Source organism: Henckelia pumila, unplaced genomic scaffold, assembly GCF_033568475.1.
Source record: "Henckelia pumila isolate YLH828 unplaced genomic scaffold, ASM3356847v2 CTG_461:::fragment_3, whole genome shotgun sequence".
NCBI classification, from domain to species: Eukaryota; Viridiplantae; Streptophyta; class Magnoliopsida; order Lamiales; family Gesneriaceae; genus Henckelia; species Henckelia pumila.
The window spans coordinates 8,658,344-8,730,432 of NW_027331831.1; the positions used below are offsets into that span (position 1 = coordinate 8,658,344).

At 34.8% G+C, this 72,089-nt stretch overlaps 4 protein-coding genes across 5 annotated transcripts; 2 read left to right on the forward strand and 2 right to left on the reverse strand.

Annotated features, from left to right (window-relative positions):
- The first annotated feature begins 9,847 nt into the window (after positions 1-9,847).
- On the forward strand, positions 9,848-13,746 carry LOC140871620 (F-box protein SKIP14). Its single transcript, XM_073274213.1, has 2 exons — positions 9,848-11,836; positions 12,467-13,746. Exons 1-2 carry the CDS (start codon positions 10,793-10,795, stop codon positions 13,022-13,024), a joined length of 1,602 nt encoding a protein of 533 aa, XP_073130314.1. The 5' UTR covers positions 9,848-10,792; the 3' UTR covers positions 13,025-13,746.
- A 1,770-nt stretch (positions 13,747-15,516) lies between these two features.
- On the reverse strand, positions 15,517-18,003 carry LOC140872094 (uncharacterized). 2 transcript variants are annotated; one of them, XM_073274836.1, is made up of 3 exons: positions 17,937-18,003; positions 16,055-17,012; positions 15,517-15,756 (listed from the first exon to the last, which is right to left on the reverse strand). In XM_073274836.1, the coding sequence occupies exons 2-3, from the start codon at positions 16,990-16,992 to the stop codon at positions 15,753-15,755; spliced, it is 942 nt and encodes a 313-aa protein (XP_073130937.1). In that variant the 5' UTR covers positions 16,993-17,012; positions 17,937-18,003; the 3' UTR covers positions 15,517-15,752. The 2 variants fall into 2 exon arrangements, with proteins under 2 accessions (XP_073130937.1, XP_073130936.1); XM_073274835.1 differs by having other exon boundaries at positions 15,517-15,803.
- A 1,212-nt stretch (positions 18,004-19,215) lies between these two features.
- LOC140871621 (mitotic spindle checkpoint protein MAD2) lies at positions 19,216-20,736 on the reverse strand. The gene is made up of 7 exons (XM_073274214.1): positions 20,501-20,736; positions 20,343-20,358; positions 20,118-20,248; positions 19,915-20,035; positions 19,715-19,821; positions 19,486-19,607; positions 19,216-19,399 (listed from the first exon to the last, which is right to left on the reverse strand). Exons 1-7 carry the CDS (start codon positions 20,571-20,573, stop codon positions 19,343-19,345), a joined length of 627 nt encoding a protein of 208 aa, XP_073130315.1. The 5' UTR covers positions 20,574-20,736; the 3' UTR covers positions 19,216-19,342.
- A 16,684-nt stretch (positions 20,737-37,420) lies between these two features.
- Positions 37,421-43,093, forward strand: LOC140871357 (putative ABC transporter C family member 15). Its single transcript, XM_073273828.1, has 10 exons — positions 37,421-38,536; positions 38,618-40,041; positions 40,140-40,226; positions 40,312-40,911; positions 40,995-41,159; positions 41,246-41,540; positions 41,632-42,152; positions 42,248-42,311; positions 42,390-42,629; positions 42,734-43,093. The coding sequence occupies exons 1-10, from the start codon at positions 37,678-37,680 to the stop codon at positions 42,841-42,843; spliced, it is 4,365 nt and encodes a 1,454-aa protein (XP_073129929.1). The 5' UTR covers positions 37,421-37,677; the 3' UTR covers positions 42,844-43,093.
- The last annotated feature ends 28,996 nt before the right edge of the window (positions 43,094-72,089 follow it).

The window sequence follows — 72,089 nt, forward strand, 5'->3', positions numbered from 1 at the left end:
CAGAACTTGAAGCGAAGGATGAAGAATCAACTTATGAAAATTACTGGACGTTCTTGAGATATCCAAATCAAATATCCACCAATCAACATCAAGATCAGGATGTTTTCAAACTTATATCAAAATTTCATATCAATCCAACGGCTAGATATGGAGTTATGATTTTTTCACAAAGGTTGCACAGTACCTATTTCTGCAGAACATGAAGCAAATGATGAAGAATCAAATTCAAAAAGTAACTGGGAATGATTGAGACATTCAAATAAACTCTCCACCAATCCAATTCAAATTTAGGATGTTTCACAACCTCTGTCCAAATTTTAGATCAATCCAACGGATGAATTAGGAGATATGAATTTTTCAAATTTGTTGCACAGAACAAGTTCGAAAACATGATGAAGCGACTTCCGAAACATACTGGGAATTATTGTTTGTCAAAATCTAATCTCCACCGTTCAGAATGAAGATCCAGATGTTTTAAAGCTTCGGTTTAAATTTCAGATCAATCCAACGGTTAGATTGTGAGATATGATTTTTCCACAAAATCCGCTCAGTGCTGGGAAAAAGTAGGCAGCGGCGCCGAACACATTTTGTCACTCCTTAACTTCTCAACACATGCTCCATGCACTCAAATCAGATTCAAATTTTTTTCAACTATAAATAGAGGTCATCCAAGGTCATTTGGAGATATCCCAACTCATCTCTTCTCTCCTTTGCAAGCAATTTCTCACTATCAAAGTGTTTGTGTGATATATTTGAGAGTGTTTGTATAAATAGTTTGTGAGTTGGTTGTGCTATTGTTGTAAACACTTGAGTGTGAAGGCAAGTGTGTTGTGCTATCGTTGTAAGCACTTGCGTGTGAAGCCAAGTGTTTGTGTTGAGGCTATCCTTGGAGCCCTTAAGGCCAAGAGTATCGAGTTGTATCGGCGCGGTGATCGTGTCAAGTTTTACGGCTATCCTTGGAGCCATCAAGGCCAAGAAGTTGAAGTGCTAGTGAATCCTTGGTTAATCGATCTTAACCAAGAAGGGGAGACGTAGACGATTTATCGTCGAACTTCCATAAACATATCCTATCTCATTTATCGCTTTATCTTTTTTTCGCATTTATTTACCGCATTTATTTTGATTGCTTTAAGTCTTTCGCTTACGTATTTGCATAATCGCTTTAAATTGCTAAAGTTGCCAATAGAACCTAAATCCCCCCCCCCATTAGGTTCTAACAGTATGTAAATTGTCTTTCCCTGATCGAAATAATCTGCACACCAGGAAAGGAAATGAAAGCACGTTAGTGGGGCGCTGAAAGGTTTTCCGGCGGGGCCACTCCGATGCTTAAGTCAAACTTAGAAATAGAGTGGGCTTTTAGGAAAAATTGAGTATAGTGTTTTTTGGAGATTTTAGAGGAACATACCTTTACTGATACCTGATGCAAGGTATTTATAGGCGTTGGAATGACGGCATGCCTCCGCATTTTGAGGATAGTGGCCACGATCTGGATCGTGGGTGCAGGAGTTGCCCACGTTTACCTGTCACGCATGATGAAGCCGGAAGGATCGGGATTATGGCAGTCGTGGGGATCATGCTCTTGAGAAATGGGTTTTGTCTAAGTCATGAAGACTTGGTCTTCTTGGCCTCACGCCTTGATCCGAGATGAGTTAGTCCTTTGTATCTGAGCTGTTAGTCCGACCTTATCCAGCCCTGTTTATTCTTGTCTAACCCTAGCCCTGATACCCCTGACTTTCCGGGGTATCACCACTCCTCCCTAAAATAGTCGGGCTAGAGCCATACTCGCTGTCCTGACTAGCATTCGTGTTGCCTCTGCCTGTCCCTAGCCCTGATACCCCTGAATTCCTGGGGTATCACCACTTCTCCCTAAAATAGTCGGGCTAGAGCCATACTCGCTGTCCTGACTAGCATTCGTGTTGCCTCTGCCTGTCCCTAGCCTTGATACCCCTGACTTCGCGGGGTATCACCACTCCTCCCTAAAATAGTCGGGCTAGAGCCATACTCGCTGTCTTGACTAGCATTCTTGTTGCCTCTGCCTTTCCCTAGCCCTGATACCCCTGAGTTCCCGGGGTATCACTAGTCCATGGGCGTATTAAATATATTTTGAAATTTTCAAAAATGTGGTAGGGCTGACATCAACCCTAGAATTTTAAGTGACGGGCAGGGGTCAGTGGACGTTAACTGTCCTTTCAACTGCCCGTATCATCATTACCCTACCCGGTTCAACTTCCCAGGCTTACCCTCACCATCCGATCATCTTTAAATCCACGACCTGGATTTAATTCCTCCACCTATAAATACTTAACCCCCGTCTCCATTTCTCACTTTCCCTTTTCACGCTTTCCTTTTTCCTGCTTTTCTTCGGCTTCGGCGATTCTGCGCTTCCGGTTTATTTCTTACAGTCCTCCTTCGTGCTCAATCTTTTTCCTGTAAGTTTGCACTCTACCTTATACTCAATTTCCCTATCCTTTACCTTGTCTTCTTCCCAAAAGATGTCGGAATCTGCATCTTCTACGTCTGGTGCTAATGCTCGTGGCTCTTCTAGTGTAGAATCCGCGGCCTTATGCCATGACTCTCTGCCTCCTACTACCTCCGGTACCCAGCCGAGGCTAGCCCCCTCTTCATCTCGTCCGAAGAAGGCCAAAATTGGGTCTTCTAAGGACAAAGGCAAGGCTAAAGTTATTGACTCTGGCCCTCTCCTTCCTTCCCACAAGCCAAACCCTGAGGGTCCTTGGTTCTTTCATTTTACCAGTACCCTACGCCCAGAGTCCATTGAGGAGCTTCGGGCCATGGGCAACATTCCCCCTACCCATTCTATCATTATCCCAGGCCCAATGGGCAAAGCTGACCAGCCCCTGAGGGCTTCTATACTTTCTTCAGGGAGCAGCTTAGGAATGGGCTTCGCTTCCCGATACATCCTTTTTATTATAAAATTGCCCAATTCTACAAGGTTCCCCTGAACCAATTTCATCCTAATGCCTTCCGGATGATGGCTGCCACATATGTGCTTTTAAAGACGCATAACCTGGCCATTACCCCCTTGGTTTTTCATTACTACTATGCTTGCCGATTTACCGAGGCAGCATTTTCTTTGAATGCCCGGCAGAATGCCCGATTTCTGGACGACACTCCCTCTTCCTGGAAAGGCTGGAAAGAGCGGTTTTTCTATATTCAGCTCTCTGCTGCCCGAACCAAACCTACCCAATTCTTGAAAGCCCTTCCTCCCCAGCCAGAACTCCCTAAGCATTATAAGCTGGAAGAACCCTATCTCTGTTCCCAAGAGCTGGTGAAAAACCAGAAGTTTCCTTCAGCTCCTCTCCTAGAGGAGAGGAGCTTGATTGCTAATGGGTTGGGCCCCCGGGTAGTTGATCCGGTGGACCGAATTATTGATGAGTACGAGGCCCCGGCCCCGACCTCTGGTATTCTTTAATGCTATTATGTACTTGTTCCTTTTTTATATGTTATTTCTAATATACCAACTCTCTCCCTTTCTTATACAGAAGAACCAGCCCCCAAGAAAAAGAAGAAATCTAGACTGATGAAGCAGGCCTTTGCCAAAAAAAGGGCAGCTGAGAAGGCGGCTGCTCAAAGAAAAGAAGAAACCAGGGCTGCGGAGGCGGCCAGGAAAGCGAGGGTGCTCCAGCTAGCTGAAGAACGGTGGGCACAAGAGGGCCGGGACCAATAACATACCGTCTCGACGAGTGGCCCCGGGCCTGTCATTTCATCGGCTGTTATTGTGCCCCCCAAAGTTCCTTATTTGGAGGCCGGGCTAAATGACGAGTCTGCCTCCCTTGCTGCTGAACCCTCATTCCTTTTGAACCGTAAGAGAAAAGCTGTGGAGGAAGCAGAGATGGTCATTTTGAGTGACCCTGAAGAGGTGGCTCCTCTTTCCCCCTCATTCCAAACCCTGGCACCATTTTACCAAGCTGCACAGGGCTCTAGTCCCGTGGGTGCCAAGGAGAACATATTTCAGGCCGGGGCTTCCGGTCGGGGAGTGAGGATACTGAAGGACCTCCTAACTCCGGCGGAACAACACCATCTCTACCATCAAAGCCCAAATGTGAAGTACTTCGAGGGCACCAATCGGATTATATCCGTAAGTTTATTTTTTCCAGCTGTAATGATATTTTGCTTTTCGTTTCTGACACCTATGCTTTCAGGGACTGCATATGCTGGTGGACAACTATGAAGATGCGACCCGATTTGGTCGTATCGAGACAGATCGGGCGCACGTAGAGGCTGAGAGGTCCCGGGCTGCTGCTGAGCTAAACAAAAAACTAGAGCAAGATTTGGTGATGATGAGGCAGACTCATGACCAAGTGTTGTCCAGCCTCTAATCTGCCTTAGAAATAGCTGAGCAAGCTCTTCATTCTGCTCAAGTGAATCTTGCCCTCTCTGAGACCACTCTGGGGCAAACCCGGGATGCTTTGACTGTTGCGGAGAGCAGAGCCACTGAGGCTCAAACTGAAGCGGCCCTTGCAAAGGACAAGGCTGAGAAGGCAGTTTCAGCTCTGAAAGCCCGCTTGAAATCAGAAGAGGAGCTCAAGGCCTCTTTTCTTTCCTCTGCCGAATTCCAAGAAGCGGTGGTGGACAAGTCATATTCCTTCTTTCAAACTGGTTTTTACAAATGCCGGGATCAATTTGATGAGGCCGGGCTATGGTCCTCAGAGAAGAAGGATTTTCCTGACTTAGACAAGGCTATTGACTCCCTCCCTGGTTCACAAGGGCCTAAAGGAGCAGAGACATTTGAGGCCAGTAAAACTCTAGCAACTGAAGGCGAGGATGCTCCAGTTAACCCAGTAGTTTAAGTAGTTCACGCCTTGTAACTGGCCATTGAAGCCCCCTCTCTTGTAATTTACTGATTTATTAATGCTATGTTGCTTTCTTTTAACTCTTGATTCTGTACTGCTACAATTCCTGGTCTGGTGGGACTTAGGAATTTTATGAGGTGCTGGGGGTTTAGATAGATACTAAGTCACGGAATTTTCTGGGCTTAGAGAGTACCAAGGGCTGATAAATGGGTGCCGGGGCATGGGCCCTCCCGGGCTTATATAACGCCAAGGGCTTATATATTTCTTGGGCTTAATATGGACGCCGGGGCATGGAACCTCCCGGGTTTATATAATGCCAAGGGCTTATGTATGCCTTGGGCTTAACATGGGTGCCGGGGCATGGAACCTCCCGGGCTTATATAATGCCAAGGGCTTATATATGCCTTGGGCTTTAAATAAGTGTCGGGGCTTGGAACCTCCCGAACTTATATAATGCCAAGGACTTATATATATGTCTTGGGCTTTAATGGGTGCCGGAGCTTGGAACCTCCCGGGCTTATATAATGCCAAGGGCTTATATATGCCTTGGGCTTTAAATGGGTGCCGGGGCTTGGAACCTCCCGGGCTTATATAATGTCAAGGGCTTATATATGCCTTGGGCTTTAAATGGGTGTCGGGGCTTGGAACCTCCCGGGCTTACATAATGCCAAAGACTTATATATGCCTTGGGCTTTAAATGGATGCCGGGGCTTGGAACCTCTCGGGCTTATATAATGCCAAGGGCTTATATATGCCTTGAGCTTTAAATGGGTGTCGGGGCTTGGAACCTCCCGGGCTTATATATGTCTTGGGCTTTAAATGGGTGCCGGGGCTTGGAACCTCCCGGGCTTATAGAGTGCCAAGGGCTTATAAATGCCTTGAGCTTATAAGGTGTCGGGGCGTGGAACCTCCCGGGATTATAGAGTGCCAAGGGCTTATAAATGCCTTGAGCTTATAGGGTGCCGAGACGTGGAACCTCCTGGGCTTTGGATGCCATGATGTAGACAGTGCCATGGGCTTTTCTGGACTGCCATGGCGGAGATATTGCCATGGGCTTTTTAAATGAGTGCCCGGGCCTTGAAACTCCGGGACTTTAAAATACAGATGTCAGGGCCTTACTGCTAGATTGCATGCCCTAACTCGGTGTAGCTGCAATAAATCATGAGACCGAGGCAGAAATAATCCCAGACAATAATATCTCATGTTTTGAATAAATAACGTAGGATACTAAGTTACAAGAACACGGTTGCCATACTATTGCTCCTGCCATGGCCTAACATTAAACTTCGCATACATGAAATAAGTTTAATCAGGATTTGGGTTTAACGTCAAGTGGCTCATAAAAGCCGTATGCAAAATCATTTCCAATATCAAAGCCACTGTATCGCAATAATTCTCCAAATATTCTCGCTTTTGACACCCATTAATATTTCATTGATTTATAAAATCAAATATATAATCTATCCTTATTAGTGGTAACCATGTAAGCAAAATTACGCTGAACAAAGATAGCATTTGGCCAATTAAACATCATCATGCAACGTTATTTTCCAAGCTTGACCAAGATGAGCCCATAACATAATCACAAATAACTTGAGCTCTCCAGTAGACTAGCATAGCTACCCAGTGGCCGAGAAAACATAATCGAATTATGAAACCAAAATTTCAGTTGTTTCATGTTATGAAAAAGATGAAAAAGGGACTTATCTGTTTCAAGTCAGTGTCCAAGTCGGGTGAGATGCTCCCGATTCTCATTTTTCCTTCCGACTACAACTCGAACTTTTGCTGGAATTCTCGGGTTCCGTTTGTAACCATGGTAGCTTAATAACAACAAAGTTTCAAATTCCCGCCCCCTAGCTCGGGCTCGAGCTCATCCTTTGACTAGAATTTTTCCAACCACGCTGCCTAGATATTAAGAGATGATCTGATTCCGAGAAAAGATCCCAACTTTGAACGTCAACAAAATTCATTCCACCTTGCTAGATATGGAAGTGTCTTGCCGAACTTTCCTCCTTCAAGAAGCAAGCGGGAACCGAAAGCAAGTAATCCAGCAAACACTTGTTAGGCATAAACGGGGCTGATGTTTTGCAGCAAACTAACAGCCAAACCATAGCCATAAACGCTTCAAATACGGAACAAAAATGCACAAATCAAAACTACCCCACCCCTTGAACAACCACCGATCACAAAAGCAGCAGCCCGAAGTCACAGAAATTGCAACCAAGAAGCAAGGAAAAAATGCAGCGAATTAACTCCCCCACACTTCAACCTATTCCACCACCAAGACAAGATAGAGCTCAAAAGAGGCTGGAAACCGCAGCAACTCAAGAATCCAAAATATAGGAAACCTAGTTCGCACAGATGTCGAGTCTACATAAATCCGAGCTTCATCACCTGGCTCACCCCAATCCATCATCAGAACAACACTAACTCATGAGTTAAAGCGATAAACAACAAAGCCCAACACCCGAGCTCGATTCACCCCAGCCATGCCCTTCGAGAATATATCTTCAACTCGTGAAGCTATCCTAAACGAGTAGCAAGGGATTTCGAATGTGATGCAACTGAATCAAGTCGAAACTACCTTGCACCACTGTGTGAAAGCTAGCTGTTGAAAGCAGGAACAAGATAGAAAGAGACGCAACACGATTTTACAACCTCCAACCCATGTAAGAACAACTCCAAATCACTCACCAAACACACCGCAACCCACGTCCAAGCCAGTAAGCCACACACAACATTTGTGCAGATTACGAACTTGGCTCTGCACCAATTCGAACTAGAGCCGAAACTACCCCAAGCGAGCAACAACAGATTCGAACGTCTTGTAGCAGTGAGATCCGAGGTAACATCAGTAAGAATCGATTTAAGATGATATGGAAAGCCAAAAAAAAAAATCAAGAAGAGAAGTTCCAAGATCTCAATTTACGTTCCTTTTTTTTCGAGTGGAGAGAAAAAAAGGAGAAATTGAATCTACGTCTCATACTCAATTTTTCACATGCGGCGCCAATGATGATGTTTGATAAAAACGAGTGCTCGGGTTATCAGGGGTAGTGAAGTGGGCCTGATGAGAATGATCGGGCTGATGGGGATGGTATGTAAACTGTCCTTCCCTGATCGAAATAATCTGCACACAGGAAAGGAAATGAAAGGACATTAGTGGGGCGCTGGAAGGTTTTTCGGCGGGGCTATTCCGATGCTTAAGTCAAACTTAGAAATAGAGTGGGCTTTTAGGAAAAAATGAGTATAGTGTTTTTTTGGAGATTTTAGAGGAACATACATTTACTGATACCTGATGCAAGGTATTTATAGGCGTTGGAATGAGGGCATGCCTCCGCATTTCGAGGATAGTGGCCACGATCTGGGTCGTGGGTGTAGGGGTTTCCCACGTTTACCTGTCACGCACGATGAAGCCGGAAGGATTGGGATTATGGCAATCGTGGGGATCATGCTCTTGAGAAATGGGTTTTGTCTAAGTCATGAAGACTTGGTCTTCTCGGCCTCACGCCTTGATCCGGGATGAGTTAGTCCTTTGTATCTGAGCTGTTAGTCCGACCTTATCCAGCCCTGTTTATTCTTGTCTAACCCTAGCCCTGATACCCTGACTTCCCGGGGTATCACCACTCCTCCCTAAAATAGTCGGGCTAGAGCCATACTCGCTGTCCTGACTAGCATTCGTGTTGCCTCTGCCTGTCCCTAGCCCTGATACCCATGACTTCTCGGGGTATCACCACTCCTCCCTAAAATAGTCGGGCTAGAGCCATACTCGCTGTCCTGACTAGCATTCGTGTTGCCTCTGTCTGTCCCTAGCCCTGACACCCCTGACTTCCCGGGGTATCAGCTAAGATTCGCTAAGGATCAACTTTTCCCATAATGATATCTATGCTACCTTCTTGTCAGGAAAAATAAGTAAGTTGGGTTACCATTTTAGTGACATATCTGAAGGGTCATGTTGTGGCGGGGCAGCCGGTCAGTTTTTTTTTTTTAAGTAAATTTTAAATTTTTTTCATTAATTTTGTGTGGATTTACATTGAGATATTTACTTTTTATTGTAATATGACTATGTAGAATTGACTAGTCTCATGAATAAATATCCGTAAAATTATCTCACAAGAGATCTATTCCTTATATATTTTTATTTTATTTTTTATAATTAAATTTCTATTTATGTTACTCACATTGTTTGGTCGTGAGAGTTTTTATTCGAAATTGTCAACATTCAAATCTTATGTAATCTATTTCAAAAAAAAATAATCTTATTTAATCTGTTTGATTATGAATTTTTTTATTTATAATTTTGTTATGTTAATATTTTTTTGTTTGATTGTGACTTTTTTATTATTATTATTATTATTATTATTATTATTATTATTATTGCGTCACATTGCTAATATTTTTGCTTGAATTATCAAGTCTCCGACTCTCAGTGCCGTGTTTGTATTTTTTCTCGAGTTATTGATTTTTATTTTTTATTTTTACAAAATCGAGCACGAAATTGATAAATTTGGTTTTTATAGGCGAGCATTAATTGAATTTAAATGTATTGTAGTACACTTGATTAATATTAAAAATCCATTTGACTAGCCGTCATGGGTAGTTATAACTGGAATTCAGCTCAACCTCGAATGCAAGAATTCATGCGGGAAATGCTGATATTTTTTCTTCAAAAAAATTTTAATTGATGCATACAACACTAACATTAATTGAACTAGTGTAACCAAAACAAAAACAAGACAATATTACTAATATTACCATACAAACAAAGTACCCATGTGTACAAGTAGAATGCTAGAGCTCGAGCTCGAGCTCGAGTTCGGTTATTATAAAATTTCACCTGAAAATATCGATAAGTTCGTAATAATGGATTGTACGTTAATTTAAAAAGATAAAAGATGAATCTATTAATTTATTTTTGTTTTAAAAAAATAAAAGATTTATGAATAAAATGGGACTAAATAAATTTGTTTTTGGAAGTGAATATATAAACAAAATTGGACTTTTGACTTGGAAGGTATGAACCATAGTGAAGGAACAATTTTCCCCTAAAGTGAAGGAAATCCTCTCCTTTTACATTTTCCTCCCCGCCACCATTTTCACCCGCAAACGCCGGGAATACATCTTCCCTCCCCCACACGTGTCCATTTCCTCCACCTCCCCAAATCCCTAATCCTCTCGCTCGCTCAATTTCCTCTCCAATTTTCCTCTACTCTCCCCCCCTTCCAAGTAATTTTTCATTTCGTCTTTGTTGTATTTCTTTTTCTTTGACAAATTCATTGTTTTTTTCTTTTTATTGGAGAATTTTGGTTGAAGCTGATAATTACGGGCGTCGATCAAGCGCAATCGGTGTCTCTTTTGGTCGTCGTGATAAAAAAAATAAAAATAAAGATTAGGGTTTTGGTTTTTTGTTGCCGTGGGAGATCAGGTTTCTGTTTGCCCCCTTTGGAAATTCTATCTGGTTCTTTTCATTACGTGCGGTGTAGGTCTGATATTTCTGAGCCCTTTTGGTTTAGCTGTTTAGAAATATAAAATTGTTCTTAATCCGTAGGCTGAAAAGTTTCTGTTTTTAATTTCCCCCCCTCATTAATATCTTCGAGATTCGTTTATTCTTTTATTGTACATAAAGGAGGATTCTAGGTTTTTTTGGGGGGATTGATTCTATAGTTAGCTTGAGATGATATGATTTTAGGGTTCTTCACAAGAAAAACTCAGTGAAGTTTTTGATGCGTTATTTTAGTTAGTTATTGAAAATTGAGGGTTTTCTTGTTGAATCTTCTTGAAAAAATACTTACCTGGGAAAATAAAAGGTTGAAAAGCACAAAAAAAAAAAGGACAAAAGGGTAGAAGAGTAGAAGGGGCGTTCCTTTGATTTTTTTTTTCTTTTTCGAATCGAGAATATTTTACCCTTTTTATCTCCTTTCTATCGGGGCTTATTAGAGGATATTGGGAAATATTCAAAGTTAAGATTTTGTGGAGTTGTTGAAATGGCCTTGAACTACTCGCACCGCCCGGTGCTCCCAGCTCATGTTTCTGATGAAAAGTTGGCATCACCTTTGAGGATTGTGAATGGGTACTTTGTCGAGGGTGTTCCTGACAAGAACGGGGAGGGTTATGCTAGTCTATGGCATGGTTGCCTAGGAGAAATTGAAGACCGAAGTGTAAACTGTGGAAGGGATGCAGTTGATCTATGTAGCTCTTCGGAGTCAACTTCCAATGATATTGTCGATCTTTTACCCTCCGATCCATTTGGCATGGATATAAAGACTACTTTCACAGCTATCACCGGATGGCTCGAGGACTTGGAAGTTGATTATGGAGAGTATGTGAGAGGTAGCAATGTTACGGTTGGCCAAGAAGAATATGGATTGTTTGCGGGATGGAATTTGATTTGGAATAATGCTTTGAAATTCCAAACGTTTTCTAGCAATTTTCAGTTCAATGAGAGTCCGAATGTGGGTAGCTGGTCCTTTCCAAGCAATTCTCAGACCTATGAGAAACCACATTTGGGAATCCATTCTTTTCCGAGCAACGTTCAGCCTGATGAGAAATCGAATGTGGTCAATGAGGTTAATCAAAATGAGGAGGAGAAAGATGTAGGAGTCACATTGGCTCCATATGGCTTTGGCTATCCATCTGTTTGCGATGTGAAGGATATTGTGGACTATGATAATGGGAATACTAGCTACGGTTGTGAACTTCAATTTGGTGAAAAAGTTGAGGGTGCTTCCATCTTTGATGGAGTTCCCAATGAAGCTTTGGCTTTTGCTCTAAATTATCTGGGAGTGAAGGACCTTTTATCGGTCGAAATGGTTTGTAGGTCCTTATGTTCCACAGTCCAAGGTGATCCTTTGTTGTGGATGAGCATCCACATTGATCAGCCTCTTAACGAAAGGATCACAGATGATGTTCTTCTGCAATTAACAAACAGGGCTTTAGGTAAGCTGCAGTGCCTAAGCTTGGTGGAGTGCCCTAGAATCACTGATGATGGTCTGGGTCGCATACTTGAAGCTAATCCAAGATTAACTAAGGTCGGTTGCTCAACTTGGTGGATTACTAGTTTCTATGTGTCTTTTATGTTATTTGACCTTTTCTGCACTAATTCATACTTGATTTGATGAGCGCATTGAGGTTTGAAATCACCAATCTCATTTTAGGGTAATAAATATAAGGATGCAAATTTTATTCCATGTTTATATTCTTCTTGAATTTTGTATGGTGTGACAAACATGTTTCTTTGCTCATGCTATGATTTTATATGTGATGGCATGGAGTTTCAAGTTTCGTTGAATATGTTAACTTTGTCAGGCATTTGGCTTTAGGTTTTGGACTTCTTTGTTGACACAATAAGATTATGATGTGATCCTAATGATATCTTCCATAAAATTTTACTTTCATTGAAGAAAGAGAGAACTATTAACCAACTACTGTTATCACCTGCCAGTACTCATCATGTGTTTTTCTGTGTAAATTGTAAGAATGATATCTCATATTTGTTATTTCACTTTGCATGTGAAAGTTTGAGTCATTTGAATTTGAGCACTTGTTCCTTTGGAATGTTGTGAATGAATTATTTCTTGATGAGAATTATATGATCAGCTTGAATTACTAATCTGGTATTATCACATTTCTAAATTATATGAAGTTATTTGTTGTGCCAGTTGTCTGTTCCTGGATGTACAAGGCTCAGTATTGAAGGTATAGTGCATAACATCAAGATGCATAACTCTAACAGAGATGTTGGAAGCATAAAGAACCTGCGAATTGGGGGATTCTATGGTGTGACACATGAACATTATGAAGAGTTGAAGTTATTATTAGGTGTTGATGGTGATGGGCTCGAAAGTTATCACAAGCCACATTTCTATCACCGAGGGAATTTCTATCTTCCATTTGACGATGATCGTGCAATTGATATTGAAATGTGTCCGAGATGCGAGAAATTCAAGCTGGTTTATGATTGTCCGGCCACGGGTTGTCAAGTTAAAGATGATGCTGCTCAAGTCTGCAGGGCATGTACGCTCTGTATAGCAAGGTGTGCTCAATGTGGCAGGTGTGTGAATGACACCGAATATGAAGAAACTTTCTGTTTGGAATTGGTGTGTTCAGATTGTTTTAAGCAGCTGCTGTGTTACCAAGATAGGCTGGATGATAAAATTGACCCCTCCAGAGATCTAGACGGACCATTTGATACTTCGGTCTTCATGGGTAGCGGGTGAATGTGGTTACTTGCTAAGATGTGCCTTGAAATCTTGAAACAAGAAGCCGTTTGAGCTTCCAGCTCCTTGTCCGGGGTTCACCTGGACTTCTGCAGGTTTTTTGCTGAGCAAAAGATTACTTTTTACGTTTATGCCGAAAGAAAGCTAAAAAGGAAAAAAGGAATAAAGGAAAAAAAAAATATAAAAAAGCAGAAAAACCCAAAAAAAGTTGAGACGGAAAATGATTAGGAAGCAAGATTTTTCAACATGGTGGCCATGATGTTTACTGGCGCGAAGCTTCTTTCTCCGGCTGATTGTGATTGGGAGCTCTACAATCTCTTGTGGTTCATATTCTGCCGGAGTTGGGGTTCGACTGACATCCCGTCAGCTGCTTTTGATCGACCTATTGCCAGATTGATTCATTGATTCTGTACAACTTGAGATTGAAGCTGTTCTCGTGAAATCTGGTTTATGTGAATCGTTGCTGATGTGATGGAGACTGCATCAACTCTCTGCGGTATCTGTGCTGCTTCGATCTACGGCAACCTATATGGTTTTTCATTGGCAGTCTGTTGGTGGTGCTGTTCGTTGTGTATCTGTTTGACTTTGAAGTGGATGTTGACATATTGTATTCATATGTTGGCTTTGTTGATTGTTAACTTCTATTAGGAGTAACAAATTGCTCTTTCTTTCTATGAAACATCTTTACTAATAAGAGAAGAACTTAGATGTCGTTGAAGATTGTCTGGTGTTGTTCTTCCAGTTAATGTCATTACACGTTTTTAGGTGAGCATACAGCACCCAACTATTTTCTAGTTACGCTTGATATTAGGCCTTAAATTACACGAACTACGTGTTTAATGACTTTAAGGTTCATCGGCTTAGGCATCGTTTTGTTCACGATATTACTAATATATGTGTAAATCATCTCATCCCACGTTTTTCTCATCATATTATTTATCTATATATTAACTATTTATTTTACATCAATCAAATCATTAATTATTTATCTATATCAATTAAATCATTGAATTCAAATTACTATATTACACTTATAAATAATATAAATTTTATTTTATTTATTGTTAAAAAGACAAAATAGTCATTTAAAATTTTTATATAAAATTTAATCAATAAAATCAAATAAACCATAATCTATCGATCAAATCCAATATAATTTTAACTATCATTTCTTATTTATTTTTTATTACATTATACTAATTATCTATATATTATTTATATCATACTTCAAACCAAACGGTGCCTTAGGATGTGGTTCTATACCGGACAATCGAACTGTTCTTTAGCTTGCTCGACTGATATGGCCAAATAAAAGTAAGCAGGACGCTACTGAAATTTTGATGATTGAAAGAAGAATTCATTTTGCAAAACATGTTGTCATTCTTTGAAATGATTTAACGTGAATTTGAACCCCGATGTTCCTTTTTAATTTTAAAAAAACTTTTGTTACTGCGCTACCTTCTTTTTATTTATATTTATGTTACTGCGTCACAAATACCATGAAACCCATGGCGGCATTTTTATGTTACTGCGTCACAGGTACCATGGAAGGCATGGCGGCATGTGGAAGAAGTTTAAATTTGGTATCTTTCATTATTTTGTTCATGACAATGAATTGCAATTTCCTCATATTGCCTCGCCAATGCTTGCCACATTTAGGTAGTGTTTGAGAGAGTTTTTAGGAAGCACTTGTCAGCTTTTCCTTAATAAAATTTTCAAAATTTTGTTCAAAATTTTGTTATGGAAAAAATATTTTTTAGAAGTTCTACAAAACACTATCTTAATCATTCCATGGCGATCGTATATAATGTGTTTATGATTTGGAAAGAACTAATTGAATGACAACACCCAGAATCGCACTTGAGATGGGACAAACGAAAGAACACAGTTTCTTGAAAAAATCATCACATAAAAGTCGAGCACATCTACAACACACCATATTTACCAGGAAGTTTTGCATGCATTTTTCGTGTACAAAAATTGAAGAACACCGAATTTCTACGAGCAAGTCAATAAAAAGACATGCCACAAGAATCCATCAAACCAATAGCACACCGTCTCCTAACAGAGAATTCCCTGTTAGCTACGAAAGCATAAAAACCAAGATTTAAAATCTGCAGAATTGTATATTATAAAAAAATAAAATAAAATCTGCAGAATTGTTAAAATATAATATATGCCATTCACCATATTTGACCTGCTGCAAATATAATGCAAAAGATTAATGTCGAAGCATACTTAATACAAGAAAAATTATTTTGTGGGCAACAAGTAAACAGACACCATTCTCACAAAATCTAAATCTTCTCTGTGTTATTCTGAGATTTCTTGCCGAAGTTCTTCATCCACTTGAGGCTCAATAATTTCTTCCCCAGTTTACCCTTTTCGGTGCCATCTTTTCCCTTCTTTTTACCATTCTCTGTTTCAGATGGAATAGGCTCGGGATCCCACTGATCCGCCCATGACAGCCCATTCGAGTTGTATACGTCCATACCTCGCGCGTCCCTCCGTTCCCTTCTTTTATATTTTTCACCTTCTTTTCTTTCCTCAACCTCTTTGCATTGTCCAGAGAGAATTCAAGAAGGAAAAGTTCCGATGAATCTGCACTGATGATTGTCCAGAGTAGCCATTTTGCAATGTGATTCAAAAGATTTAGCTCCGTTGGATATGCCACTATTTTAGGAAAATGAGACAATTGCTCTCTTCCAGTTGTTTTATCTGGTCATCATTAGCTGCAAGGTGCTTGTGAGGGCCATTGCTGCCACCCATTTGACAGAAACTATTCCAAGTAATCCAATACCAAAGGAAGAAATTTCGGCAGAAAAAGAAGGATACAGCACAGTTATCAATATTTCGAAAAAATGCAAGAAGGTTCTTTACATTAAACTGACAAAGAATTAACAATTGTTTTTTTTTATCATGTATGAATATTGAAACTACAGTACAAGATGTGTCCATGGTAACCAAATACTACATTAATATAGATTCAAAACGGCGTCAGTTTTCTTCTTTTCATGTAAAAGCACTCACCGATAAAATTCTACATGGCCAGCAATCTCCCTGCACAACAACTTCGCTTCACTTGCCAATTTTATGCTTTTAAATATTACAAGTCCTGTTTGTTTGTGAGTTGATGAGGGCTTGAATGATTTGGCTTCTTCTTCTTTTCCCAGTAGAAGGGATTCCCTGGCTGGAACAACATTCTCCCACCAAAATTCTCGCAAAATTCCAAGTATTAATTCCCAATAATTACGGTCTCTGCATACACGAAATATAGTGCTTCCATTTGGGGTCCAGCAATACAAATCTACCCAATCTCGGTCCATTATCTCCATTTGACCCTGCACCTGAGGCATATAATAGAACGGCATAGTCGACCATGGCAAAGCGATCTCTGGCTTTCCTTTGTTGAAAGGACACTTTACTTCCAGGATTCCGCCTCCTGGAAAGCATCCAAGAAGTCCATCCGGAGATGCACCAATCCAATCAAACCGTTCCTCGGAATGGATTGCAAACCCTAATGAACTCACATCACGACTTGTAATGCTTTTGTACCGTTCTATAGCTGTGGATTCATTAAGGACTCCCCATTCCATAGCACCCTTCTTAGAAGCCTCCATTACTTGTGAATCCAAAGCAAATACTTTCTCGTGCCATAGCTCGTATCTCCGGTTACCTTTCCAGATTCCTAATGCAGTGCTGAATGTACTAGTGGTTAATTTATCCTTACGAAGAGCAAACCATTCATCGGAACGTTGAGGAGCATCTGATGCTGTGATGTGTGCACTCAGCACCAGAGACGGCGGATAAATAAAAGGAGTGGATGAATAGATATATGGTGAAGCACAAGTTGAAAATATTCTTATAAAATCTACGGCAAACTTTCTTCTTCGAGGAAGTGGTAACGCTGCCCTGTGCATACCGCTGAATCTAGCTACATGGGCGTTGGACACAGCTCCAGCACCCATAATCAACAGCAAATACGGTTCTACAAAGTCACAATTAGACAACCTTTATTATCATCATAGCAATGAGGGACACCGCAGATAATGGACATGGAAAATGCATCAAGTTTGAACTGTGACGGAATCAAGCCAAGAGTTGGGGGAAAAAATAGGCTTAAGGCTACACCGCAATGCACGTAACATATACAGATATTTTTTAACGAAACACAAAAAGAGCATGCCGTGTGAGAGTGAACCAGCACTAAACTTTTTCTATTGCAGGTAACAGACTTCATCCAGCAGCAACATTGGATCTGAATTCTGAAATCTATCAAACAAGTTACCGTGTTCCCACAGTATATTAGCTCAGCTCAACCATACAAACTTTGCAAAGTGTAAATTTCGCCACATTTACAACGTTTCAAATGGAAATGAGTGTATCCAACAAATTTTCAAGAACTCACACAGATCAAGATTCAAGCCCAAAGACAAAAGGAGAAAAAATTGACAAACTACCAAAAACTAATTTCAGAAAAAAAGCCATTGCATATGACTTGCACATAAAAAAAATATTAAGGAGCAAGGCCAAGTTCGTATACTGCCTCACTGAAATCAAATCAAAACATCAACAAAAAAAAAAAAAGGAAAAAACAAACAACAACATTAAGCCTCTTAATCGAACTATAAACTTCGATTACCATATGCAGCAGTTCATACGAAGAACATTAAACTTATTTTAGTTCTCAATAATCTACGGAAAGACACAATTTTGAAACTAGATTCCATCAATCCCGTGGTTTTCCACATTATATATTTAGCAACGAAGAACACACCACGAGCATCAATAACAGTAAATATGGCAATGAAAATAAGCTATATAAATTGAAATATATCAAATATGCAATGCTAAGCATAACAAAGGTCTAATTCCCCAAAATGAGGAGCACAAGAGTTAGCTGAATTTGTACCTCAAAAGCTAATTTTCGAACAAGAAATTTTTGTTTTTTTGAAGAATTTCCGAACAAAGAATTTGCAGACTTTGCAGAGGGTGAGGGGTTAAGAGGGGAATGGGGATGGAGAGGGTGGGACTGTTATTGGGCCTGGAGCTGGTCATGGTCTTGGGCTTGGTCTTGGGCTTGGGAATTTAGTTTTTTTTATTAAATTCGTTAATTAATTGGGCTCAATCCCGATTGAGTTCTTGTTATCCTATGTGGGGCTGGTTGTGGGCTTGGGTATTTAGTTGATTTTTTTAATTCGTTAATTAATTGGGTTCCGATTGAATTCTTCTTATCCTATAAGATAGTGCGTTGATTTTGATTTTAGGAAACATACGTGAGTTTTTCTTTCACAAAATTTTTAATGTCATTAAAATAAAACTACAAACTGCGTTGATAACTAATTTAGTTAATGTGTATCGAAAAATAATAATTGTGAGTTTAATCATCATAAAAAATGGATAATACAAAATTTTGGCGTTTATGTAAATAAAATTATGAGGCAATCTTATTTAATGCCATAAAATGAACATTTTAACCATTTAAAGAAGATAATAATATTTGTTAGACATAAAATCTAAATATATATTGGGCTACTTGGCATTTGGCAACCATTACCTCTCGGTGTTTATTAGGTAAATCTCGGACTATAAATCACGCTAATTAGAAAAACAACATCGAGCTTGTCGTCCACAAGGTATGTACGACAAGCTCGCTCGAAAAATTATTGGTGGGAGGTATCAAATTCATGTTAAATTGACAATCGATCAATCATTCACTTAATACTCCACCAACTTAGACGTCTGTTTTTGTATAATGCATGATCGTTTAAATTGAACAAGAATAATGTGAAAGTTGTAGATTAAACATAGAACCACTGAAAATATTTAATCATGTTGATAAATTATTATTTTTAGAATGAATTTTTTAAATAAAAATAATTATGGTTATTTTGTGTAGGCTCCAAACAAAAAATATAGGTTACGCGCCAGATAATAATGTTCATATGCCCAAACTTGCATATAAAAAAGACATGCATGTTTGACCGTCCTATTTTTTTTATATTATCATGATAATTGAATTTCCCCAGGTTAGATTAGATAAGTTAATTGTAATTTATATTTGTTCAAATAAAGAATTTGATGTACAAATAATTTATTATTTCTTAACTTTTAGGCATATTATGAATGAGTAAGATGGAAACACAACAGAGTACGTCAAAAAGAAAACATCAAACGTTATCGGACATTCTCACACCAATGTGAATCTTGATTCACAGAGTTCAAACCATGTTTCAGGAACTTGAATTACACCAAATTTGAATAAAAAAAGATTCACTGGACAAAACTAATCAATCAAAGTGACAGAAGCTCTCCAATTCAAGGCTCGTCCCACTCGTCGTTCTTGTAAGAAACAAGAGTATCAACCTTATGAATCTGCAAAGCAAAACCAACTGGAATAATGAATTCAAGGGCAAATTTCAACCGGAATTAGACAGCAGAATGCAGAAAGCAAATTATACCTTGGTATCAAAAGAATGCAGTTTCACCATCTGTGGATTGGCAATCAGCTTAGGATCACTCTCAATCCAAGTAAACGGAACTGCACAATCTTTGTCGGTGTATGCTAATACATCAAACACACCTAAACCCGAACCCCAGTTACAAATAATAAATACATGGATCAACAGTACAAGATTGATTTGCATCAGATCTTATCAAATATTTGAACACGTTAGTTATTATTCTTACATGTTTCATCAAAACAAGGCAAGTATGTGATGCTGGAAGCTATCTGCCTCATTATTGCCTGAATCTCCCTCATTATTTCTTTGTCACTCTTCTCCCTTGAAACTCCTCTGTATAACGCAAAATAAATGCACTAAAACATCCCCGAGCACAAAAAAAATCCACAAATTTCTTGAGATTTTGTTAATGGTTAGCGAAATTACCCCTTCTCAACAACCTCGCTATCTGTCTCAATACTGAAGTTCCACCTCTCTAGAACTTCACCTGTGGCTTTACTCATTATCACCAAAACAATCCTCTGTAGTTTCCCAGCCTCAAGCCACTCTTCATGAATTTAATGAACTCATAAATAAATTCTCACAAAAAATGTGAATCCCATTCCGTGAAAAGATGAATTGAAAATTACCAGAAAGCTGAGAGGTTAAGTTTGAAATGAAGGATTTAAGCCCATCATCTTGAGTAAGCAACATAGGAAGCCCATATTTCTTGACCTTTGTAAAACTTTCTTCTGGATAAACTCCACGATTGTACAAAATGCTAAAAAAAAATTCCAAATCAAATTCCATCTCTCAGGCTACGCAAATCGAAAGAAAATAAGTGTTCGAGATAAAAGGACTTTTGTAGTCTTTACCTATTTGCAGCATACCCTGTGAAAGATTACCATCAAAAGTATAGATTAGTCACGGTTACTTCAAACTCAGAAAAGACCCAATTCAGAAAATGAAAAGGCATACACAAATTGGCAGAATGTGATTGGAATTAAATGCAAAAAGAAAATAAGGGAAATACCGAAGAATTCACTAACAATAGCGGCCGATCCTCGAAGAGTGATTATGTCTTTGGTCGCAGTTTTTGAAGCCATTGCTCTCTGTAACTGTGAAATTCTACTGTTCAAACTAGAAAAATGATGGGATCGTCTGGGTTGTTACTGAGAAATTGAATATCAATTCGAAGCAAAGCAGGCAATTTAAATGGTTTTTCCTCCTCCTCGATTACAGAATGAGAATTAGAAATCGATGCGTGGCGGGATATGAAGAGATGAATTAGGGCATTTTCGTGGATTGAAAAGTCTGATTTGGGAAATTGGGAAGCAACGGCTAGTTTCCATTGGCGTCGTGGTAACGGTCGGATTGTTTTAAATTGGCCGCACTATGCATCAGTTGTCTAGAAAAAGAATTTAACATTTTTTTAATTGATAACTATGGAGATAAGAAAATGTTATTGCTCGGTTTGGATAAATATTTTAAAAATATTTATAATTTTTTAAAAATTAAAAAAAAATATTAAAATATGTGTTTGAAGGAAATTTTTAATGATTTTTTAAAAAAATAATTGTTCTCCAAATATAATTTAAAAATATATATTATGTATTTTTTTGATATTTTTAGAATTGAAGATAATTATGAAAATTAAAACAAATTATTTTTTAATTATAAAATATTTTTATAAAATAATTGTCCGAATGATATTTATTCCTAAAACATCATAAATTTTTTATAGAAATTTTGTGAGAAAAAAAAATATTTTTATAAAAGCGTTTTATAAGTACTTATTCAAATAGAGTCTATATGTATAGATTATAATGATGTTATGTACACAGTTACACATTACTTTTTATAAAAGCGTTTTATAAGTATTTGTTCAAACTACTTTACATGCACTTTTAAATGAGCTATTTCAATTAAAGTGTCTTTCATTTGTGACAGTTTTATAATTTCAAAAATAATGTAACCATTTATGTAACTTTCATTATACATATAACATAACTCTAGTGATAATCCATCTTTAAGAAAACAACAATTAAAATTAAAAGCTTACAAAAATATGTCGAATGACGTAGAACATAAAATTCCTCGATATTTTTCAAATTTTATGTCTACTTTTTTAGATGTTTTAATTGTTTTTAAATCTCAAAATCCGATTATTATATAATATTAACAATAAGTTCTAAAAATCACAAAGTTTTTTTAAAAACTGCTTATGCTCATATATATACTTGCGACAGTTGGAACTTATATGGCAGTGTTGTTTGCCTTGCCTAGTATTTTCTCAAGTCCTTTTTTCATTTCATATGACATGAATATATATACGAAAGACCGGGGTTTTTTAAATAAATATAATAGATTTTTAAAAAACTTAAACAAATATGACAAATTTTAAAATTTTAAAAATATATAATAATGTGGGGTTTAAAACTCCACTTCATTGAAGAGTTGGGGTTTGAGACCTCGACTCCTCATTTGTTATTTTCGAGGAGCCGGGGTTTGAAACCCCTATCCTCATAGCCTATATATATATATATATATATATATATATATATATATATATATATATATATAATGATTGATTTGCACCAAACAACCCTTATGAAATATTGAAAATGCACACTTCTCTCATGTGAAATTTTAATAGACATCTTCAACCCTGACCTTTAAAAAAATTAGCACACTCGCCTCTTCAGATGAGTGATTGCTGCGCACGCACCCCTCATGCGACTGGGCAAAGATTTTGATATTTTATTTGCACCAAATACCCCTGTGAAATATTAAAAATGCATATTTGACCCCTGTGAAAATAATTTTTAAATTTATTCAACCCATAATATATAATTTTTATTAAAATCTAATTATAAAATATTTAGCAAACTTAATTTAAAATTTATTATGATTATATAATTATTTTCAAAAAAATATAATTATTTTATCCTTTTATCATTATTTTATTAAACTTTTTTCTTGTTTCCAACTTCTCGATTAAAAATACATTCATAAACAAGATTTAAATACCTAAAAGTACCAAAATATTAAATCAAAATGATAATTTCATGCATATTACTTTTTAATTTAGGATTATAGATTTTTGAACTAAAATCAAAATTTTTTAAAATGCAATGAAGAATTTGCATTAAATAATAATACACAATATTTATTAAGATCTAATTATAAAATATTTTTCAAACCTTTTTAATTTTATTTATTTTTATTTTTTAATTTAAATTTATAATTTTTAATTAATTTATTTCTAAAAAATTATTAATTTATCTCGTTATCGTTATTTTATCAAACACTTCGTGTTTTCAACTTTTCCATTATACATGATTCATAAATAATGATTTAAATATCTAAAAATACCAAATATTGAACCAAATGATAAGTTCATGAATCTTATTTTTTCGATTTAGAATTATATAAACATGTTATTTTTTTATTATTTATTACAAATTGTGCAATGCATATTCTCGAAAAATTTAAATTTTGGTTCAATAATATATAGTCCTAAATCGAAAAAACAATATGTTTGAACTTATCGGTTTAGTTCAATATTTTGATATTTGAAATTATTTAAATACTTGTTTATAATGCATGTTTAATAGAAAAGTTGGAAACAATAAGAAAGTTTAATAAAATAATGATAACAAAATAAAATAATAATATTTTTTAGAAAATAATTATATAATCATAATAAATTAAAAATTAAAAATAAAATTAATAAAACAAAAAGTGTTTGCTAAATATTTTATAATTAAATTTTAATAAAAATTGTGTATTATGGGTTGAATAGATTTAAAAATTATTTTCACAGGGGTCAAATATGCATTTTTAATATTTCACATGGGTATTTGGTGCAAAAAAATTATCAAAATCTCTGCTCAGTCGCATGAGGGGCGCATGCGTAACAATCACTCATATGAAGGGGCGAGTGTGCTAATTTTTTAAAAGGTTAGGGTTGAAGATGCCTATTAAAATTTCACAGAGGAAAAATGTGCATTTTCAATATTTCACAGAGGTGTTTGATGCAAATAAATTTATATATAATATATATATATATATATATATATATATATATATAATTTCCATTCCTTTCATTATTATTTTTTAGTTTTATATTTACAGATTTAATTGTTTTTGCATGTTTAAAAAAAACGATTATTATGATTAAAAAAAATTTAGTTGTTTAAAATTTTTATAATACAGATGAACTTTTATTAATTAATAATATAGCGACGATGATATTTTACTAATTTAGAAATGAATTAATTAATCGATAAATTAATAAATTATTATTTATAGAGTATCTTTGATTCAAAATAAATATAGAGATTAATTATATAAAAAAATTGTGTTTTATTAATTTCCATAGATTTTATACAAGTCTAAATCGAGACTAAGAAAAATTATTATTTTCATAATTAATAATTATAAAAATTATTTTTAAGGTTTTATATGCATATATGTTTTTCCTATTGTAAAATTTAGAATGAAATAAAATTTTACAATAAACCTTCATAAATTAATTTTTGATAAATTAATAATTTTTATAAAAGATAAATTTTTTCAGTCTTGGCTTGGATTGATATGTTAAATTAATAGTTTTAATAAATTAATAAGATTATAATTTTTTTTCAGAAAAACTCTTATAAAAGTCTATGAAAATAAACATATATAATCAAAACCACGTTCATTTAATAAAAAAATATTTTTTAAAATAATAATTTATTAGTTTATCGGTTAATTGATATCTTTTTAAAATTGAATATCATTGATCAAAATATTATTAATTTATAGAAGTTCTACATTATTATAAAATTTCAAACATCTAAAATATTATTAACTTTAGTTTTTAAAAAAATACTATTAACCATCCTCGTCACTTTTCAAACATGTAATTAATAAAATTGAAAAATAAAATAAAATAAACAAATGTCTATTTACCAATTCGAGAAGTAACAAAATATATTCTTTAAAATAATAATTATTAATTCATCGATTAATCAAAACTTCTCTAAATTAGTAAAATAATAATAATAATAATATTTTATAAGTGAAAAAAAATAAATTTAAATATTATCGAAAAAATAAATTTAAATATTATTACAAAACATAGAATATTAAATATATTATATGATTTTGCGTGTGTGCGATTATGCTAGTTATTTTACAAAGAAAATATAGTCAAAATGGTACTGTATGTTTACTCATTTTGTGTTTTGGTCCTTTAAGTATTTAATTTTGGATATTGGTCCTATAAGTTAATTTATATTTTGGTTTGCTGACGTGTCAACTAAAAATATTTACTATGACATTGAAAAATGATGATGTATCTGTTGTGGCGTCAATACTTAAATGTCACGTTTTCAAAATCAGATTGGAACGATCGGTTCAATCGGTTCGACCAAAAATCGATCACCGGTCTGGTCTAAAATACTCCAAAAAACCGTTTTAACGATTGAGCCGCCCAGAATCAGTCAAGAACCGACTAAGAACGGAAAAATTGATTTTTTCGATTTTTTTTAAGAAAATAGTTTTTTTAAACCTTAATTTAATATTTTATTATATATACATGATTATTTGGAATTTTTTCTTTGTTAAAATATTATTTATTAATATATGAGTTTTTTTAATTAGATTATTTATTTTATAAAAAAATATATAATTATAACTAATATTTTGAATATATTTATATAGTTATTTATTTTTCAAACGGCGATAAATATATATTTTTTCTATTTATATACATTTTTTAGGTTTTTATAATTTATAATATATTATTAATTATATTATATAAATGATTTTTTGGTCCGACTGTGCGGTAAAAAAGATTCGATCGATTGGATCTTTTTTAAGTTAGATCGGTTCGATCATTGGTCTGGTTATAAAAATATTGTTTAAATAAAAAAGGACTAAAAACCAAAACATAACTTAACTTACAAGGCTAAAATCCAAAATTGAATACCTACATTACCAAATCACGAAACAAGAAAACTTACAGGCTTATTTTGACTATTATCCCTTTTATAAAAGTTCGATTGTATTACAAACTTTTTCCAAATATGTAGAACAACTAAAGATGCAAATATAAAACCAAAAATAATAATGGTAAAATCGAAAATAAATAAATAAATACATATATAAATGTATATACAATGAAGAGTTGGGGTTTCAAACCCCGACTTCTCGAAAATAACAAATGAGGAGTCGGGGTCTCAAACCCCAACTCCTCAATAAAGCGGGGTCTCAAACCCCACGTTATTATATTTTTTAAAATTTTAAAATTTGTTATATTTCTTAAATTTTTTTAAAAATTTATTATATTTATTTAAATAACCCGAAAGACCGTGTTCGAACAGTTATCCATTCTAGCATACACCCATGTAAGATAGAGACTCAACTTAGTAGACTTGTGGTAATGTTAATACTTAATAGAATATCACTTCAAAGCTGAAAAACAAGAGGTTGTGTTTGAATGTAAAAAAAATTGGATTTGTGAGCAAAATCCATGAATTTCAATAAATAGATAATAAAGTGAGGTTAAAATGAAGCAAAATCAATACGCTTGAACAATATAAGGTATTTCAAATCTCTCGTTCTAATTTTGAAACAATGAATGCAATGAGTTTGATACGTGAATTCGATCACACAACTACTTTGATCCAAAAATCATTTTCAAAATTGATACCACGGCCACATATTGAATGTACAAAAAGAACCATGTCCATTGAAGGGCCCCAAGGCCCAAATTCACATTTGAAATAAACTGGAATTCGGAGGCCATAGGAAAAATAAAAATAAAATTGCACTATGTGAATTATTTCAAACTCAAACAAAAAGTATACTGTATTTCTTTTAGTACACTTTTGAAAACAAATTTAACTGTTTTTTTCCCTATATTTTCCAGATATTTTACGAGGTTTCAGAACTTAAAATTTCAAAATCCATCTGCTAGAATCCAAAAGAATGTTTGTTTTCTTTTCTTTTCTTTTCTTTTCATTTTTTTTTTGTACAAAGAGCAGAAAAAAATCTGAGCCAGGAAAATTGAACAGTGGGGATAAATAATTAATGGAAATCTTAAAGTAAAGATTCTGAAAAAGTTTAAAATGGCAGACAAATGTAAGAAATTACAATGTCGACATTATTTCGCACTAATTTCGTCATTTGGGTTATATACACTTTTCGAGTTAACATAATATGGTCATTTTCGTTTGGACCATTTTGGATACCTTCGGAATGGCAAGAATCCATCAAAATTGACCTTAACATAAAACCACCTTTACTCATATATTGCCTTCAAGATAAGTGTACGCGCGGGCTGGTTTAACACGGCCACCCAAGTTAACCGATGTCGAACATTTTGATTTTACGTACTCTCCATAATATATACATAGTACTCACATGAACTCTTTCTTGTCGACATGAGACAACTATACAAAAATTCTTGTGAGACGATCTCATAGGTCAATTCGTGATACGGATTCTTTATTCGTGTCATCCATGTAAAACTATTATTTTTTATTGTAAATGTGAGTTGAGTTGACATGTCTCACAAAAAAATATCCGTGAGACGTCTCATAAGAGACCTACTCGAACAACTAATAATGTCTCCTTGTCAATGGTGGATCCAGGAATTTTTATCAAGGGAGCAGTCGGAAAGAACTAAAGATCACAAATATATATATATATATATATAATCATCACATAACAAAAGTTAAATATAGTACTGAAATTTAAATGATATTGTTAGATTTCAAATTTAACTTACAAATTACCCCTACGACTTGACATTTTCTGAAAATAATTAATAATAACTTCATTCGACAAACTACAAAATATATATTTTTTAGTATAAATAATTAATATTCGTAATAATCTTCACAGCAAAAAAAATTATCTTCACTGCGACTGGTAAAATCAAAACCAAACTCACAAGTTTGTAAGCTAATGAATATGTCACATCTCTTCTTGCTTCAACAATTTGTTTTTAGGTTTAAAAAACTTAAAATCCATTAGTGTTTAGGTTTAAAAACTTAGTGTTTGGACTTTAATTTTTTTAAGACTATCCGGGCCACAAATTTTTGGATCACTTTGCACGCATTAAACAATGAAACTTAACTTGGCCGCCACTGCTCCTTGTGAAGTTTACAAGACAACGAGTGGTCCAACAATGAACATTCCTACACATAATTAGGGGTGAGTTTTCGGTATACCGTATCAAAATATTGGTATAAAAAAATTCATATCAGTACCGATATCGAAATTCTGAAATTTTGGTATGAAAAAAATCTATACTACGGTACTCTCCATCCGTCATTATTGCCTTCAAGATAAGTGTAAGAGCGGGCTGGTTTAACACATTCAAAGAGTTTTCGGTATACCGTATCAAAAATATTGGTATATAAAACCACCTTTACACATATATTGCCTTCAAGATAAGTGTACGAGCGGGCTGGTTTAACACGGCCACCCAAGTTGACCGATGTCGAACATTTTGATTTTACGGTACTCTCCATCCGTCATTAATATATACATAGTACTCACATGAACTCTTTCTTGTGGACGTGAGACAACTACACAAAAATTTTTGTGAGACGATCTCATGAGTCAATTCGTGATATGGATCCTTTATTCGTGTCACCCATGTAAAATTATTATTTTTTATTGTAAATGTGAGTTGAGTTGACCTGTCTCACAAAAAAATATCAGTGAGACGTCTCATAAGAGACCTACTCGAACAACTAATAATGTCTCCTTGTCAATGGTGGATCCAGGAATTTTTATCAAGGGGGCAGTTGGACACAACCAAAGATCACAAATATATATATATAAAATCATCACATAACAAAAGTTAAATATAATATTGAAATTTAAATGATATTGTTAGATTTCAAATTTAACTTACAAATTACCCCTACGACTTGACATTTTCTGAAAATAATTAATAATAACTTCATTCGACAAACTACAAAATATATATTTTTTAGTTTAAGTAATTAATATTCGTAATAATCTTCACAACAAAAAAAATTATCTTCACTGCGACTGGTAAAATCAAAACCAAACTCACAAGCTTGTAAGCTAATGAGTATGTCACATCTCTTCTTGCTTCAACAATTTGTTTTTTGGTTTAAAAAACCTAAAACCCATTAGTGTTTAGGTTTAAAAACTTAGTGTTTGGACTTCAATTTTTTTAAGACTATCCGGGCCACAAATTTTTGGATCACTTTGCACGCATTAAACAATGAAGCTTAACTTGGCTGCCACTGCTCGTGAAGTTTACAAGACAACGAGTGGTCCAACAATGAAGATTCCTACACATAACTGTTAAATATAGTATCTGATAATATGTCAAGATTATGAACTTGAATCTAATTCAACTCGAAGAGCTAGCTTTTGGGGTTGAGTTAGGTATTAGTGCATAATCTTAACGCTCTATAGTTTATTTTTTATTTTTTATATTCAACCAACAATGTATGTATATAGGAGTGTCAATTCCGGTGGCTCGGGTGGGTTCGGGTCAGGTCAACAAAAATAGTTTTAAAAAATTTCTCAACCCGAACTATCCCAAAAATTCTCAACCCGAACCCGAACCCGGCTAACCCGATCAACCCGAACCAACCCGATTTGATTTTTTATTTTTAACAAAATAATTAAATAAAAATTCAAAACACACAATAATAATATTAATATTTAATATAATCACATAATAATAAAATCTAAGCTTATATATAATTTAAATTTGAAAGTTTAGTTATAAAAAATTTAAAGTATAATTATAACAAAAAATTAAAAAATTATTTTAAAAAATAAAAATTATACAAAATAAACATTAAATGACGAAAATCTATTATATGAATATACAATATATTTTTTTCAAGCATACAACGTATAAAAATGTAGCAATTCTTAATTTTATATAAAAATAATAATAATTAAAAGTTTCGGGGTCGTCGGGTCAACTCTGGTTGACCCGAACCCAACCCGAACCCAATTAATTTTTTCGGGTTAGCTTTTGGGTCAACCTTATTCAACTCGAACCCAAAAACCCCCAATCCTAACCCGATATTTTTCAGGTCGATTCGTATCGGGTTGACCGGTTGGGTTGGATTTCGACACCCCTATATGTATAATATAATAATTGAGAAGATAAGAGGAAATAAATATATGGAGTGGATAGAAGTTGATGAACGGTTTCTATAATTTTTAAATTGGATATGATAATGATTTTTATTAGATTGTAGAGATAGTGTAATTTTGATTTCAACATCTTTACTCTTTATCAGTGAAAATGAAAGAGTATTTTATAGGGCACATACATAATTTGAATTTGGTGTCACATTGACAGACTAAATTGGTTCGTATAAGTGTCTCGAGTTTTATATAATACTAGTATTTCGCTGCACGCGTTGTGTGCTCATACAGTTCGTTTTTTAACGAAGATAATAAATAATAAATTGTAAAATTAAAAAAATAATAAAAATATAACGTTTTCTTATACAAATATTCACAAAAAATATATATATTTTATAAAGTGAGTGTCATTTTTGTAAATAAAAAAATATCAAAGGGCACAACGTGAGCATTTAATGACTAGAAAAGAAGAAATCGTATAAAATGACTATTTTGTCCAATAATTTTGGTTTTATTGAAAATTAAGTTAGGAGATAATGGTAATTTCAAATCAAACTTTACCAATTAATTGTAAGTTTGTTAATTAGAGAGTCTCTACTTTAATAATATAGTAAGATATATATATATACACTAATGCCCCGTAAGCGCACGACGTGCATACATATTAAATTTTTTTGTGTTTATGATTTTTGTTTAAAAAATATATATAATTTTCTTAGTATATGATATTTATCAATCATATACGATTTTTTATCAAGATAATTTAAACAAACATTGAGATATATAGTAGAGAGAAGATGGAGAAAAATCAGAACAAGATTGAGAAAGACACAAAGATTACTAATGAGTTCACACCAACAAGTTAAATAACAAATATTATATATGAAGAGTAAAACTGTAAACAAATATTGGTTTCACATTGACATACCATTAGTTGGTAATTAGCATGATGTTCAAATTTAATAATATAATGTATATATATATATATATATATAAATAGAATTATACATGTTATCATATCTATTTTATTTACCAACCAATTTATCTCTTAATTAAATATATCAATGACGTCCAACAATTTTTATCTTAACAAAGCAATCGTTAAATAAAAGTAAAATTGAAAATTTCCTTCTAAACATTATTTTCCTATAAATTTTGTGAGAAAATACCAACACAGTCACACACAACCTAAAATATATGAGATCAAGAAAGTGTTCATAGGGGCATAAGCGAGTTAATAAGACCTGAGTTGACGTGACAAGAGATTCTCCAGCGTTGCGGGTTCGATTATCGTGTGGAGCACATTCCCTGCTGAAATATTGTAGGGGTATGCTATGGGGGTTGGACAATGTTGCTTTCTCCTTCAGGTCCTGTCGCTCGTGCACATCCCTCGATATAACCTCCGCATGAACAAATGTGCCTCTGACTCATGTGGAATGAGGTCCCCTTCGTAGTCAACCTTTTTTTTATTTTTATGAGATCGAGGAAGTATATATATAAATTTCAAAATTTTTATCCTAACAAATTAATTTATTTACAATATTGTAAATAATTAGAAATTACATATTTATATGTGATAAGATTTATTATGTTGGATTGTCTGCTGAGTATTACAAGTCATATTCCAACTCGAAAGTTTGAGACAAATGGGTTGGTCTTACCCGAATCGGTGGAAGTGCACGTCAAATTTGATACACCATTCAAAGAAAGACACTGGAACGTGGCCACTACAAAAATTATAGGACAATGCTATATGTACATAGACTTTTACATAGAGGCGTACACGTCCTATTAAATTAGGAAAGAATTTAAAATTCTTTTAAAATTTCTTTTTTTTTTTAATCTACAATTTTTTGTCTTAGTCAAAAAACTTTTTAAGAAAATATTATTATTTTTTATTACTTACTTGTAGAATTAATTTTACTTAGTTCCACAAAAATAATTATTTTATAAAATTTTAAAATATAATTATGAAAATATAATTATTAATTGAGTTAAAAAATAATAATTGTCTATTTTCTTATAGAAAATATATTTTAAAATTTTTAAAATTAAAATTTCAAATTTAAATCATATATAAGCGAGATTTATTATTATATATTTAAATTTATTATGGATAATATATATATTTAAACTAAAATATATTTAATATTATTATGTGTAATAATTAATTATTTTGTTAAAAACAAAATAAAAATCAAATCATATAGGTTTATGTTGATCGTGTTAGTCGAGTTCGAGTCGATCGCTATTGATTTATTCGGATTTGGTTTGAGAAATTTATAAAAAGTTTTTACTTATTCCTAGAATTAAGAAATAATTACTATATTTTTATATATTGTATGTTTAAAAAAAAATATTGTATATTGTATCATAAATTTTAAACATGTAATAATTATTTTGTAAAACATTGATTTTTAAAAATAATTTTTATTGTGTGTAGTAAGTTTATTTTAAATTTTGTATACTTGGACTTTCAAATTTAAGTTATATAGAACTATATAAGTGAGATTTTGTTATTATGTATTTAAATCAAAATATATTAATTATTATTATGTTTATTTAATTATTTTGTTAAAAATTTTAAAAAAATAAAATATTTCGGGTCTAACCTGAACCCCAAAAATCAACCTTAATCCGATAGTAACTGATCAACTTGGGTCGGGTTCAATTTTGACTCCCCTAAAATTTCACAATAAATAATTAAATTAATAATAATAATATTTTCGTTAAGAATTTTTTTGAAAAAAATAAACAATTGTAGGTTGAAAATAAAAATATTTTAAAAGAATTTGAAATTTTTTTTTGAGCAAGACAAAAAATTGTAGGTTGAAAAAAAAAGAAATTTTAAAAGAATTTGAAATTCTTTCCTAATTTAATAGGACGTGTACACCTCTATGTAAGAGTTTATGTACATATAGCATTATCCAAAATTATATCATAATAATCACTTTTGAATTGTTTTAATAATTTTGGAATTTCATCATGATTTTGGTTGTAATATCTACAATGGATATTGTATTAAATTTTTGCAATTTTAGGAAGCGAAATGTATATTCTAAGAAAGATCTATTCACCATATTATATATAAGAAATTGCATGTATCGTCGTGTCCAATTTGATCTATATATTTTCCTAAAATCTTCGATTTCATCCATAAGTTTGACTACCATATTCAATTCATATCTTAATTATTTTTATCCAATATTTTTATAATTGATTATTTTTTCAAAAATAAAGTAAATACTTTTAACTTATTTTTTTATTGTTGGGTTGCAATAATTATTCTTGTTTGTAGAGCAATCGAAACGCGTCGCTTGAGCTGCTGCGCGGTTTAAAAGCTTCGACTTCTACCGTTATCATCAACCGTAACTTTTGGTAAAACGTCAAACGTTCCTTCCTAAAATTGTTACTATAACCAAGAATATGAGTTCGGTACTACATTTTCACTTCTTAATTGTATATTGATATCATAACGTTAAAAACCGTATATTGATATCATAAAGTAGACATTTTTATATTTAAGAAAGTCATTAAACTACAAATTACAGATTTATATAATCAACATTAAGAAATTTTATTCTTATTATATGAGTAATTTTTTTTAAAAAACAATATTTTTATTTGAATACTAATTATTTTATTTATATATATTTTAAATTTTTTCATCGTGTATAATTGCAATGCCAACCACTGCAGTATTTAATGATAAATATGAAATAATTGGACTAGCAAACGTTAGAAATAAATGCATTTGATTTATCGTTTTAGGTAAGCATCAATCACTTGCAAAATTTGGTAATAAAATGTGATTTTTTTATAAGGTAATAAATATGATTTTAAAAACACAAATGTGAATTTAGTTTTGAAACCAAAAAGTCGGAGACCAAAATGAATTTGTTTATATGAGTCTGGTAAGGGTAAAATAAATAATATGGAAATCTGGGCCTACCATTTAACAAGTGCCTATTGGTTGCAAAACCGGATTTTTGCTTGGTAAAGTCTCAAAAAAGTGATTCTGATGTGTTCCAGAAAAAAAAAAAAAAAAAATAGTGACTCCGAATGATACCAGAACCTCCAGCTTTCCAACTTAAAAAAAAAAACTATAACTTTTATGCTACTACAATCACACTCGATGCCAATACGTACATTAATATTTTCTATGTTAATTAATTATTATGTAATAATTTAGATTACGTTATAAAAAAATGTTGATGTGGATTTCCACAATACACCTTTACGAGATCTGTAACCTGAAGGTAAAAAAGACTCGAAAAATATGTTAGAGAATTCGAAGTCGAGCAAGAGAGATCGCTTTGTTCTTAAGACGAATTTGACGAGCACATGATGTTTATGGGATATGAAAATCGTTTCTTAATTTACGACTTCCAACTTGTGATAGTAGCACTACAAATCACAATATTCAGTTATTCATAAACACAAATGACATAAACTCTCTCCTTAGTTTAAGAAAAATGGAGACTCTTCAATATGATACAAATGTTCTTCGGAGCGTCGGTTGTCCTCCGATCTTTTTGTTTTGAGTTTCTTTCGTTTAATTTCAATTCATTAAACGTAAAAAATTCCCGCATTGAAAACTACATATACATTTTTCCATAATATGATCATTTAAACTTGGATAAAATTGAAACAATCTTGTTTACTATTTAATTTACGATACCAAATAAGATTATATTTATAAAAATTACATACCCCGACATAAAGTTAAAGTATACGTATGACTTTGTTCTGATATATGTTAAGAAGTCACTCATCTTCAAAAGCCATCATTCTATCAACAAGTAGACTCCCACAAAGACACTTTACATTATTATGTGTTGATTTCATGTGAGTTAGCATAACAGATCTATATATATTAAACTTATCGATTCAGTATAGAGTGAAAACTAATACTCGTTATAAAAAAAGTAATATTTTTGAGTAAAAGACCCGTCTCATAAAATTGACTCGCAAAACAATTATTATGCAATATTGTTTGATCCGTAAGACAATTATTATGTATAAAGTGAAAACTACATATATATTTTCTATAATATGGTCATTTAAACTTGGATATACGTGTGACTTTGTTCTGATATGTTAAGAAGTCCCTCATCTTCAAAAGTCACCATTCTATAAACAAGTAAACTCCCACAAAGCCACCTTACATTATTATGTGTTGATTCCATGTGAGTTAGCCTAACAGATCTATATATGTGAAACATGTCGATTCAGTATAGAGTGAAAACTAATACACTAGTTATAAAAAAAAGTAATACTTCTGAGTAAAAAATCCGTCTCACAAAATTGACCTGCAAGACAAAATATGCTGCATTGTTTGAGGTATGGATTTCTAGCAAAACATCCTCTTTCCATTAAAGGTTAGAAATAACAAATAAAAAATGATATTCAATCCAATCCAACACTGTAAAAAGCGTGATTCCGAGTTAATTCTAGCCACGAGCTTGGGTCTCACATGGTATGAGGCTTGTGTAGTACCAAATGGACCACTTAACTTTAGCAACTTTAACATGGGTAGTAGTGATGGATAGCAAATTAGCAACACGCTTTTTAATATAAAAACTGGCAGTTTCCACCACGAGCCGTACACCGAGCCCTCCATTTGGCTTCCACACGCAGGCTTTCACTAAACACGCTTTTTAGAATCTAATCTCCCCTAAAAGATGTGGGATTCTATGATGAGATGTATGCAAATGTGGACAACAGCAATACTTCATTTACACATCTACACACTTTGACACACATACATGTGTGTATACTTATCGGTCTTATGTAGATGTCGCGTGCTTCCTTACACTCGTTATTATAGTTTCTTTTCTTAGTTTTAGTGAGTTGAGATAATTGTAACAGTCTCACAAGTTACTTTTGTAATATAAATCTTTGACACAATGAACCTACATGATTGTTATAAGATAATAATATTAATAAATAATACTAAAATCTTAAATTAATTAAGAACAAACAAAAACTACAAAAACTCATATGAGACAGTTTCACAGGTTACTTTTGTAATATACATCTTTGACACGACGAATCTATAAGAAATATTATTTTTATGTAGAAAATATTATTTTTCAAATATTAATTTTGGTCTTGGGTTATTTCTAGAATAGTTTTTTCAGATTTCGAGTAAATTTTGAAGTTGGATGGATTGAAATTTGTGTTTAATGGAGAAATCCGTATCAGTTCAATATAAAAGAGTAACACTCCTGTGAGACGATCTCATCTGTGAGACAAGTCAACCCTACTTATATTTATAATAATAAGTAATACTTTTGGCATAAAATGTAATAATTTTTAATGGATAACTCATTTAAGAGACCCGTATAAAAAAATGACATTTGAAACTATCTAATAAGAATTTTTTTCATTATTTTTTGCACTACCCAAATTAGGGACCAGTTCATGCTGCCCTTGGAGTTGCTACTCAAGGACAAATCGAACTATCCGGATTAATCTGCAGATCAAATGATTTGATCTATAGATGATTATGGGCCGTTTGATATAACCTTGGGTAGCAACCCCAAAGATAGCATCGATCCAACCCATTAGATCAACACTCCCCCCACAAAAAAAAAGAAGAAAAAAGCACTGAAGCCATACGGATATATAACAGCTTGCATTCTTGTTTTAGCTTCAAGACAAAGTGTTCAATTTTGCAGTCTGAAAAAAAAATTATTTTTTTCCAAATTTATTTGAATTTTTTTAATAATAAAAGTTAAATTGAGACGGTGTAATGTTTTTTTTTAAAAATCCATTCTGAAATGAATTTTGGAAGTTATAAAAGCATGAGTGAAAATTATGTAACGTGGACTGAAAAAATGATTATAAAATGAAGACATTAATGATTATAAAAGGAAGACATTATTAATCAGCGAAAAAGTGACCATATCCTCCCACATAAATAGACAATTTTATTTAAGTTTAGGTGTATCAAGAAAATTGTCCAGATTCTGGCCCCATTCCTTAAAAACTTATCCATGATTATTTTGCCTTAAATATGTCTTTTTACATATTTAGGAGGAGCAACACTAACCTATTTTTTTAAATTTTACATATTTACGATACCGTCTAACGAATTAATTTTTTAAGAAATAAATTTACTTCATTTGTAATCAAATTACAATGTTATGGATGGATCGTCTCATATTAGACTTAACTTTTGGATACAATTTACAAGGCTAGAGTTATCAACCGAAAGAATTCTTTGGAATCTGTTGAATCTTGATGGGACTAACGTCGTTTTACGCGTGTATATAAACATATAAGGCTCCGTTTGTTAGGAATGATAGGATAAATAAAATATAGATAAGTAATGTAATGTAATAAAAAATAAATAAGAAATGATAGTGAATATAGTAATTGATTTGATTGATAGATTATAGTTTATTTGATTTGATTAGTTAAATTTTATATAAAAATACAAAATTACCATTTTATCCTTTTTAATAATAAATAAAATATGAATAACATTATTTATAAATGGTAATATAGTAATTTAAATTCGATGATTTGATTGATGTAAGATAAATAATTAATGATTTGATTGATGTAAAATAAATACTTAATAGAAGGATAAATAATATGATGAGAAGAACGTAGGATTATACAAGATAAATTATACATGGATATATAAAAATCCTACCAAATCGGAGCCTAATTAAATATAGAACCCAAAGCAAGAAAACATCGAGTCACAGAACAATAGTACACGGTGACTAATGCCCAAGATTCCTTCACATCATTCTACCAACCTTAAAAAAAGAAAAAAGAAAAAAAAAGTCCCACGTGCTCTCTAGGCATTTGATCCAATAGTGGATATATATATACATGTGTACAGCCACATAGTGTGTATAAATCATCATGCTTTGGCGTTGTAATTTGTCTTCTAATCATTAATCTCCCTACATGAGGGAATTTTTCATGTTACATGTTTTTCTGTTTCTGAATCTTTGTTGCGTTTTCTGGGTTTTCGTAGTGCTTGTGCAAAGAACAGGAAATAATGGTTTTTGAAGTTTAGATTTTGTGTGTGTCTGTGAGAAGATGGTGTCTTTCTTGGGTTTTGAGACGGGGTTTGTAATGGATTTTATTGTTCTTGCATTTTGTCTTGTGTTTCTGGTATGGTTTTCGACGGAATTCTTGCGGAGGAGAAGGGGAAATTGCGGTACCGAGGCGCCGCCATTCCGGATAGAAAAACCAACCCTCTTTGTCAAAATTACTGCGTTATCGAATCTTGTAATTGCCATGTCTTATATTGGATTCTGTATTCATGAAATTTGGGTTTTCGGAGCCTCCTCGATTGAGGTTTCGCTGTCATCCATTGCTTGGAGTTTAGCTAGCGTCGCTGCAGTTTATTCCGTGAATAGAACTCGAGGAATAGGCAAAAGGTGGCCATTAGTTCTTGTTTCTTGGTGGTGTTTTTCCAGCATTAGTGATTTGCTCATAGTGATTTTTAGTCTCCTCCGTCATTTCAAATCCATCCAAGTTCCGAAATTTCTACCAAAATTCAACGTGATTGATTTTGCAACCCTTCCACTTTCTGTACTTTTCTTTAAAGCTTTACTAGACAACACTTCTGCCAAGAAATTCAACGACTCCACGCAGCCGTTACTCGGCCAGGAGTTGGAGAAATCTGCAACCTTTCGTGATTCTGATGCATTTTCATGTGCCGGAATATGGAGCCATTTGACATTCAGGTGGCTGAATCCTTTGTTTGAAAAGGGTCATCGTGAAAAGCTCGAATTGGAAGACATACCAGAGATCCCTCAATCAGATACTGCAGATGAAGCTTCTTTATCGCTAGAAGAGTCTCTGCGAAAGCAGAAAACTCAGAGTACGTCTCTGCCTAGTGCCATACTCCACGCCATTTGGCGGCCTCTGATCATTAATGGAGTTTTTGCAGGTATCTGTAATGTCTTTATATGATAATTTTTGGTAGTTATGTGTAACGAAGTTTTGTAATCTTACTATGCACTGTTTCTAGGAGTGAACACAACTGCCTCTTACATCGGTCCACTGTTAATCCCAAGCTTTGTTAACTTCTTATCAAGTAAGAATGACAACCTAAATTGGCGACGTGGTATGATTCTTGCATCGATCTTTTTCGTTGCAAAGACACTGGAATCACTCTCTCAGAGGCAGTGGTATTTTGGTGCTCATCGAATTGGCGTAAGGGTCAGGGCGGCTTTAATGGTACTGGTATACAAAAAATCTCTTTCAGTAAAGTATGGTGGCACAAGCAGTGGTAAAATAATCAATTTTATCAACGTAGACGTTGAAAGAATCGGGGATTTTTGCTGGTATTTTCATGGGATTTGGTTGCTTCCGGTTCAGGTTATGTTCGCCTTAGTTATCTTGTACAGGAGTTTAGGCGCTCTGCCATCTGTTGCTGCTCTTCTGACCACCATTTTTGTAATGGTGAGCAACACTCCACTTGCTAATATGCAAGAAAATCTACATACAAAGATAATGGAGGCTAAAGATTCGCGTTTAAAAGCAACTTCCGAGATATTGAAGAGTATGCGTGTTTTGAAGCTACATTCATGGGAGCCAACTTTCTTGAAAAAACTGCTCCAGTTGAGAGAAATTGAGAGAGGTTGGCTTAAAAGATACCTGTACACGAGCTCAGCTGTGGCATTTCTTTTCTGGGCTTCGCCAACTTTGGTTTCAGTCGCTACTTTTGGAGTCTGCATCATTTTAGGTACTCCCTTGACCTCAGGCACAGTTCTCTCAGCATTAGCCACTTTCCGAATACTACAAGAACCAATATACAATTTACCAGAGCTTATATCGATGATTGCTCAGACTAAAGTATCCATAGATCGAGTTCAAAATTTTATAAGAGAAGAAGATCAGAAGAGGCTGGTACATTATCACACATCTGGGGCACCTGGAGTGGCCATTGAGATTGAAGCTGGAGAATATGCTTGGGAGAACAGAGATGCGAAGCGACCAACAATTAAGATAACTGAGAAAATGAGCATACCTAAAGGTTGCAAGGTAGCTATATGTGGCTCAGTTGGCACTGGCAAAACTAGTTTTCTCTGTAGTATACTTGGAGAAATACCAAGAATTTCAGGGTCAAGAATTAAAACTTATGGTTCAAAAGCTTTTGTGCCACAAAGTGCTTGGATTCAAACAGGCACTATTAGAGAAAATGTACTATTTGGCAAGGCTATGAATAGGGATTTATATGAAAATGTGGTGGAAGCATGTGCATTGAATCATGATATCGAGATGTGGGGTTGTGGAGATTTGAGTGTACTAGGGGAAAGAGGGATGAACTTGAGCGGTGGTCAGAAACAAAGGATACAAATGGCAAGGGCACTTTACAGCAACTCAGATACATATTTGCTGGATGATCCTTTCAGCGCGGTTGATGCACATACAGGGGCTCATATGTTCAAGGTAAGAAAGATTTTCCTTTCTTTCTGTTTAATATTAACTTTCAAATATTGGCTTGATGATCAAATATATTAACATTCCTTTGTACATATATCATGCAGAAATGTCTGATGCAACTCTTGTATGGTAAGACTGTTGTGTATGTTACTCATCAGTTAGAATTCTTGGATGCTGCTGATCTTGTCTTGGTAAGTTGTGAAGATTTAATGCCATTTCCTGGTAAAAGACAATTCTTATAGTGCTTTTCAGCATCTACAAATATGTTATTTGCAGGTTATGAAAGATGGCATAATAGTAGAGTCAGGAAAATATAAAGATTTGATTTTGAACCCTGATGGAGAACTCATAAGACAAATGGCTGCTCACAGCTATTCTTTGAATCAAGTGTGCCCTCCCAAGCGTATTGGCTCGGGTAAAAGTTACTCTCACAACAAGCAAATGGAGTTAATCGAAGAAAAATTTGTTGACATGAGCAGAAGTAGCCAAGTTTCTGATAGAAATCTGCAGGAGGAAACTGAGACCGGCAGAGTAAAATGGCATGTGTACTCTACCTTTGTAACCTCTGCATACAAAGGAGCTCTTGTTCCAGTAATCCTCTTGTGCCAAGTTCTGTTCCAAGGTTTGCAAATGGCCAGCAATTACTGGATCGCCTGGGGATCAGAAGAAGAAGGTAGAGTTACAAGGGATCGTTTGATTGGGATATTTGCATTGCTTTCTGGTGGAAGCTCATTCTTTATTTTGGGAAGAGCAATTCTGCTATCAACCATTGCTATCGAGACATCACAATGCCTATTTCTTGGAATGATTAGATCAATTCTCCGGGCGCCTCTATCTTTCTTTGATTCCACACCGTCGAGTAGAATTCTTAAAAGGGTTGGTAAATTTTTAGTCGGATTCACTTCTCATGTTACATAGCATTGCATTTTTAACTAAAAGAATCATTTTTTTAATCACAGTCATCTACAGATCAAAGCATAGTGGACACAGATATTCCATACAGGTTAGCCGGACTAGCTTTCGCCCTTATTCAGCTGTTGAGCATCGTTTTCCTCATGTCCCATGTAGCCTGGCAAGTCTTCTTCCTGTTCGTCATCGTCTTTTCCGTTTCCATATGGTATCAGGCAAGAAAAATTTTCATTTCCTTATAAAACATAAGAAGATTTTTGTCTCTTTCATTCAATTACTTATAAAAAAATGTTTCATTCAGGCATATTACATTAAAACAGCAAGAGAATTGGCGCGTATGGTTCCAATCCGACAAGCTCCAATTCTCCATCACTTCTCTGAATCAATATCTGGTGCAACAGTAATACGGAGCTTCAACCAGGAATCTCGGTTTATGAACAAGAACTTGGATCTCATCGATGATTATTCTCGTGTTGCATTTCATAATGCTGGTACGATGGAATGGCTTTGTGTTAGAATAAACTTTCTGTTCAACTTTGTTTTCTTCCTCCTTCTTGCTATCTTAGTGAGCCTTCCAAGATCAGCAATTGATCCCAGTAAGTACTTCATCTCCTTGATTTTCCTTCTACGTGCTCCAAAAACCGAGCATCAAAGGCTTAAAAAAACACCACAATTTCTTGGTTTCAGGCTTGGCTGGACTAGCAGCAACATATGGTTTAAACTTGAGTGTGCTCCAAGCATGGGTAATATGGAACCTTTGCAATGTAGAAAACAAGATGATCTCTGTGGAGAGGATTCTTCAGTTCACCTCCATACCTAGTGAAGCTCCACCTGTAAATGAAAATTTCAGGCCGGAAACAGAATGGCCACTCAGCGGAAAAATAGAGATTGAAAATCTCCATGTACAGTACAGTCCTGTCCTTCCCAAAGTTCTTAAAGGAATCACCTGCACCTTCCCAGGCGAAAAGAAAATCGGTATCGTTGGAAGAACTGGAAGTGGAAAGTCTACTTTAATCCAAGCCCTTTTCAGAGTGGTGGAACATACAGAAGGCCGCATTTTGATCGATAACATAGACATCTCAAAGATTGGTCTGCAAGATTTAAGGTCTCGCCTAAGTATAATCCCTCAAGATCCAGTTTTGTTTCAAGGAACTGTGAGGATTAATCTTGATCCTCTACAAGAACATGAAGATCAAGAGATATGGGAGGTAAGGCGGCGTTAAAATTCCAATATTTACAGCAACAACTTTCTTGTACCGAAAGAGCATATGATTTACCAATCTAACTCGAAATGATGCAACAGGTTTTACACAAATGCCATCTAGCCGAAAATGTGAAGCAAGATCAAAGGCTTCTTGATGCACCAGGTCTTGAAAACTATTCAAATATTTTGTGTTGAAACTTATTTCGATTTGGATTATGAAATTTTTGTAAAAATGCTGCAGTTGCTGAAGATGGAGAGAACTGGAGTGTGGGACAAAGGCAGCTCGTTTGTTTAGCTAGAGTTTTATTGCAAAGAAGAAGGATACTGGTACTAGATGAGGCTACTGCCTCAGTCGATACTGCGACGGATAACGTGATTCAAAAGACGATAAGAGAGGAAACAAATGGATCAACGGTCATCACAGTGGCTCATAGGATACCTACAGTTATTGACAATGATCTAGTCTTGGTTCTTGGTGAAGGTAAGAATTGAGGTCATTTATTCGAATGCTCGTCTTTCTCTTTGAAACTGAAATCTTGGTTTCGTCTCTGGTTACTTAATAGACAAAATTTGGCTCAACTGCAGGGAAGGTTATCGAGTATGATTCCCCGGCTAAGTTGCTGGAGGAAAGCTCGTCGGCGTTTTCGAGTCTGGTGATGGAATATATGAGAAGATCATCAACTGTGAATAACTGAGATATGTTCAAGTTTATGCTGATTCTAACCAACACAAGATAGGTAGAACTTTGTGATCTTGTTAACGATGCAAGAATAGAGTTTTGCAAATCATCCTCCTTGTACAAGTTCATAGAATGAAAAATATAAGAATTCTATCATGCATGTTAGGAGTTTTAGATGTATCTAACCTGGCCATATATTTATTTTATTATGTTATTAAACTTGTGACGCTTTAGTGTTATATTTCGTTATTTCATTTAATGTCAAATTTGCCACAATTTAGTTTGCGATCAACCAAACTCTATCTTACGTAAAGTTGCTATGATTAACCTCTGGATTTGAAATCATTGCTTATATACCCAATATTGGTCATAATTCACAAGAACATTCTTCACAAGAATATTGGTCATAATTCACAAGAACATATTGTTCGAGGAACCCTAGATGCTGTCGGAGTAAAGGATGGTCAACAAGGGCATTCTAGTGCGTTGTAGATTGTTATCCAAAACTTGCATGATGCCATGTGAATCGCTATATTCAAGAAAAAAAAAGTCTAATATACAAGTATCGCGTGCCACTACCATGTGAATCGCTATATTCAAAAAAAAAAGTCTAATATACAAGTATCGCATGTCATCGATACTAGTATACGTTAAAATTATAACAAATCCAACTATTGTATGACGATTTGTATCTTTTCCATACAAATATAATCCATTCAAATATAATCCATTCAAATTGCGGTACAACTCTTCATTATTTTCTGTAATTATGATATTATGCTAATTTGAAAATAAATTAAATTAAGGATGAAAAAATACCATACAAACACGCGTACATTAGTATTGAATGAACGATTGTCTTGTAGCTCACGAGTTTCAACACATATAAATTAATCTTTAAAGTTATTTTTTTAAAATAAACTAGTAAGTATGCGCACATGTTATACGATTTGAAAAGACGAAATTTATAAGAAGTTAAGGAAAATTAAATATTTATGTAGATTTATTTGAGAAAGCAAAATTTTCATTGTCCATTGAAGCTTGAATAAAAATCATGGTATTCATTTTAAATTCTCGATATTAAAAAAAATTATTAATTCTTCTGTCGCTTAATTTTCACTTTTTGGTCATGACTGTTGTTAAATGGGCATGACACAATTAAACTCTCACCTTCTTTAATTTTGGCACAAAGATAAAATGGACAGTACATAATTAAACTCACATTTTTTAAGATAAAAATATAAAATATTAGATTAGACTTTGGAGGCTATAGAAGAAAAACAACAACAATAATAATAACAAATTAAATGAGTAAATTGCTTATAAATCCCTAAACCTATAATCAACTTATTTATAAATCCCTACCTAATTAAAACTTAGTTTTCACTCCCTGAAGAAAGAAATTTTTTCCACAAATCCCCAATATACCCTTATTTTTTAAAAAAATAATAATAATAAAAAATAAAAAAATAAAAAAAATATGAGAGAATGGATAATAAAAACAAAACTAATCCAAATAGTATATATATAAAAATTCAAATTAAAATTAAAGAACATAAACCATATCATATGCATGCTTATGTTGATACAGGAGCAAGTATGTGTTTAGAAAGTAAACATATATTTCCAAATCATTATTGAAAGAAATATGATAAAGGATTAAAAGTTCGAATAGGAGATGGATCAATAATCATGCTTGATACAGTAGCAGAAAAATTAAAAATAGAAATTGAGGAAACAAAATTTGTAATACCTATTATATACCAAATAGAATCAGAAATGGACATTATAATAGGAAATAACTTTTTAAGAGAATATCTTCCTTTTACACAATTTGAAAATCACATAACTTTAAACAAATGATCATCAATGATTTACATTCCTAAAATAAGAACAGAATTTCGTGTAGGAAATGAAGGATTTACAAAGAATTTTCATAAACGAAATACAAATCCAATAGAACTAAAAATAGAAAATATTTTAACAATTAATCCTGAAAAAAAAATCATGAAGAAATTTTATGATATTTGTTCTGAAAATCCTCAGGACAAAATAAAGAAAAGAAAACAATTCATTGCTTCAATAAAACTCAAAGACCCTAATATCACAATTCGTGAAGCACCAAGAAGATGCAACATGGATGATGTAAAAATATTCGAAAAGAATTATTAAAATTTAAGATAATCATCCCTAGTAAGAGTCCATACTCTTCACCAGCCTTTTATGTCAGTAAGAAAGATACTGATAAGAAAAGAATGGTAATTGATTATCGAAAAATTAATAAAGCAACAATTATGGACGAATATTATATCCCAAATAAAAATGATTTACTATCTTATATAGGAGAAATGAATCTAGATTGTAAATCAGGATTCTGGCAAATTCAGCTAGAACCACAAACACAATTACTTACAGCATTTAGTTGTTCAAAAGGACAGTATCAATGGACTGTATTACCTTTCGGACTCAAACAAGCACCAGGTATCTTTCAAAGATATATGGATGAATCTTTTAAATCATATGTAGATTTTTGTTGTGTTTACATAGATGACATATTAATTTACTCAAAAACATTAGATCAACATTATAAAGACCTCGTGACTGTATTAGATATTTGTCATAAAGATGGAATTATACTTTCTGAAAAGAAAGCACAATTGTTTAAAACAAAAATAAATTATTTAGGACTACAAATAGAAGACGGAAAATATTGTTTACAACAGCATATACTTAAAAAAATTCACGATTTTCCTAGTGAAATCAAGGATAAAGATCAATTAAGAAGATTCTTAGGATTATTAACTTATTTTGAAAATTATATTAAGAAACTTGCAGAAATCAGAAAACCTCTTCAGGCAAAACTTAAACAGGACTATAAGTGAAAATGGTCTAAAGAAGATACTAATTATATAGACACTATTAAAAAGAAAATAATTAGTAATCTTCCTGAGTTATATTTTCCTTGCAATAAAGACATAATAATAATAATTGAAACAGACGCTTCAGATGAATACTGAGGAGCATGTTTAAAAGCTTATACAGGAGAAAGAAATTTAGAAGAGCTAACCAAAACAGCTACCAAGAATAATGAAGAATTATGTAATTATACATCAGGAACTTTTCAAGGCGCACAACTAAATTATCACTCGAATGAAAAGGAATTATTAGCCTTAATATTTATAATTAGTACTTATGAAATTTATCTTATCTCTAAACCATTTTTAGTAAGAACAGATAATATGAATTTAACATATTTCAAGACAAGGAAAATATCGAGAAATGCAGGGAGAAATGCAGCAAGACTAATTAGATGGCAATTGGAACTAAACCATTATCAGTTCGAGATCCAACATGTCAAAGGAACGGATAATTCATTACCCGATGCATTAACCAGAGAACTTCATCCAAATTATACTATCCGTAGTAACGAGATAACAAAGGAGATCCTAAGTGATCCAGAAAATGACTACAAGTCATCCGAACTTGCCTCAGAAAGCATGGAGAATATAAATTGATGAAATGAGATTTATATTCAGAAACATGAATTATTTTATGGCTTCAAGTCATCCGAACATGCCTCAGAAAGCATCGAGAATATAAATTGATGAAATGAGATTTATATTCAGAAACATGAATTACTCTATGAGTAAAATAATCAATCTCATAAAGATTGGTTCAATTCTTGCAAAAGAATTCATAAATGCAATGATACGCATAATAAAACTATCCGAATTACTCACGATAAAGAGTTAAATTTCTAACCATTATATATATATATATATATATATATATATATATATATATATATTTTCTCGTGCAGGATGAACAAACTAAATCAATTAGAGGAAATATTGATCGACATACAGAAAGAAATTCAAATTCTTCAACAAAAAGAAAAGAATATAATCGAAAAAATTCAGAGGATAAAAGAGAAGATGACAACCTCGTCATCATCATCCTCACCAAGAACACCAAAAAAGATAGCAACTCCATTTGATAAAATAATGGAGATGAATGAGAAACAGTCAGTGCTCACAGCCAACACTGACAACAAATAAAAAGAAAAGAAAAAAGAATCGGTGGTCACAGCCAACACCAAGAAAAATAAAAAAGAAGAAAGGACGTTTAAAAGCGCCCTTGAAACAAGAGAAAGAAAGATGGTCAATTTGCGACCACGGAAACCAATTTTTGAAAAAACAAATTTTCCAGAAAAACTCAAAACTGAATTCTTTGAAACACTAAACTATTTGAGAATAGCCAAACCATCTGTAGGATCTTGGCTACAAACTTGTGACACACAGAGCATATCAAGAGCAAGAACACTGCAGGGTGCTCCAACGCATGAAGTCGCAAGATTTTTTTCACATGGATTATTAAGCGGATTAGAAGTCAGTCCCAACAATCAAGAGATAAGAACTATTTTCATATCAACTGAGAAATAGTATTATCTAGTTCAAGAAAGTAGTCTTCAAAGACGATCCAGTGTTAACATTAAGTATTCATTCAACCCTTCCAGATTGGGAAAATGACAAATTCTATCAACCGATGATATACATCCAATGTCGAAGAAATAAAGACAAGTTCTTATTTGAAGGATCAAATGAAGAGAAACCAGTAATGGATATCTCAACACTTTCTGAGATAAGAATAAAGACATTGATTGATATGATCTCAAAGACAGAAAAGATTGATGGAAACTCAAAGGTTAAAATAAATTTTGCAACCAGTAAAATTTTATTAACCACTGGATACAAGGAGACAATCCAAAAGAAAGAACAAGCCATGTTAGCTCAATTCGAAGCTCCAATCTATGAAGCAAGAGTTGACATGACCCAAAAAACCCAACAAATGCTATGTCAAAGACTAAGAACAATGATATTCACTTACAAATGTGGACATTGCCAAACAATTCAGACAGAAGAAGCAGCTGTCAAAGAAGACAAACCAATAAAGAAATTGTCCGAATGTGCCAGTGAGTCAGATAGTGACACAATGTAAAAACAAAAGAAATCGTGGACCACACCACATGTGAAAGGCATCCACTCAGATGTAAAATGAGTTGTCTTCCATTATGTAGTATCGGGTGGTCCCCCTCTTTTCCTTTATTTTAATTTTGTATGCGTTTCTCCACGCCTATAAAAGGAGATGTTTGTGTTGTAAATAAGGAAGTGAAGTTTGAGTATCTCTCTCTCTCTTCTTAAGTTTCTTACAATCTGGTTCATACAAGACGTATGAAAACTATCAGAAACTAAGAAACATAAAATCAGAAAAAAAATTAAGCCTTATGACTAATAACTAAACAAGCAGGGCGTAAGGAGGATAAGGTTGGAAGCCAACCATTGAAGATTCATGGTTAGAGTAAACCTGAAAATCCATAGAGTAAGTACCAGTTGATCAAGCGATCGTTAAGAGAAAGCAAGGATTTGGCCTCTGCTCAAAACCAAGACTCATTCAATCAAGGTAACCTTCCCAAATCTCCTGCAGCCCTTAATTTAAAGAAATAGTCAAAATACATTAATCATGTCATCATCCTTTATAAGAAATGGAATATTAATAATAAAAAACTGGTTTGAAATAGAAGATGATCATGAATATGATACATTTTATGAATATCGTTTAAATACTTCCGATTAAACCATATTTGAATCAATTTATCAACTAAAATTTGTAATAATAACCTATGAATGGAACCAAATTAATCTGAAAACATGTATCTGTTATAAATGAATCAGATCTGTAAAACATGAATGAGAATTCATAAGAATTCCGCAACCTGGTATCAGAGCGGTTAAAGTAGATTATTAATGCCTGGATTAACTTTAGATATTGAGATTAAAAATTTATTTGATAAAATAATCTTATTAAAAGATTCAAGCCAAATAAATGAATATTGGAATAGAATAAAAGATCTACAAACCCTTTATTTCAAAAATCATAAAAAGGAACATTTTTCAAGCACCTGGAAAATGATAATACAAATTTCTGAAAATGAAAAAATTGAAGAAATAACAATCTGTTATTAATAAGAATAAACTTTGTTATCGAAACCCGATCAACAAAAACAAAATAATGAAAGTAACAATTTTTACTAAATGAAAAATATATGAAAATACAAAAACAAATATCTTTAATTTATATTCTCAAAATATAAATTTTGATATAGAAAATTGTGAAAACAATTTGAAACATCTCAAGAATTGTCAATCTTCAATTGATAATTTCGAAGATTTTCAGAATCTATTAGAACAAATAGATTCAACAAAAAGACTTCTAATAGCTTTAAGAAAATTAAGAAGTTCTATCATCTGTTAAAATGACAGAAGTAACAATTCCAAATCAAAACAGCCAGATTGATGAATTTGAAAAAAACCAAGTGTATAATTTGAATATTATATTTAATCAAAGTAAGTTTGCTGAAATACAGAAAACATGATTTTCTAATTCAAAAACTAATCTAATAGATCAACCAGGAATATTAAGCAAGATTTCAAATTTTAATAATCCCAGAAAAAATTTAATTTATTATTCGATTCGTACAAAAAAACGATCATGCAAAATAAATAACGAATTAAGGTCTAATACTCTGAAGTTGTTAACAACTCAAGATATTGATATCATCATGGCAAAAGCTAGTGAAAAAGAACGATCTGAAATAAAATATGTTCATATCGGAGGAATTGAAATAATAGTATCAGCTCACTACCGAGAAGGAATAGATACACCAATTGAAATCACTGTTCGTGACAAAATGATACGTAATTTTGAGGATTCTATCCTTGAAAAAATTAAAGAAAACTTATGTTACAAAAAGATGAAATTTTGTATTTATCCGCAATACAATATATCTCTTTTTGATAAAAATATAAATGACGTTTTAACACTAGATTATTACTTTTATATAAATAATCTTATGTTAACAGAAAACCATCCAATCAATATAAACTATGTTGTCGGCATAGCAATGAGTAATAATTCTCAAACAGGAATAATTTCAACAAAACCAACTATTTTCGTTGAAAGAATGTTCGAAAATATTACAAGAATTGAACACCCTCGAAAAGAGTTTATTGAAGAAATAAATCCCTATAAAAGATGGAGTTCAGATGACCTCCAAATCACAAAACAGTCCGTACCAAGAAGATCATTATCATTCGCTAGACATGATGAAGATATTCTTGAAAAGATTGGAACCATGAATCAAAATATTCTTAAAATTAAACAAGCTATTGTTAATGAGTCAACCTCATCGCAATGATGTCCTTAATAAAATTAAAAAAAGATTTAGGAGATTAATAAGATCAATCTATCAATACAAGAATTAGAGAAGAATTTCAAAGAATATATTGATTTAGCAACGACTAGATTAATAATTGAACAAGAAAGACATAGTAATGAAATATTAAACTATCTTAAGAAAGTTCTTCAAATAGATAAAGGAAAAAGGAAAATGAAAGAAGAACCACCATTCAAAATTGAATCATGGTATAGAAATCCCCTTAGTTATGACAAACATAAATATGGAGATGTTTAGTGAAACAGACCAATCTGATTTTGAACAAATAGGAGTAAATATAGAAGAATTATATCATTCACATCAGAAATCAGAACAATACAGAGATATGGATATTTCAGAATCAGAATCTGAAGATGATTCTAGATCACGATTAAATCTAAGAACAAATGTAGAAGGTAGTGGTGAAAGAGATGATGAAGAATTTAAATATAACAGAGACCAATACTCTGGATCTTATAAAGATGTTAGAGATATTCTTAGAGAATAAAAAACATCAGGATTTGTGAAACAGAATATCTTAGATTTAGGTTGTTCAACAGCTAAACAAAGAAAATCAAAAATAGATCATTGGACAAATGAACTATCAGTACAAATTCAATTAACACCATTACTAGACAAAATTGAGAATATTCAAGTTTTAACTCATGGGATGATAAAAATGACATTGGTAAGAGCAGTAAGAACTTGGGCTGAAAACCTAGTAATTACTAATCTACCACAAGGAATGACAGTACATCGATATTTCGAACTATTTGTTGATGTCTTGTACCAAGAATTTTTAGGAGTTTCTAATAATGACGCTAATTTAGTAGCCAAAAATATAGAACAAAATAAAGCAATCTTTATTCTGGATAATATAAAATTATGTAATTTATGTTATCTAGAAAAATTTATATGTGATTATAAAACAAACTATTATCAGTTAATAGATCCTGATAAAAAAGAACATTATAAATAAGTATTTTTAATAAAATACCTAATATACCAATAAATAGTAAAGATGAATTTTTAACTAGCGCTTATGCCAAAACACTAGGAGGAGCTATTAAATTTATTAAAGATGTTATAACAAAGAAATGTCATGAATTAACATTAAATAAAAAAATATCCAGATCTTACAAACAAAAAAATAAAATTTGTTGTGACAAAATAGAATTCACAGTAAAAGAATACGGTTGCAAAACAAACATGTCACACAAACATTCAAAACGACAGAAACAAAATAAATTTAATAAACCTTATAAATCTTTTAACAGGAAATTTATTCCCTATAAGAAAAAGAAATTTAGAAGGAATTTCTTTAGAAAACCTTATAAAAGAAAATTTTATAAAAAGTTTGATAATAAAAAACCACATTGCCCAAAAGGTAAATGAAAGAACTGCACATGTTGGTTGTGCAATGAAGAAGGTCATTATGTAAATGAATGTCCAAAACGAAATGAAAAAAAAAAAACAAAGTTAAACTTTTAGAAGAATTATACACTCTTGGATTTTATCCAGTAGAAACAATTGAATGTTCATCAAAAGATGAAAATATTTATTATCTTGATGAATCAAGTAAATCAGATTTCGAATCCGATTCCACATTTGATAATTCATAAAATAATAATGATTAAATTAAGAACAAGGGCATTTTTGAAACAATTTAAGCAATAGGGAGTTGAAACAAAGTTTAAACAACTAGGGAGTAAACACAAAGTTAAGTTTGGCTTTGGGAGTGATTTGTAAGTTGCCCAATTAAAATTGCACGATGTGAGTAATACACTTTATTACTTTCATGAGTCATATTCAATTCCATCTCTCAAACGAAGATTTTAACCCCGTTAATTGTATTACGAATGGATTGAACAACAAAATTAACGATTGGTTTTATTTTATAGACCAATAAACATTGCCTCTCCTCTAAAAAAAAAACATTGCCTCTGTAATTAGTTGGATATATTTACTTCTATATATTCTTAATATTCTCATTCATTTACTTCACTTTCCTTCTCGAAAAGTTGAAACAAATAGCACTCATACGTTTGCCCTTAAAATAGAAAATTTACTCGATAAAAAAACAGAAAATTTAAAATGCAAAAATTTTGTCCTTCAATTCATAATTAAATACTGTATTGTTAATATATATACACACACATGGCAGAAGCACGTGCGTTGCATGTGGCAAAGCAATGAAACCGATATTTCATATTAATAATTATATCATATGTTAAAAGAAATAAATGAGTCAATTCTATGTTGAATTCAGCTGAAAATGACAAGAGTTGAATTTAGACAAAAAAGATGAAAAATAATAGCACAAAAATAACATGAGTCTTTATTAATAAATGAAACATGTGTTAACGTTTCTACTGTGTGATTGTTCAAGCAGCAGCGGATTTTTTGTTGTATGACGTAGTCTTTCTTTCAATAATTATTTTTGCCCCTGACTTTGTGAGTTCGTTTAATTGAATTTATCGTTCTTTCTTTTGTCAAAACTCATATCACACCAAACATAAAATCGAATATTAATTTAAAGAGATAATAATACTTATAAATTGCAATAAATGTCTTAACCTCTCACTACATTGATACAAATGACTTAAAAATAATGTTCTAAAAAACGTGAAACGTGATGAAACATCACGAAAGCTTCAAGCGTTAAGGCTTAAGCGAGCTTCATACAAAATTAAGCGTGGATTTTTTTTGTATTTTTATTATAATTCTAATTATATCAAGTAATTAATAGATTAAATAATATATAAAGGTAAAATTATTGAAAATAAATGCATAATTTTCAAGCTATCAAACATGAATCTCAAAATCAAAATTTGTGAGGAGAAAATTTTTTTGATCGCAGTTGGATCAAGTATCATCTCTTGATATTAGTAGATAAATAGTGTGTAAAAAAACACAGATAGTACATCATGAAATTTTTTTATTTAAGCATCCATATACTATTTGTAAAATTTATTGAAAAACAGCGTATGAAAATAAGAATATTTAATTAAATTCATAATTACAACTCAAATAGTGTATAAAAAATGATATTTAAATTAATTATAATTGGAGCTCATAATTATAATAGTAATAATATATATAATCGATAATAAATAATAGATCAACAAAAAAATAATTTGTAAAAAATTATTGGAGTGCAATAATTGTCCCTGCTCCGTAGAAAGATTGAATCGCATGACGCTTGAGCTGATGTGCGATTTAAAACATTTGAGTTGCACCATTATCACCAGCTATATATTTTGGTAAAGCGGCAAGCGTTCGGTTCTACAATTCGTGTCAGAGTCAAGGTCATGGGTTCAATTTTAATTGATTGAAAGGAGTGCAATTATTGGGATGGAGATTGTTAGTGTGCAATAATTATCTCTGCTCAGTATAATAATTGAACAATGGCGCTTGAGATGTGTGGTTTAAAAGATTTGAGTTGTACTATATTACCACTAGCTATAATTTTTGGTAAAACGACAAATGTTCGGTCCTACAAAAAGAAAGATATTTAATTTTTCACAATTTTTATACATATATTTATATTAGTAATAGAATAGATAATAGTTAGGTTTAAAAAATAAAGTACACTATACAAATTTTTTTTATTTTAAGTACATATATTATCTTGTAAGATTAATAGAAAAATATTGTGTAATAAATAAGTTAAATATCTTTTGTTGGAAATCAAATAAGAAAAAAAATAAATAATAAATAGTTGATGCACAAAATATGAAAGTTGACAATAGAAAAATAGTGTGTAAATAACAAAAATTATTTAAGTTAATTTATAATTGTTACTCATATATTTATAATTAAGTAGATATTAGATATATTAATTGATAAAATAAAGTACAATATACAATTTTTTATTTTAAGTATTCATATACTATCTTATAAGATTATATATTATTGTCATTCAACGTACTTGTTAATGTATGTGTTGGAGATCAAACTCTAAAGTTTTGGTGATAACGAGTCAAAACAAAACCAAGTAATAAAGAAAACAAGAATTTAAGGACAGATCAAATCGAACTCATCCAGATCAAAGATTTACAAAGCTGCCAGATCAAATGTCCGATGAAACTTAAGTTCCGGATAAATCGAGTATTTAATCCATATGTCCTCACGACAACTTATTTCAACAGATTAAATACACCAGAACAATCCAGATCGTTTAAACCAGATCAAGTAAGCCATCAACCAGATCAAAGTCTCATTTTGAAGTATATGTTGCTAAGGTTGCTGAACTAAAAGACAAAGCATTTAATGGGATTTTGAACGTTATTTGGCTGCTCTCTAAAGTCAAGATTTGTGAGCCAATTTATGAGATATGTTGGCGGCTCAATTTCAGAAGTTTTTGGCGGCTCACTAGCTAGTTTTTGAAGACTATAAATACTCAGTGATTCAAAGATTCAAGTAGAGACGAAGAGTGAACAATACAAGCTACTGAAATCTAAGATTATTTCGTTCATCTAAGCCAAAAGGACTTCACTCAATATCCTAACTCAGAGATCCATATTATCATATCAAAGTTTCAAAGCACTGAGTTAGAGAGTATTTCAAAGATTGATCGATCTCGAGAAATACATACACGATCCAGATCAAAGCCATTTGTAGCCTTCCAGATCAAAACACCGAAGCACATTTTGTGGCTTCACTTTGTAACTCAAAGCAGATTTGTGGTTCTGATTCGAGAGAGAGTATTGCTAGGAGTTCCTTTCAATGGATTGATTGGATTGGATTTGTACAAAACGTTGTATAAATCAAAGTCTTCTAGTGGAATTTTTTTGGAAACAGAAGAAGGGGTGACGTAGGAGAATTCATTGAAAGGAACTCCTAACAATACTCTCTCTCGAATCAGAACAACAAATCTGCTTTGAGTTACAAAGTAAAGCCACAAAATGTGCTTCGGTGTTTTGATCTGGAAGGCTACAAATGGCTTTGATCTGGATCGTGTATGTATTTCTCGAGATCGATCAATCTTTGAAATACTCTCTAACTCAGTGCTTCGGAACTTTGATATGATAATATGGATCTCTGAGTTAGGATATTGAGTGAAGTCTTTTTGGCTTAGATGAACGAAATAATCTTAGATTTCAGTAGCTTGTATTGTTCACTCTTCGTCTCTACTTGAATCTTTGAATCACTGAGTATTTATAGTCTTCAAAAACTAGCTAGTGAGCCGCCAACAACTTCTGAAATTAAGCCGCCAACATATCTCATAAATTGGCTCACAAATCTTGACTTTAGAGAGCAGCCAAATAACGTTCAAAATCCCATTAAATGCTTTGTCTTTTAGTTCAGCAACCTTAGCAACATATAATTCAAAATGAGACTTTGATCTGGTTGAAATCTAAGATTATTTCGTTCATCTAAGCCAAAAGGACTTCACTCAATATCCTAACTCAGAGATCCATATTATCATATCAAAGTTCCGAAGCACTGAGTTAGAGAGTATTTCAAAGATTGATCGATCTCGAGAAATACATACATGATCCAGATCAAAACCATTTGTAGCCTTCCAGATCAAAACACCAAAGCATATTTTGTGGCTTCACTTTGTAACTCAAAGCATATTTGTTGTTCTGATTCGAGAGAGAGTATTGCTAGGAGTTTCTTTCAATGGATTGATTGGATTGGATTTGTATAAAGAGTTGTATAAATCAAAGTCTTCTAGTGGAATTCTTCTGAAAACAGAAGAAGGGGTGACGTAGGCGAATTTATCTTCGAACATCCATAAAAAATCTCTGTCCCTCTTTACATACTGCATTTACATCATTTTATCTGTCTTAGTTTTCTTTCTGAAAATTCAAATATGCGATTAATATTTCTTCCGCCTGATCACTTCAGATCTTTCGAGCAGATCAAAGTTTTTAAGCAAAAAAACTTATGTCTGATTTTCACAAATCAGATCGAAGAATGCAGATGCTGTCTTCAATCAGCCGTGTTGGTTGATTTAACAAAGTTGTTGAGTTTGCTGATGTTGTTCTAGTTGAGATTCCAGATTTACCTCTGAGTCGAGAGGATGAGTTCAACATTAATTTTAGATCAGACATCATCGACTGATAATCTGAAGGGAAGAGGTTTTAGAGATTGAATTCGGAATGAGGTACGTCCGATTTGTATTTTAATCGTACAGATTGAATTGGAATTGCATTTGCAATGTTTATGAGTCCTTTGAACCGAATCTTCCAGAGATTTGTAGATGAGTTCTTGAGTATTCTTATCGATGAATCTCTTATGCTTCGAAGAGCCGTATTGATCTTTCAGATTCTTAAGTATTGTTTGCAGATTTTCATGTCGATCAATTATGCTATTCTTTTGATGTCTGAATCTTGTGAGACCGAGTTGTATTTTCCTCGATCTTTTATCTAGGAAGATGGAATTTTATTGAATACCTCAAGACTAGAGCTGTTATGAATTGATCTGAATCGACGTCCTTATCTGAATTTGAAGATTTTTGGATTTAGCGAATTCTATCGCGAATCCTTTGAAGAATTCTTATTGTTGAGAAGACAATTACTCAGCAGATTATGTTCTTCTGTTTAGTTTGTATATTTGAGACCAGTTCTTATTGAATTGAAGGAGAGATTGAATAGAACCTCAGTATCATTGATTTCTTCGGTATTGATGACCTTTTGGTGCTTTGCACTTCTTCTTATTGAGAGTTGAGACTTATTTCTGTTCAGAATAACTCCGTATTATCTTGAGCATCGAAGAAGTTGAAGACGCTCGAGATGCAATATTAGTTTCCGATTTGAGTCTCACAGAGATCTTATTGCTCGGAAGATTTAGCGTCATTTTATTTGCTTGGAAGATTTCAGTAATCTGTTCTGATCTTGGAAGATAGAAGTTTTGATTTTCACAGTTCGAACTGATTTTGAGTTGGGAAAGAGAGTTATAGAGGACGATTAATCTGACTGCGAATTCTATTGTTATCCAGAGAACTGATTGTAACAGCTAAGATTTTAAGCTGAATGATCTGATCTTATTTTATCTACTTCAGTTGTCCTCTTTGACAGATGATTGCTGCACTTTTGATAGAGTCTGGAACAGATGGAACGTTTATCTTGACTCCTTCATTCGACTTCGAACCAGAGTTGATTGAGAAGATTGAGAATGCTTTGGAATCTGATTCGACCTTTCAGAATCCGATGAAGATAGATCAGATATGGGTATAATCTGAGTTTTAGGTTTATATTGATGCCTTATTAGCGAATAACTTTTGTTGTGCCAGATGTTTTGGTTTGAAACAGAGTATCAGGAGATTGGCACTTTGAAGTTTATTCAGAGTTCTTCCAGATGATCGGAAGATGTTTGATGAATTGAGGAATCAGATCGAATAGAGGATGATGAAGTATGAAGTTCGAAGTATGGCTTCTGATGTCTTGAACTATCGACATTCAGAGAGAGAGCGATCCGATTTTATGTTGTACAGTCTATTCTGATTCAGAATGGAATTGGGATCACAATTCGATGATTTTCGTAGCAAGGCTACTTTGTTGAGTCTGAGATGAGATGTCATCGGAGTATCGTTGAACGAGTGATGGAATCCTCCGTTAAGAATTCTCGATTCTAAGAATTCTTGATTTATTCTGTTGAATGACTGTTGTTACAAAATAGTATGAACGAACTCTCGAAGCTTTAAAGTTGATGTATTGGATTGTAACCTGAACTGGTTGATGTGCCAGTGGTTATTGAACGACTGAAGTTGTTCGGAATGAACTTCTAGATTGGTCCCGATTGTCGGAACGAGTTCGACACTGAATGGGGATCCGAATTTTATCTTCAGGAAGTTCGTGAAGAGAACTTTCTCAGAATCGTTTCCGAATTGAGATAGGGCCGTTTGAACTTTTGACAGGCCATTTGATTTGAAGAATACTCCTGTATTGTTGAAGAATTTTCTGTTGACCGAATCTCTCAGAAGTATTAGTTGAAATTAGGAATTCTTATTGATGAATTTCTTGTTTTCTGGTTATGAGAATTGTACAGATCGTACAGAGCTTTCGACAATCTTTTCAGAATTGTACGCCGATCAGTTGTAGACTAATCTCGATGTTTGAAATTCTGATTGGACCGAATGAATTTCTTTGATCTTATTATCTGATGATGGAATTTTTGATTATCCGCTCTCATGTATTCTGATTTTTAGTGCTGATGATCTTTCAGTGCTGGGATTTCTTCTTATTAAGATTTTGGAATTATTCTTATTTCATCTACTGTCTGATTTTGATTGATTGATGGATAGAATCCGTTACAGTTTTCTGTACAGAATGATTTTTGATGAAGAACAGAGGATTGATATCTGGTCAGAGGTTTTCAGATGTTATGAATTGCCGAAGTCTGTCGGTCTAGACAGAGATCCATGATGTAATTGTTTTTTCGACATAGACTTAGAAGAGACTTTTTATTGTTGATTCAACTATTTTTCGATTTTATACCCTCAGAACGACGTACAGCCAGATCAGATGAGTCGAACTTTAGAGGAATTTCCATGAGTTGTAGTGCTCGACGTAGCATTAGTTGACAGAATTCTTGATTTTTGTGGAAACTTCGTACAACGGTAGCGATCAGATGATTATTGAAAGCACTTTCTAGAAGTTTTACGAGGAGAGATGAAGATCTCTTTCATTTTCGAGATGAAATTTCTGTGTCACATGAGTTAGAACGGTAGATGATTCGAAATGTGACTGATTTTTAAGGATGTTCTGACGAGGATGAGACGACTTTTGATAGACGGACGGAGTGTTGATGAATTAATCGACTAGAGTTTTTGACTTTCTCTTTTTTTTTTGAGATACCGAATTGATTGAGATGAACGATTCAGAGTTAGATTGGAAGCGGATTTTGGACTTAGTTCCGAGATGTAAATTCTTATTGCATCCCTGTGATTCAAGCCTCGACCTTGTGATAAAATCATGTTTGATTTCGAGGACGAAATCGATTCTTAGAGGAGGAGAATTGTAACGCCCCAAAATTATCTTAATGAACTTTATTTGAGATAATCAGAAATTTTAGAAGTCAAGGGCCGATTCGATTATGATCAGGGACTAGAATGTAATTTTTGGAATTTTCAAGGACTAAAACGCAAATATGGGAATTTTTAGATATTTAAGAGGTTTTGACTCTTTATTTCCACTCCATATTCTCCCCTTACACGCCTAGACTCCATGGAAGGCACCCAAACGTGACTTCAAGCTCCCAGATTTCTTCCCGAGCTCGATCCGTTCGATAGAATTGATTTCTGACTGGATATCTACGATCACAGCGACGAGTGCTCCGTTTGGAAGTAAGTTTATCTTATTTTTGAGAGGTTTGAATTTTTGGATGTCTTTAGAATTGATTTATATTCGAAGAGGATGATTATGAGATAGCTGTGATAGTATATCTAAGACGGTTCGAAGAAATAACGACGATTGGAATTGATATGATTTTTGTTGTGAAATGTCGAAATGGAGCTTTTAGATTTTAAGTATTTGAATTGTTTTGATGATATTGAGATGATTATGAGTTTATTGGATTGTTGAATTGCTGTCTGCGTTTTCGGTTTGATCAGAATATAGCCGTTATGTCGTCAGTTTGAGTTTTGGATATCGTTGCGATGTTTTGATCATATCGAGTTGATTGAGCTTTTGATGTCGATATTGATCCTTATGAATTCTTCTGTTAGATTGAAGTGAAGTCAACAGAGTTGCGAGATAGCAGCTTTGGCCAGTTTGGAAGATTGAAGTCGATTGAAGTACCTTCGAAGCGAATAAGGTAAAAGACGACTTAGACTTGAATGGAACGATTAACTCGAATTAGACTGGATTCGAGTGTTCCAAAGAAATCACATACTTGCATGATTGAATGCTTATTTGAAATCATGATTGAATGTTTATTTGAAATCATGATTGAATGATTATTTGAATTGATAAATGAAATCATGATAGAATGCTCAATTGAATTGATTATTGAAATGATATTTGAATGCATGAAATGACATATGCATTCATATTAAGCCGATTGATTATTCATTTTGAATTAGACGTTTTGGTGATTATAGTTGAGTGGCCTTGTAGGCGAATTACTACATGTGCGGAAATAGCTCTCTATAATGCTCCGGAGTCTAGAGGATTAAAATATTCCTCGTCCATCTCGAGAGGAGTGTCGGTGCGATTGTAGGATGTTTTAACCTCGGGATCCCAAACCGAAGAAAGAAAGAATAGAAGAATTCCATTTGATTATTTGAGTCTGATAATCCAAAAGTTTTAAAGACATGCATATCATTTTAATCCAGTACTTGAATGAATTACTTGAATTATATTTGAAGTTGATATACGAGGTGAATTGATGCATATCATGTTTGATATGTTTATTTGATATAGCATGTTGTCTCTTTTACTGGGAATATTATTCTCACCGGATTATCCGGCTGTTGTCTTTGTTTGTATGTGTACTTGGCAACATGTGGGGCATGATCGAGTCAGAGACGACAGGGATAGAACGAGAATGAAGATTAGAAGTGAGACTTCGAATTAGAATTGGAAATGCATGCCAATCTAGTTTATGTTTTGAAAGCGTGTTTAGAACTCGAGTGTGTTGTATTTGATTTCGATGAATGAACATTCGAATCAATGATATATGATGATTGTATGTTTTAGGAATTGAACTTGAGCATGTTAGATGAATTTTGAATTGGTGAATGGAGATTTGATGCATGTTCATTTTCTGTTAATTTTTCTGTTGCCCAGGGTGCGCTCGATCCTATGAAATGCTGGGATCGAGCGCAGCCCCTGTAAAACTGGAGGCAGTGACTTTGTTCAATTGGTGCGCTCGATCTTGGCTTTTTGCCGGATCGAGCGCGGCACTTTTATTTTCTCGGCAGAGAGTTCAGGAATATAGTGCGCTCGATCTTGGAATTTTATAGGATCGAGCGCAGCACTGTTCACTTTAAAAAAAAAATTATTCCTTTTCCTTTGGCTTTTGATTATTGACGTTTAATTATTGTTTATCCCGAGATTAGATGATTAGAACCGATGTCTCACACTATGAGAAGAGAAATTGTATGCCAAGTTGTCAAAATGTGAATTTTGGTTGCAGAAAATTGTTTTTCTTGGCCATATTATTTCAGGAGATGGTATTTCAGTTGATCCAAGCAAAGTTGAAGCAGTGCTCAGTTGGCAGAGACCGACATCTATGCCATAAATTCAAAGTTTTATGGGCTTAGCAGGTTATTACCGTCGATTTATCAAAAATTTCTCCTCTATTGCAAAGCCTATTACTCAGCTTACACAGAAGAATGCACCATTTGTTTGGTCTAAAGCTTGTGAAGTTAGTTTCCTTGAGCTGAAGAAAAGATTGACTACAGCACCAGTCTTGACAATCCCTTCAGGTACTGGTGATTTTGTTGTGTATTGTGATGCTTCTCACCAAGATTTGGGTTGTGTTTTGATACAGAAAGGACATGTTGTTGCTTATGCTTCTTGACAACTGAAACCACATGAAGTCAGATATCCAATTCATGATCTTGAATTGGTAGCTATCGTCTTTGCATTGAAGATTTGGCGACATTATCTATACGGTGAGAATTTCGAAATATTTTTTGATCATAGGAGTTTGAAATATCTGTTTTTACAATCTGAGCTGAACATGAGACAAAGACGATGGCTTGATTTATTGAAAGACTTCGATTGTGAAATCAAATATTATCCTGGGAAGTCAAATGCAGCAGCAGATGCCCTAAGTAGGAAGATATGTGATTTATCCTTGTCTACTATAGGTGTATCTAATATGATTGAAGATTGTTGTATTTTTGGATTAATATTTGAGACAGATAGAAGACCAATGAGAATTTATGCTATCAGTGTTGAGCCTGAATTGTTGATTCGAATCAAAGAAGCACAGAAATCAGACTTAAGAGTACAGAATTCGATTGAAATGATCAGATCAGGGCATCAATCTGAGTTTAAGGTCAGTATTGATGGTATTTTGTATGTGAATAACCAAATTGTTGTTCCCGATCTTTCAGATTTGAGACAAAATATTTTGAAAGAAGCCCATTGTAGTTGATTCAGTGTACATCCTAGAGGCAGAAAAATGTATAACGATCTGAAAAATCAGTACTGGTGGAAACAAATGAAGTCTGATGTGACTGAATTTGTATCAAAATGCTTAAATTGCCAACAGGTGAAGGCTGAGAGGAAGAAATCAGGTGGCTTATTGCAGAGTTTATCTGTTCCTGGATGGAAATGAGACCACATTTCCATGGATTTTGTGACGAAATTGCCACGATCATCCCGAGGATGCGATGCTATTTGGGTGATCCTTCACAGGTTGACGAAATCTGCATGTTTTATTCCATATCGAATGACTTATCGTCGTGATCAGATGACAGATTTATATGTTCGAGAAGTGGTACGATTACATGGTGTGCCAAAGTCGATTGTATCTTATCGAGATCCGAGATTCACTTCGCACTTTTGGCATAGTCTACAGCAAGCTTTAGGTGCACGTTTACATTTGAGTACCGCTTATCATCCTCAAACTGACGGACAATCTGAACGAACTATTCAGACTCTTGAGGATATGCTTAGAGCTGTAGTATTGGATTTTGGTATTACATGGCAAGATTCCATACCACTTGTGGAGTTCTCATATAACAACAGTTATCATACTAGTATTGAGATGGCTCCATTCGAAGCACTGTATGGAAAGAAGTGTCGATCACCACTGTATTGGGATGATGTGTCAGAGGTACCTGAATTGGGACCAGATATGATCAAAAAGATGACTGAGAAGGTAAAGTTGATTCAACAGAGAATGAGAACAGCGCAGCATAGACAATCTAGATATGCAAATATTTGACGACAGCCGTTATGTTTTGAACAGGGAGATAGAGTGTTCTTGAAAATTTCACCGTTCAGGGGCATAGTCAGATTTGGCAAGCGAGGAAAGTTATCTCCACGATTTATTGGGCCGTATGAGATACTCGAGAAGATAGACAATATTGCTTATCGACTCGCTCTTTCTACATCTTTATCTGGTATCCACGATGTATTTCATGTCTCGATGCTTCTGTAACATCCGGAATTTTAAATACGTAAATCCGCATGCATAATTAGGATATTTAATTATTTAAATTTGTGATTTATGGGTTAAATAATTTTGTGAATTATTTGTGCATGATTTAATTTATTTTTAAGCATTTAACCCATAATTAGTGATTTTTATGATTTTTAGTATTTTAATTATTTTATCGCGTAGACGAGACCGTGGACGGACGAGATGACAACTTTCTAGCCAATTAATTTCATGAGCCTTTTTAGAGCCCTAAAATATTATTTTGAGTTTTATTATCTCAAAATTTTAGTATTTAATTTTATATAATTTTAGGAGTCCATTTTTATCCAAATTTAGCCATTTTAATGACTTTTAATTATTTTTAAAATTCCCTAAATTTGTAATTTCGGGATTTTTTATATTTTAACTTAAGTTATCAGATTTTAACTTTTATTTAGAGTTTTAAAATTCTATATTTTATATTTAAAACTTTTAATTATCCTAAAACCTATTTTAATTAAACAAAAAACCCCAAAACCTAATCTACCCAAAAACCTAACCGATCACTCACGTCCATCAGCCGCCACCCCCACTATTCATCATCTCCTTCAACCGAGACACCTCCAAGAGCACCATAGCCACGTTTTTGAAGGTCCAAAGCAAGTCGTCGTCGTCCCGTCGTCCCGGAATCGTCCCACGCTCGTTTTTCTCTTCGTTTCCGGTGAAAGGCATGATTCTTCTTATTTTTTTACGTACTATATCAGTGTTTATATGTGTGGGTGTGCGTGAGCATCATTTTTTTAAATAATTTTTCAGAAAAGAATCGAACTTGGATGGATGTATGCGCTTTGTTCATGCATTTAGGTATCATGCTCACGTTATGGTTGCCATGGGCGTGTTCAGCTGCTGGCCAGGGGTCCTAGGCTAGGTGAGGGTGGCTTGGACTCGGGTGGCTCGAGTGGTCCGAGCCAAACGAGCCCAGGAGAGGGCTGGTGCGAGATCGGCCTTGTAGTGCACAGGATTAGGGTTCGATGGAAGGATGGGCTGGGTTCTGTGCGTGGGCAGCATGGGGTCAGGGATAGGGTCAGGTTTGGACCGCCCAGACGTGGGCTACGTCTGGGCGGCGGGGCTCCGGCCAGGGGCGGCCGGAGCAGGCCGGCAGCAGCCATGGAATGGCTGCTGCCCGTGGCCGAGAAGCTTGGGGAAGAGCTGATCGGGTTTAGGGTTTCAGGGCTGGTCCGGGTCGGGTCTGTGGTCCGGGTCGGGTCAGTAGGGTAATGGGTCGGGTTTAGCTGGTCCGGGGCCGGGTTGGTGGGCCGGGCTCGAGTCTTTTTATTTTTAAAGTATTTTATGAATTAATTGGTTTTTGGGCCAATTAATTAGAAATAAAATTATTTGGACTCCCAAATAATTTTATTTAGGTTTTAAAATTTTAATTAAGTTAGTCCATTAATTTTATGGGCTTTTGAGCCCATAAAAGTTATTGGGTCAGTCTTTGGGTTTTTGGGCCCATTGGGCCAGTTTAAGTTGTTATTGGGCCTAAAATGTTTTATGGGCTTTAAATTATTTTAATTGGGCTTAGAACAATTTTATTGGGCTTAAGTATGTTATTGGGCCAGATTTAAGTAATTGGGCTTGAGTGTTAGGGCCAGCAGTCCAGTACAATCTATGAGAAATTTGCATGTGTCCTGAATATATATTTAATTATTTTATGCATGGGAGTTATTTTAATATTTATATGTTAGTATGAAATTAAATTAAATATATATGAAGGACACACATTTTTATTTAAGTACATGCATTCATGAAATAATTTTATGCATAATTAAATGTTTAAGGTTGAGCAATAATAAAATATTTTATGTTGGAAGTTGAAGTAGTGTGACAATTTAAGGGGGATTCGTCTTCATATGTGAACTATTGAAGGGCAGTTTACTGCCAATTTAAGAGGTGATTCGTCACTGCCACGTACGTTGGTTTCCACGCTGATCAGTATTTAATGTATGATTTAAGGTTACACTACGGATACAACCATGCGATGTTAGAAATTTGACTGCTCAACAATGTTTATGTATTATGTTATTTAAGTTAATTTAAGTTATGTTTATGTCATGATATTTTTAAGCATGCTCATTCATGTATATGTTATGTATTAGTATCAAAGTGATTTAAATTATTTTAAACTCTTGTTATGTTAGCATGTTTGGCTTCTAGGCTCACTACACTGGTATGGTGCAGGTGAGTTCGTAGAGGAGGATGTAGCTCCTACCGGCGGCGAGGACATATGAGCGGACATGCAGTGACCCCGTGACCGTGATAGATGTCTGAGTCACATTGCATGTTTTTTGATTATGTCAGCATGTTACATATTTTATATTATTTTTCAGTGGTTGTGAGTTTTGAATATTTTATTTGAATATTTTCAGTGCATGCAAACCTTGATCATTTTACTTATGCAGTATTTTTAATTAAATGTTTGACTCAGATATTTATTTTATTTAAAGAATGCAATTTTTATTTAAGTTATTTATTTATTTATTTATTTTTAAATTTTTTTATTCTGTGCATATATGTATGGGCATATATGTACATATTTTATTTAGTAAGTAAAAAAATAAAATAAAAATTTCCGCATATTTATTTATTTAATAATTATAGAGTTAGGGTCGTTTCAGTTGGTATCAAAGCACGGTTCTTGGAGGGGTCATTACTGCTATGCGAGCTCAGAAATCCACGCTACCGGTCTGTAAGTTTTAAGTGTTTATAGCATGATTTAATTTTTAGAATTTAAGTTAGCATTAATTTTAAACAACTTAGTTATGCATGGAGATTTACGTAAAGAAATATGTGGTGGTGCAGAATGCCTCCCAGACCGATGAACAGACGTGGGGGATCTCCACCTACACCTCCACCTCCACCTCCGCAGAACCCTCTAGCAGCATTGGAGCAGGCCAATGCGAATATGATGGCAGGGATTACTGCTCTGTTAGAGCAGCAGGCTACTCGTCCTAGGTTGTCCCATGAGGAGGACGTTGCTGAGAGGTTCCAGAAAAAGGGACCCAAGGAGTTTGTTGGTACCACCGATCCTTTGGTGGCTGAGGGATGGATTCGCTCTCTAGAGTCCATCTTTGCTTATATGGGGATCACAGACACCGACAGGGTGAACTGTGCGACGTACATGCTGAGGGGTGACGCAGCGCTTTGGTGGAAGGGTACTGTCAGGGGAGTTCACCTTCCTACACTGACGTGGACAGAGTTTAGGCGTATCTTCTATGCCAAATACTTCACAAAGGATGTGCGCAGTCGCATGATCCGGGAGTTTATGAGTCTCCGTCAGGGGGACAAGACAGTGGTCGAGTACGTGAGTCAGTTTGAGAGGGGCTGTCGCTTTGTGCCTCTGATTTCAGATAGTCCACCAGAGAAGTTGAGGCAGTTTGTGGAGGGTTTGAGGGCGGATATCAAGCATGATGTTCGCATGGCAGACGTCCTTACTTATGAGTCTGCAGTCAGTAGAGTCTTGCGTTCCGAGGAAGGTCGGAGAGAGATCCAAAGGGAGCAGCAGGGGAAGAGGCAGTTTCAGGCTGGGTATCAGCGACCATCTTCGCAGCCTCCTGCGAAGAAGCAGTTTACAGGGCCGGCTAAGGGCCCGAATCCACAGCAGAGGCCACAACAGCAGAGGTCGCAGCAGCAGAGGGGCGGGGCCCCTAATGCCATAGGTTATCCTACTTGCCCGAAGTGTCAGAAGATGCATTCGGGACCTTGTCTTTTGGGAGCAGGAGTTTGCTACCATTGTAGGGAGCCAGGGCATCAGATAGCTAACTGCCCGAGGAAGAAGAACACCGCTGGTAGAGTGTTTGTGATGCAGGCCGAGGAGGTAGATCCAGACACCTCCTTGATCACCGGTATATCTTACCCCTAACATTTTAATAATTTTCCTTTGGTTAAAATTTCTTATTTAATTTGGAATTGTTGTTATTTGGGGTATTTAACTGCATGTTAGAATAGAAAGCATGTTTTACTTGTGGTTAGAATTAAGAATTAGTAGTGTCTCATTGGGGAAAATTTAATAGTGGTATGAAATTGTTGGGAATTTTCTGCGTGCAGGGAGAATTTTAGTTGGAGGCAACTCCACGTTTGCGTTGCTAGATTCAGGGGCTACGCATTCGTTTATCTCCCTGGAGTTTATCAGGCGGGTAGGCATCACACCTGAGAGTATTGACAGTGGGTATGATGTTACTATGCCGTCAGGGCAGATTATTTCTACCTCGAAGGTCATTCGAGGACTGGAGTTGGAGCTGCAGGGACATTCCATTCGAGCAGATGTGGTGGTTTTGCCATTGAGTGGATTCGATTTGATTTTGGGTATGGACTGGTTGACAGTCAATGGAGCTTCGATTGATTTTCGTCGGAGATCAGTGTCAGTGAGACCTACAGTAGGCGACCCGTTCACTTTTCATGCATCTCAGAGCAGTGATATTCCTCAGGTGATATCTCTTATTCAGGCGAGGAAGCTGTTGAGACGGGGTTGCCAGGGGTTTCTAGCGAGTATCGTCACGACCTCAGAGCCATCTAGCAGATCATTATCAGAGATAGAGGTGGTTCGTGACTTTCCGGATGTCTTTCCGGAGGATGTTGCAGGAATTCCACCAGTGAGAGATGTGGAGTTCAGCATTGACTTGGTGCCAGACACCGTGCCTATCTCTAAGGCACCGTACAAACTTGCTCCTACCGAGATGAAAGAGTTGAAGGAGCAGATTCAGGAGTTGTTAGAGAAAGGCTTTGTTCATCCTAGATTTTCTCCGTGGGGAGCTCCGGTGTTATTTGTGAAGAAGAAGGATGGCAGTATGAGACTGTGCATCGATTACCGAGAGCTCAACAGGGTCACAGTGAAGAACAAGTATCCACTGCCGAGGATAGATGATTTATTTGACCAGTTGCAGGGAGCTTCAGTGTTTTCCAAGATCGATCTGCGATCTGGTTATCATCAGTTGCGTGTTAGAGCTGCAGATGTGTCCAAGACTGCTTTCAGGACACGATATGGGCATTACGAGTTCTTAGTGATGCCATTTGGGATGACCAATGCTCCAGCGGTTTTCATGGATCTCATGAACCGAGTCTTTCAGCCGTATCTAGATCAGTTCATCATAGTCTTCATTGATGATATTTTGATCTATTCTAGGAGCATCGAGGAGCATAAACAGTATCTTCAGACAGCCTTGCAGACTTTGAGGGAGCATCGGTTGTATGCCAAGTTCAACAAGTGCGAGTTTTGGCTTGAGCAGGTGGCATTTCTGGGCCACATTATTACGAGAGATGGGATTGCAGTTGATCAGTCGAAAGTTGAGGCAGTGCAGAATTGGGGTATTCCGAAGAATGCTTCGGAGATTCGCAGTTTCTTGGGTTTGGCAGGATATTATAGGAAGTTCATCAAGGGTTTTTCCTCTATTGCAGTACCCTTGACTTCCTTGACCAAGAAGAATGCGAAGTTTATCTGGAGTTCAGACTGTCAGAGGAGCTTCGATCAGCTGAAGGAAGCACTCACTACTGCACCAGTGTTAGCAGTGATAGTACCACACGAGGAGTTAGTGGTGTACACCGATGCGTCTAAACTGGGTTTAGGCGCAGTACTTATGCAGTGTGGTAAGGTTATTGCGTATGCGTCGAGGCAGCTAAAGATTCATGAGCAGAATTATCCGACGCATGACTTGGAGTTGGCAGCAGTGGTTTTCGCTTTGAAAATCTGGAGGCACTATCTGTATGGAGAGAAGTGCAAGATTTTCACAGACCACAAGAGTCTCAAGTACTTCTTCACACAGAAGGAGTTGAACATGAGACAGTGCCGATGGTTGGAGTTGCTGAAAGATTATGACTGTGACATTAGCTACCATCCGGGTAAAGCTAATGTAGTAGCAGATGCTTTGAGTCGGAAGTCGTCAGTGGTCTCATGTTTGACCGTACAGTTACCACTACAGAGCGAGATTCAGAGATTTGACTTGGAGTGTTATCCGAGTGGTCATGCACCGAGCTTGTCAGTGTTGACGGTGCAGCCAGTTTTGCGAGATCGGATTAGGGATGGACAGTCTACTGATGAGGAGTTGCAGCGATGGAGACAGAGAGATGAGGATAGGGGTAACCTCTTGTATACAGTGGTGGATGACATCGTTCAGTACCGTGGTAGGATGTGGGTACCGAACATCGATCAGTTGAGAGCTGAGATTTTAGCAGAGGCTCACACATCTCCGTACTCCATTCACCCCGGAAGTACGAAGATGTACAAAGATTTGCAGCTATTGTATTGGTGGCCCGGGATGAAGAGTGACATCGGGAGAGTGGTGTCAGAGTGCTTGACTTGTCAGCAAGTCAAGGCAGAGCATTAGCGTCCAGCAGGACTTCTTAGACCTCTTCCTATTCCAGAATGGAAATGGGAGAATATTACGATGGACTTTGTGGTTGGCTTACCGAGGAGTGCCAGAGGTTGCACAGCGATTTGGGTGATTTTGGATAGACTCACCAAGTCAGCTTATTTCTTGCCGGTGAGGACTACTTATTCTTTGACACAGTATGCAGAGCTTTACATCAGAGAGATTGTTAGACTGCATGGCATACCAGTGTCTATTGTATCAGACAGAGATCCGAGATTCACATCTGCGTTTTGGAAGAGTCTGCACACAGCATTGGGGACAAGGCTTTTGTTCAGCACAACATTCCATCCCCAGATAGATGGTCAGTCGGAGAGGGTGATCCAGGTTCTCGAGGATCTTCTGAGAGCTTGTGTCATTGATTTTCGGGGCTCTTGGGAGACTAGACTGCCATTAGTGGAGTTTACCTATAACAACAGTTTTCAGTCGTCTATAGGTATGGCTCCTTATGCAGCATTGTATAGGAGGATATGCAGATCTCCTGTGCATTGGGATGAGGTTGGTGAGCGGATTTTACTGGGTCCTGAGATTGTGCAGCAGACAGCTGACATTGTGACTCAGATTCGGGATCGGATGAGGACTGCTCAGAGTCGGCAGAAGAGTTATGCAGATGTCAGACGACGAGATTTGGAGTTCGCTGTAGGTGATCACGTATTCCTGAAGGTGTCACCTATGAAGGGAGTAGTGCGTTTTGGCCGGAGAGGCAAGCTTAATCCGAGGTATATAGGGCCATTCGAGATCTTGGAGAGAGTTGGCACGTTGGCCTACCGTTTAGCTCTACCATCAGGGCTAGCGGCAGTGCACAACGTTTTCCATGTATCCATGCTTCGGAGATATGTCTCTAACCTGTCGCATGTGTTGGATTTCGAGCCCTTGTAGTTGCCACCAGATTTAGTTTACGAGGAGAGGCCAGTGCGGATCTTGGCTAGGGAGGAGCGGAGGCTTAGGACGCGGGTCATACCGATGGTCAGAGTCCAGTGGCTGAATCACTCAGAGGAGGAAGCTACTTGGGAGACCGAGGCAGACATGAGGACTCGCTACCCGGAGTTGTTCGGGTAAGTACTTTAATTTCGAGGACGAAATTCAATTTAAGGGGGGAGAATTGTAACACCCGGTATTTTAAATACGTAAATTCGCATGCATAATTAGGATATTTAATTATTTAAATTTGTGATTTATGGGTTAAATAATTTTGTGAATTATTTGTGCATGATTTAATTTATTTTTAAGCATTTAACCCATAATTAGTGATTTTTATGATTTTTAGTATTTTAATTATTTTATCGCGTAGACGGGACCGTGGACGGACGAGATGACAACTTTCTAGCCAATTAATTTCATGAGCCTTTTTAGAGCCCTAAAATATTATTTTGAGTTTTATTATCTCAAAATTTTAGTATTTAATTTTATATAATTTTAGGAGTCCATTTTTATCCAAATTTAGCCATTTTAATGACTTTTAATTATTTTTAAAATTCCCTAAATTTGTAATTTCGGGATTTTTTATATTTTTAACTTAAGTTATCAGATTTTAACTTTTATTTAGAGTTTTAAAATTCTATATTTTATAGTTAAAACTTTTAATTATCCTAAAACCTATTTTAATTAAACAAAAAAACCCCAAAACCTAATCTACCCAAAAACCTAACCGATCACTCACCTCCATCAGCCGCCACCCCCACTATTCATCATCTCCTTCGACCGAGACACCTCCAAGAGCACCATAGCCACGTTTTTGAAGGTCCAAAGCAAGTCGTCGTCGTCCCGTCGTCCCGGAATCGTCCCACGCTCGTTTTTCTCTTCGTTTCCGGTGAAAGGCATGATTCTTCTTATTTTTTTACGTACTATATCAGTGTTTATACGTGTGGGTGTGCGTGAGCATCATTTTTTTAAAAAAATTTTCAGAAAAGAATCGAACTTGGATGGATGTATGCGCTTTGTTCATGCATTTAGGTATCATGCTCACGTTTTGGTTGCCATGGGCGTGTTCAGCTGCTGGCCAGGGGTCCTAGGCTAGGTGAGGGTGGCTTGGACTCGGGTGGCTCGAGTGGTCCGAGCCAAACGAGCCCAGGAGAGGGCTGGTGCGAGATCGGCCTTGTAGTGCACAGGATTAGGGTTCGATGGAAGGATGGGCTGGGTTCTGTGCGTGGGCAGCATGGGGTCAGGGCTAGGGTCAGGTTTGGACCGCCCAGACGTGGGCTACGTCTGGGCGGCGGGGCTCCGGCCAGGGGCGGCCGGAGCAGGCCGGCAGCAGCCATGGAATGGCTGCTGCCCGTGGCCGAGAAGCTTGGGGAAGAGCTGATCGGGTTTAGGGTTTCAGGGCTGGTCCGGGTCGGGTCTGTGGTCCGGGTCGGGTCAGTAGGGTAATGGGTCGGGTTTAGCTGGTCCGGGGCCGGGTTGGTGGGCCGGGCTCGAGTCTTTTTATTTTTAAAGTATTTTATGAATTAATTGGTTTTTGGGCCAATTAATTAGAAATAAAATTATTTGGACTCCCAAATAATTTTATTTAGGTTTTAAAATTTT

What these genes read in the sequence shown, in the direction of transcription:
- LOC140872094 (XM_073274835.1), bottom strand. Translation starts at nt 16,992, where the DNA reads ATGGGTGCTGGAGCTGTGTCCAACGCCCATGTAGCTAGATTCAGCGGT. An exon ending in GGCCATGTAGAATTTTATCG is followed by an intron (nt 15,804 to 16,054) that starts GTGAGTGCTTTT and finishes TACTTGGAATAG; the next exon opens with TTTCTGTCAAATGGGTGGCA.
- LOC140871620 (XM_073274213.1), top strand. Translation starts at nt 10,793, where the DNA reads ATGGCCTTGAACTACTCGCACCGCCCGGTGCTCCCAGCTCATGTTTCT. An exon ending in CTAATCCAAGATTAACTAAG is followed by an intron (nt 11,837 to 12,466) that starts GTCGGTTGCTCA and finishes TTGTTGTGCCAG; the next exon opens with TTGTCTGTTCCTGGATGTAC.
- LOC140871357 (XM_073273828.1), top strand. Translation starts at nt 37,678, where the DNA reads ATGGTGTCTTTCTTGGGTTTTGAGACGGGGTTTGTAATGGATTTTATT. An exon ending in ATGCTGCTGATCTTGTCTTG is followed by an intron (nt 40,227 to 40,311) that starts GTAAGTTGTGAA and finishes TGTTATTTGCAG; the next exon opens with GTTATGAAAGATGGCATAAT. An exon ending in AAGATCAGCAATTGATCCCA is followed by an intron (nt 41,541 to 41,631) that starts GTAAGTACTTCA and finishes TCTTGGTTTCAG; the next exon opens with GCTTGGCTGGACTAGCAGCA.
- LOC140871621 (XM_073274214.1), bottom strand. Translation starts at nt 20,573, where the DNA reads ATGGCTTCAAAAACTGCGACCAAAGACATAATCACTCTTCGAGGATCG. An exon ending in GCCTTGTTTTGATGAAACAT is followed by an intron (nt 19,608 to 19,714) that starts GTAAGAATAATA and finishes GTTCGGGTTTAG; the next exon opens with GTGTGTTTGATGTATTAGCA. An exon ending in TGCATTCTTTTGATACCAAG is followed by an intron (nt 19,400 to 19,485) that starts GTATAATTTGCT and finishes TTTGCTTTGCAG; the next exon opens with ATTCATAAGGTTGATACTCT.